The 72,089-nt window shown below is 47.2% G+C and overlaps 1 protein-coding gene and 1 pseudogene across 5 annotated transcripts; both read right to left on the bottom strand.

Annotated features, from left to right (window-relative positions):
- Window positions 1–2,315: 2,315 nt before the first annotated feature.
- Window positions 2,316–28,904, bottom strand: LOC119401919 (zinc finger protein 133). 5 transcript variants are annotated; one of them, XM_049418426.1, is made up of 4 exons: window positions 28,463–28,904; window positions 22,350–22,582; window positions 5,601–5,686; window positions 2,316–4,430 (listed from the first exon to the last, which is right to left on the bottom strand). In XM_049418426.1, the coding sequence occupies exons 2-4, from the start codon at window positions 22,573–22,575 to the stop codon at window positions 3,843–3,845; spliced, it is 900 nt and encodes a 299-aa protein (XP_049274383.1). In that variant the 5' UTR covers window positions 22,576–22,582; window positions 28,463–28,904; the 3' UTR covers window positions 2,316–3,842. The 5 variants fall into 5 exon arrangements, with proteins under 5 accessions (XP_049274383.1, XP_037524869.1, XP_037524868.1 ...); XM_037668941.2 differs by lacking the exons at window positions 22,350–22,582; window positions 28,463–28,904 and adding exons at window positions 11,382–11,616; window positions 21,364–22,335; XM_037668940.2 differs by lacking the exons at window positions 22,350–22,582; window positions 28,463–28,904 and adding exons at window positions 11,382–11,616; window positions 12,796–13,234 and having other exon boundaries at window positions 5,601–5,662.
- LOC119401924 (uncharacterized) lies at window positions 13,717–18,085 on the bottom strand (annotated as a pseudogene).
- Window positions 28,905–72,089: the final 43,185 nt, after the last annotated feature.

Here is a 72,089-nt window from a genome sequence, read left to right on the forward strand (position 1 = left end):
CCCCGTAGCAGTTCTGTTACAGCACACCACGTCAGAATGAAGCCATATGTCATTTTGTGCAACACCAAGGTGCCAAAATACAGTTAACCTACACAGTTATATTTGTAAATCAGTTCTGCAGAATCCTGTTAGGTGGTGGAAAGGCTATAAAAGGGTAAGTTGACCACCAACCAGGGGCGGATTATCCAGGGTTCAAAGGGTTCAAATGAACCGGGCCCTCCGGTTTTAGGGGGCCCCCCGAGGGCCAGAAAAAATGGCCGACTTCGTTGTTTTGTTCTAAAAAGTTTAACTCTCCTGCTAGATTCCCCTTATAGAAACAGATTATCTATTTCAATAATCAATATACATGCTTCTAAGAGGTTGTTCGTTGCATAACGTGCATCATCTTGAAGTCAGCTCACAGTTCTGCAGTCTGTGGTAAAACACCTTTTACTCGCCCAAGACCACGCATCGTGTAGAGGAAAGGAGCTGATCCAGTGGATGGACACATAAAGCAGCCGGACGAGGATTTTAGCAGCTACGGTCCAACATGCAATGCGAAGGCGCATAGAGAGCAGTTCCTGTTTGAAATATCGTTTAATGCGCTCAATGAAAATAACCGGTATGAAGCTGACGCATATAGGTATGTTATAGTATGCCTTCATTATAGTGTAAACAACGGCCATGAAATATTTGTATGGTACGGAACTCCATGATTATGCAAGGACTCCGAAGGAGTAACTGTTTGATTCTTCGCTTCTGTCATTGCCCTTCTGTCTTAATTCCTGCTCAGTGGTTATATAGGGAAACTTAAGAGACCATCACTTTGGTAAAAGGTTGTGCACAGGAAATATCTACAACATATATCCACTATCTGGCCGCCAGCAGAACCTCACCGCTATTGCTTGAGCATTGTGGTGGGCAGGGGCGTAGCCAGAAATTTTTTTCGGGGGGGGGTTCAACCATACTTTGTGTATGTTTGTGCGTGCGTTTGTATGTGTGCGTGTATATATACACAAGCAAAACTGAAAAATTTCGGGGGGGTTTGAACCCCCCCTCCCCCCCTTGGCTACGCCCCTGGTGGTGGGGGTCTTCAACCGACCATCACTATTGCATAACTGACACCATTGATAAAGAAACTAATTGCATTTGTCATGCAGAGCTCCTCATTAATTTTGCTTTGTTACTCTTTCCTGTCATTTTTTTTTCAGTAGTATTACCATTATGCTGTATTTTTCTGTATCTTGTTGTAGTTTCTTGTATTTTAGGTGTATTATGCTGCATATTTTGCTGTATTTTTTGTAATTACCCTACTCATGTAGCCATAGGAGGTCGCCCTGTCAGTTTCCCTGAAACTTTGGGACCTCCTGCTGTAATATTCTAACCATATACCTCAAATGAATGATGTGATAATAAATTTGACTTTGACTTTGAACGATTTGTGCATAAATGAGAATATGTGGGATCGTTTTTCGAGTGTTATTAAAAACGCTTTTGTGAAAATTCTACACGGATCTCATTTTTTATAGGCGCCACCTTTTCTGAAAGATTTGGCCCACCCCCTTCCCATATTGAAAATATTTTAATTTTAAACCATATGTATTACTTGTTGTGATTAGTAGGCATATACAATATGCATAATATCACTATATCGAAATGCTGCCTTAGAAGAGCTTAAATGTGAGTTGTTGTATGAAATCAAAAGTAGCTAGATGATTGGTAGTGTATTTACTGTAAGTACGGGCGAACAGTTTCTGAAAAAGGCTCACCTGTCAACTTCGGCAGTGCTCGCACGCAGGCAACCAAAGCGTGCGCTACCAAATCAGTGAAGCTGAAGCAGATAGAGGAAGCTATTTTTCACAAAGGCGCTCCCTGATTTTCGAAGGAAGATGTCCTCTCTTGAAATAAGGGTAAACAACGCTATAGGTTAAGACGAATGGAACAAAAACACACGGCGCTTGGACTGCACTTCTAAGTGTCGCATGCATTCCTTCTTTTCGTCTTAACTTCTCGCACAGTTTAGTCTTCTTTCAGTATGATCCAACGAACCAGACAAATCATAATGCTGTCCATGTGTCTTCGTCTTCTGATATAGTTAATTATTACGATGACAATCTCTCCACGTGCTCCGCAAGAAAAAAAACGCCCAGATGATATTAAACACTCCGGAGAGTCTTAGAATAAATATGGCTTGTGTTCTTTGCAGCTAAATCTAAAAAGCATCAAGTCTCAAGAATGACCAAATGATAAAGCGAGAAAGAAAGGGGGCGGGGTGAGGGGCCCCCCTTATATTTTTGAACCGGGCCCTCCGCACTGTTAATCCGGCCCTGCCACCAACCGTTTGTAGCACAAAGGTATGAGAAGATTTTGAGAACAAACCTAGACACTTAAACACGACTAGCAGAAAGAAGAGGCACAAGAAAAGAGCGTCAATCGCATATTTTTTTTCAAAAAAAAAAAGAAACATTAAAAAAAAATCAGTTGCGAGTGATGCCCTTTTCTTGCACCTCTTATTTCTGCTGGTGGTGTTTAGGCGTCTAGGTTTTTTTTCTTGAAGTTATGCACCAACTAGCCCAGCAGCAAGTTCTAAGCTCATGGAGATCCATACGGATTTCTCGGAGAGAAAGATTCTTAGTTGCCAAAAAATTTGCTCTGGTCCGGGGATGGAACCTCGCACCGCCTTTCCGGAGCGGTCGCACTACCAATTTGTCTGGTCCCTGGTCTGGGTTCAATCCCTAGATCATAACTTCTAAATCACTTGGCTTACCCTTACTGCTATAAGCCCCCCCCCACAGCCCTTGATTCTGTCTGCATGTCATCCCGTGTTGCACAGCCTGCACAACTGGCCTACCTTTTCGTACTGTACGTATTCATGCTGCCAGATGGAGTTTTCTTCACTTGCAACTCGCATAAGTTTTTCGCCTTAGTAACTGACTCCGATGGAAACTACATGCACTGGGAGAAAAACAAAGAATAAAATATCATTTTCTGACAAAGCCAAGGGCTTCATCTGCACACTATAATGATGATCAATTTTCTTTAATAAGCTTCATTGCAACACAGCCACAAATGACCATGAAGAATACAAACTAAGCAAAAGGAACCAAATACCACAATGTAAAGCATTAATACCTGCGGTCATTCGAAATAAAAGAGATGGCCACCTCACTGTTTCGACAACGTGAGAGGTGACCTGGCCTGGTTCAAGTGTTCCACGAGGCGTTCGTGGGAAATAAATAGGTGAACTCTCATGCCTTTGACACGGTGGATTCAAAGTTCGTACTCCTGCTTTTCACAATCTCAAAAAACTGTCAAGTGATGTGAAGATGCCAGATCGGCATCGGATAAGCATTTGATACAACTGTGTTTGTATCCTACGTTACTGCTGTCAAAATATTTTCCAAGCTCCTGTCAAGTTGGCCTCCTTTCCTTCCTCTGTCAGTGTTCTTTGTGCTATGATGACTTCTGTACAAGTTAAATATATTCATGAGCGAATGTAATTACAAGTTATGATCAAATGAAGACGATACCAAATAACACAAGCATCACAGGCAGTACCTATTTTAAGAGAACTGGAGTGAATGGTCCGGTTCCTCCGTGCCCTCAACGTACGCAAGATGAATGACTGAAGACGAACTGACATGCGTCCAAATGCGCACTTTTAACGGCCCCTCCTTGTAGCCATTGGGTACAGTTTAGTCCAGCTCGATCCCAGCACTGCCAGTCTTTTATCCTCGCGATAGGCCGAGCGGTGCTGAAGCGATGGCCCACTGTTGAACGCAGCTGAGCGAATGTTGCACCTGAACGGATATCACACATGATCGGATGTTGCACAAGTACATATGTTGCACCTGAACAAACGCTCATCGATGAGTCGACACAGTGGGCCGTGGACAACTTGCATTGCCCTTACGTGGCCGGCGCTTGGTGTGCCTGCACGACAGCCCCTTTGAGCGCGACATGGAATGATGAGATCGAAGGCCTTCTTTGCTTGGGAACGCCGATCGGCACAGGCTACACATGAACTGGCGGACGGTGACGTGGAGCATGATGTGACGATGCACCAGGTCGTACTTGAGCTTGTAAATCTTGCGCTGGCAAAACGGACATGCCAACCTCTTGCCGACGTGCGCGCTCATGTGGGCCCTCGTCGTCTTCCAGTCCTTGCACGGCTCGGAACACAGGCCGCACAGATACGGCTCAGGCCACGGACACGCCTCTACGTGGCCGGCAAGGTCACGTAAGTGACCGAACGCGGTCAAACAAAACGCGCACGTGTAGAGGGGATTCGCTGAGACCTCGATGGTGACAGGTTTGGACACGTTCCTTGGAAGTATTGTCCGATCGACAGCAACCTCGGCTCTTCGCCCTGAGTCACCCTCTGGTCCTGTGGACACGAAGTATGCAGAGTCCAGTGACAAGTCGCTGCTGCCCGATGCAGGACCCTCCTGCTGGGGAGAGTAAGGACAAGCATTTGGCATTGACTTCTACCTCTTACAATTTCAGTTTTCTTGCCTGAACAGCACTTGAATCACCAGGAGAATTGCTTGTATGTAAAATAAGATTACCCAGAATCACTCTCGCACCATTTCACTATCCCAGGTGAGATTTATAGATGAAGTTGGACATGAGCTTGTAAAAAGCCTGCTGTAGGCTTCCTCTGAATGCAAGGACACTCCACATGAAGTGTTGGACAAAGCAAATGTTTAAAATATATCTTAACTTGTTTCAAAGTGTACCTAGATGCACGTTCTTGTAATCGAGACCCATCGCTACGTGACTTACACCAACATCGCTACGTAGGAAGTGTACCGAAAGTTTTAGTGATGTCACACCACACTACAATGACGTGCAATGAACGGTGACCCGCCGCACCAGGCAACCCTAGAGAGCATCGGCTGCGAACGTGAGCCTGCACTAATGGGCGCTCACTCCAGACTGACATTAAGACCAGGGGGGCCCGTGACTGAGCCATCCAGCTCGCGAGCGGGACCATTTTGTCAGTTGCAGCGCCAATCAGTGGTCATGTTCACATCATCTAAGTCTTCTCCTGTTCTTAAGTTGTATCTTAAGTTGTAGCTCCAAAGGCCTGCCAGTACATGTACGAAGAGTCTCATTTCTTGTCATTCGACAGGAGATAGCAGGCGAGAGTTTATGTGAGAAACACATATTTTAATGGATGCTTTCCTTTCTTTTGTAATGCCTACCAGAATACACTGAGCATTTTTGACTGCATCACAACTCTGAATTGCGGCAAAGCTGACTTTGCAGAACTACTCCAGCTGCAAAAGAACATTGCGACAACGGCAACTTTGATTCAGATGCTATAATCATGGCAGAAAGTCTACAACAAAAGAAAATGAAGGGATTCAGCCTCTCGTATTGCTGACGTCCTTACATTTTGGCTCTACAGCGCAAGTGATGGTGTTGCGAAGACACCTGAATTATTGGGCGTGTCCAAAATGTCGGCCGTCTACAGCACATCTCGTGGTGGGTACTGTGTAACTTCTTAATGCGTAGGCGACAACTAACTTTCCAGAAATAAGCTCCACATACATACATACATACATACATACATACATACATTTATTGTGACCACTTAAGTGTCAGCCAGTACTTACCCCATCTAGTTGACTATCATGCACCGCGGAAACTCCAGGGCTCTGTTTTCTCTCGTGAAGACCTGATGATCCGTGCACAAATGGTACTGAGCCAGAAAAAGAAAAAAGATGCACAGTTTTTCAGGTCTATCACCAACATTGTCTAGGAAAGCTACAAAGGCGACAAAAGGCACTGGTGAATATCTTCAACAACAGCTGAAACCTAGACCTGTCTATGTAACAGCACCAAAAAAGCAGTCAAATTGAATGAAAAAATTACTGATGATTACGATACTGCCTAATGCGATATTTTGAGTGCAGTTACACACATCTTTTCCGGACTGCCAGACAACATAAATCCCAATGGCATGAAGGAATAAGAATGACTGTCATGTTGCCCTATCCATTTTTAAAGTGGTCATGAACCACTTTTCCAAGTAATCATCAAATGACCTCAGTACCAGAGTTTACTGCCTCACGAATCAATTGCCACAAAAATGTCTTGAATCCGTCATAAACAAGCAGAGCTATAAGGGTCTGTTGCGCGCTTTAAGCAATTCCTCTCTTCTCTCGTCATGTAGAGCACACTGGAAGCTAAGCAGGCAGGGATGGCACGGGGAAAAGAAGTTATGTCAGCATGCGTCATGACCTTGAGTGTGCCCGATGAAACGCGATCGCTCTCTCCCGTTGTGAATTCTGCACGCAAGTGTAACTCGCTATGTAATGTTAGCGAGCTATGGATTGCAGCGCCGACACGTGGCCACACCCCGTGGCAAGAAGTGCATCTTGTCCAAACGCCGCTCTTAATTTATGCCAGCTATTGGCCAATGGCTTGCTACCAGCTGTCCGGCATTTAGCAGGAGGTGCTGGTAGCTCTGACGCAAGTGAGGACGGGCCTCCGTATGAAAAGAGGACACTTGAGAAAATGGAAACGTCACACTCCGCTTGTAAGCTCTCTGTGCCGCGCATGACTGCAAGATTTGGCTGAGATGTTCATAGCAGTGTCTGCTATCTGCAGAATGTGTTACCTCAACAAGCCTGAGATGTGGTTTATGACCCTTTTAACATACACACCCACACACCCTTAGCGTGGGTGTGTGAAAAGAAACAAACCGTGTAGTGATAATGAGAAGCGAAAAATGGACACAATGTGCGAATGTGCATTAGCACAAGTAGAATGTCTTTTCATCGAGAGGTTTCAACGCGCACGCCGGCTCTGCCGAGAAGTTCCGCCGAGATGTGCAGAAGGCAGGGCTGTCTGGTGGCATCAGGAGAAACTAAAATGCCATGTTATGTGACTGCATTGTGACCTCTGGTTGGCAGACGCACATGCAATAAGGCACACAAGGAGTTCCTCCTCACCCTTTCATCTTTTGATGCACTCGTTCTCTTAGATATGCCAGGGAATGGCCACCTAAGAGCTGCTCTCTGAAATGCGGCTCATGTCTAAAATCAACACTTTTTCAACAGAGTGCAGGAGCGGACAATGGACAAAGGATTGAACAAAGACAAGTGCTGCTTTTTTTTTAAGTTCCAACTAGGCATTTATTGAAAACGCACATATTATATATATTAGCATACTCCATCACTTGCGCACGCACATGGACCATCGCCTAACAAGCATAAACAAGCTAAGCAGAAAAACCTTCTTGGTCCATTGTCCGCTCCTGCACTGTTTGTTAAAGGAACCGACAACTGATTTTCCTCGACCCATCTTTTTACGGCGCGACAGAAAGCTCACCCTTCACAGCGTTTGTAGCTGCAATAGTTAATCCTAAAAGCACGTAGTTATTTTACAAGCAGTATTTTTCGATCTGAAAGGCTCTAAACAAGGACGTCTCTTTCCTCCAGCAACGCTGAGAATTGATAGCGATGCCGCCAGCCTTTTTCGCGATTTGTGAAAGCTATCATTGCTTTCGCAGGTGTTCCTGTAACTATGCTTAACCACCTTTATTTATAGCATTTCAACTATTTTTGAAAATGACAAGCAGTTAAAATGAGATGATGTGGCATTATACACCTTTCCTGAATCTGTACCGTGTTGTTTGCGCATGCGTCCAAGGTTGCCTGCGCCTGTGTCATGGGTGGCTTGTCCCAGCGTCGTTACTTTCTCGATGCACGAGCCAAGCGAAGTCATCGAAAACGTCACTACGTATATGCGCGGCCGCACCAAGTAGCAGCGCGCGTCATTAGGTAGCAAAACTATGTTGCTCCAAAAATCTTAGCGACCTGGAAACTGCGTGCACGGTTGCATGAGCACGCTGAAAAGTTGCTCAAGATGCACTGACGAGCATGGGATCATTACGTCATGCAAAGGCAGCGCCACTTTAATGCATACTACTAACGCAGGCCTATATGTACATTTTTATGGAGTAATACTTTTTAATATAAAGAAACGAACACTATTTCAATACCAACCAACAAATCGTCGACCGCGTACAGCAATCAACGGTCATATGGCCGGGTTCATCGGATCGTTCATGTTTTTGCCGCCAGAGACGGCAGAACATGATCGATCTGATGGTCATTTTTTGTGACTTTCAATAAAGAAATAAAAATATAAATCCATCTCTCACGAAAAAAACTGGGTTGGTTTGAGTCAGTGCGATGGACAACTTTCCATGAGTGGAGTCATCTCATTTCATGTTCTGGGCAGTTGTCGGTTCCTTTAAGGATGAATTACCAACCCAATCTCAATCGTTGCTTAAAATCACAAGGCTTAGTACCAAGAAGAGGCAATTGTATTTTGCCGCAGCACAGATGAAAAGAATAAAGTTACAAGATCTGTGGCTACTGGGTAAGAAATTCTAAATGCGAAACTTGGGAGGTGGCATTTGGCTGGGGCTACACATAATTGTTGGGATAACGAATCGCATCCTGATCACAAAATGAAAGCAAACTGCAAGTGCTTCTACAAGCTGTCTCTATACATGGAAAAAAAGTGGGGGAGTTCACTAACGCTCCTGTTACACGAGAAACTTTGTCACTTCTACCTAATGACATTCACATTTAAAGGGGTACTGACACGAATATTTTCAGTTGTCGTTTTTTTGCGTCAAATGAAAGGTCAAGCCCTCAAGAGCCTAGAAAAGGTAGTGCTAAGCGCGAGTGCGCCCTGAAAAAGAAATTACGGTATGTTTTTAAAAGCTAGTTTCAGTTCCTACTGTACTCTGACGTCACAACACGGTATGAGCTTCTGGTCACGTGCTCGCACAATATATACTGACGTTTCCACGCACAAGCGGCCATTTTGGAAGTTTTGATGACGTACAAGCGGCCATCTTGGAAGTTTCGGTACCTAACGTCATCACAACAAGCCAGACTGCTGCGTGAAGTCACCAGAATTTGTACTGTAGCCTGACGTCAAGCTAGTGTCGATGTCAGTAGGTGCGCCATGGAAAAATTGACTTTAATATCAAATTAAAATATCTTATCAGCATTTGCTGAGCTTCATACTTGCTCAGAGCCGTCTCTGCATACAGGAGATATGTATGGCAGAGTAAACTCGCCTTCGAAAAAGGTGTCAGTACCCCTTTAATGTTGTTCCTTGGCTGCCACACAACGACATCTAATGTCATTAAATGAAAATTACTTGTGCAAACAAATGAGTCCGCTTAACTCATTCGAATGTTTGTCGCGAATGAGTACTCTCGCCAAAGAGGGGGCCATGTATAAATCTGTAATGACGGGGATTGTGATGAGTTGGCGGGGCTGGTCAGGCTGCAGATATTGTAGCTTTTACCCCGCTATCGTCACCATAAATGGAAAATTTTTTGCTTCTTCTTGTTCTTCATCTTTGATACAAATGTATCGATTGTGGTGAAATAAACCAAAACTTCAAACTCGTTATAACAATTATTATGTTTTTATTTTCAAGTGTAGTTTTATTTTTGCCAAACAATTCAACTAATTCGTTCTCAAAAGTTTGAGTATCCTTGTTCCTAAAGACATTGTCAAAAGCGGTGCTGCCAAGTCAGGTCATGTGACATGACATGATATCCTGCCATGTAGCAGCGCAAGGTACCGAATGTCATTCGGTGCGTCGAATGCCATTAAAGGGGTATGGACATGAGATGATGATGATGAAAACATTCCTTTATTAAAATTCAAAGAAAACGGGGAGGGTCCCTATTCCGGGACTCCTATGGCAACCTCTGCGATAGCCCGGGCCCGCTGGACGAGCGCCCGACAGACCTCGGGGGCGCCTTCGCGAAGGATGCCTTCCCACTGCTCTGGGGTACGGGTGGACCGAAGGATTTGTGGGAGGGGAGGGAAGTAGGCAGCGGTGCACTCTACGGTGACGTGAAATGTTGTGGGGATGACGCCACATCCTGGATAGGCATTGGTATAGTGAGTCGGATATAATTTGTGCAGGAAGTGCAGATTTGGAAACGTTCGGGTCTGCAGTCGGCGAAGTGCGACAGCCTCCTCTCGTGTGAAGGGCGCTGGTGGTGGTTGGTATCGCTGTCGTTGGCGTATGTAATGCTGTGTGACCTCGTGATAAGTGAGAAGTGGGGAACCTAGCTCTGTGTTGGCCGCCTCACTGCGCGGGGCTGCTCGGAGGGTAAGTTCTCGAGCGGCCGCATGAGCGCGTTCATTACCCGACAGTGAGGCATGACCAGGAGTCCAGAGCAGGTGTATTGTGTGGCTGATGTCTGATGCAACTTTGGATGTACGTAAAAGAATAGAATATGAGGTTTCGGGGATGCCGCGACCTGTTAGGAAAGCCCGACATGCCGCTTGCGAATCGGTGATTATGTAGTACGTTTCCGCGGGGAGGCTCAAGGTGTGTTGGATGGCCAGGGTAACCGCCAGAATCTCGCCCAAGTCGGTGGCTGAACATGGTGAGGAGATCGAGGCAGCACTTACAATCTCATGAGTGCCACTAACCACCACTGCCGTGTGTGCGTTTACCGTGCAAGCCGCATCCGTGTAATAGACCCTATCCTTCTCAACCTCGCTGAGAGTGCGGTTTAGGTATCTCACTCGTGCCCGCCGACGACCGGTGTTGCGCTCAGGGTGCATGTTGCGTGGTAGGGGATGCACGCGAAGTACTCGAGCTATTTGGAGTGGCACGGAAGTCCCCTGTGTTTCCAGAGGTGCAGGGGGCACTGGGTGACCCAGGCGGGTTAGTAGCTGTCTACACGTTGGAAATTTCACTTGTCATTTTTTGCATCAAATGAAAGGCAAGGCCCTCAAGAGCCTAGAAAATGTACTGCTAAGTGTGAGTGCACCCTGAAAAAGTAATCGCAGTATGTTTTTTTTTTTAAAGCTCGTGTTTGTTCCTACTGTATGTACACTGATGTCACAACACAGTATGAGTTTCTCGTCACAAGCTCGCGCAAGATATCGTGACATTTCCATGGCCGCTCCATTTCGTGGCTCGGTTGGTGATGCACACACAGCCATTTTGAAAGTTTTGGTCCCTGATGTCATCACAACTAGCTATAGTGGCACGTAAAGTCACCTGAATTGACACTATAGCCTGACATCAAAATAGTGTCGATGTCAGAAGGTGCACCATGCCAAAATAGACTTTAATGCCAAAATAAAATATCAGCACTTACTGAGCTTCATAATCGATCAGAGCCATTACTGTATACAGGAGATTCGTATGGCAGAGTAAACTTGCCTTTGAAAAATAATGTCGGTACCCCTTTAATACAAATGACGTTAAACCTTCTCGTGTGACAGGGATATAACACTGTTCAGTTTGGTCATTTTCACCTGTTGCCACAGGAAGTTAAGAGCAGCTCCATGGTTATACCAAGACAGTCAGCTATGACACATCTGAACATTCACCTGGCTGCTCTCTTCTATCTGCGCTGGCGTCTTGTAAATTTTCAAGATCCGCTGTGTCCGTCCACCAATCCACCATGAGAGGTCCGAACGATGCCTGCGTCGACTTGCACAACTTGCAGTCGGCGCGTCTCTTGGTCCCGACGGCAACGTCCACGCCCCCTTTTAACGGCGGTATAGTTGCCGTCTGTGCATTTCTTGTCGATTTCTTGCACGTGTTGCAGTAGGTAGGCCTTCCCTGGTCAGGTGCGAAAACAAATGAACGGAGAACAAAGCTTTCTTTCCCCAAATGTTTTTCGAAGAACCAGTTTCTGTCTACCAACCATTAAGCAAATATAAACCACCCAACAAGGTCGGGCATATTCTTGTTGGCAAATGCCCCGCTCAATGGAACCTTGTGGCGGCCCAACATTACAGGCGCCCTCTACAACACATCCAGTCAATCAAGCACATTACACTATAAAATCTCCTGGTGTGAAGTGCTCCTCAGTATGTTTTTTTTTGCTCCAATATACGGCACAGCCCTACAGTACCTGCCTTGTACGTGCGTATCGGCGAAACCTTGCTTTGCATTAACGAGCTAGTAAGCATCTATTGTAAAGTGTCTTTTATTGCATTTCAGAGAGGTGCAAAACAGGCTGCGTGGTCATGAGCTCGGGTTCCTCAGCGGCGTCACCTCGCTCGCTCATCCAAATGCTGACATACAACAAAGCCCATGTTACAAGCCAGTCCAAGACAGTCCTCGCTCAATGACTGCTCAATGCTGTTCTATTTTGCACCTAAGAAGGAAATCATACCAAATACAAGAATTTGCCCATCTGACTGCACTCCCATGCACAGCAGAAAGCTCTGCTCTCAGAAAGGCTTACTGGCAGCTACTTGCAAGGAAGGAACTGAAGAATTTGATGAATTAGTGTGTGCTTTTGACTGTCTGCCAAACCACAAGTGAAGCAATACACAGCCTCGGCGTAGGAACGAAACGAGTGGCAGTAGCTTGTCACGGCATACAAAGAATGCAGCTATATTTCGTGCCACGATACTTTTCATACAGAAGTGTGATACCAGTGGTTTTAAACAGCCATGAACAATGGATAACAAGACTGGCACACACACTAAAAAAAATCGTCGCCATATCCACAAAGTGGACGATGTTAGGGGAGCTTGCTCGGCGATGATCGGGTAACCCACGAATCCTCCGTACACATTCCTATTACCATGACAGGAAGATATACAAGACAAAAAATTCACCGCCATATCCACGAAGTGAATGATGTTAGAGGAGCTTGCTCGGAGGTGATCGGGTAACCCGCGAATGCTCATACACATTCCTCTGCCATCACATATAGACGTGACAACGTTGTTATATATGCATTACATACACAATGTTTATTAATGTACGGTTGGATGCAGTATATACATTTTGAGGTAGCAACCGCTTTCGACGCTTAGCCGCGGCATCCCGCGCCCGCACTTCGGGGTTCTCTTGCCGCCGCTTCCGATCTGCTTCTGCTTTGCGACCTTTCACCGCGGGGTCCGCTCGACGGCGCGCGTCGCTGGCCTGCAGCTCCGGGTTTGCTTGACGGCGAGTCCTGTTCGCTTCGGCCTCCCGGGCTCTCACCGCAGGGTCTTGGCGCCGAGCCCGAGCTGCTTCTGCTCTGCGACGTCTCACCGCAGGGTCCGCTTGACGGCGCGCTTCCCTGGCCCGCACCTCCGGGTCCGCTTGACGGCGCGCCCTCTTCGCTTCGGCCTCCCGGGCTCTCACCGCAGGGTCTCGACGTCGAGCCCGTCGCGCTGCTGCCTTGGTTGGGGTGTTCATGCTGCAGATATGTATCCTAGAGCAGTCACCCAACTAGCGCTTGCGCCATTTGCGCCGGATGGATGGATGTATACGGCTGTGCCCTTTAGATCGGGCGGCGGCTCACGCCACCTAGCCATAAAGTTAAGTACTATCATGATGTATTGAGATTGCATTTCACTCGTGCCTTGATTGTATCCACCAATCGGTTAGCCTCCTCCTGGTTATTTCTACTCGTTTAAAGTCTATTTTGCCTTCACTGTCCCTAAACCCCAATGCTTTGAAAAATTCCGCGCCATTATCTTGGACTGTAGGGTGAAGCCCTTTACAGAACATTATCAAATGTTCAGCCGTTTCCTCCTCCACTCCACATGCACTACATAACGTGTCTGTGCCTTCGTATTTGGCTCGGTACGTCTTGGTCCGCAATATTCCCGTCCTGGCCTCAAACAGCGGAGAACTACCCCGAGAATTATCGTAGATCTTTTCTTTTGCAATTTCCTGCTTGAAAGTTCGGTAGGTCTCCAGTGATGATTTCGTAAGCATCCCCATTTTCCACATGTCCCTCTCTGTTTCCTTCACCTTCTTCTTAACCGATGTTTCCTTTTGGCTTGGTATTCTGCTGTTGTCTAAATACTTGCTTGACAATTTTCGAGTTTGCTTCCTGCATTTAGTATCAACATTCTTCATGTACAAGTAGCTGAAAACTTTCCTAGCCCAACGCTCCTCTCCCATTTTTCTCAATCGCTCCTCAAATTCTATCTTGCTGCTAGCTTCCCTGCCCTCGAACGATGTCCATCCCATGTCACCCTGTACCCCCCGATTTGGGGTATTCCCGTGTGCTCCCAAAGCAAGCCTACCTATGCCACGTTGTTTAATTTCCAATCTTGCTTGAACCATCTGATCTCATGCACAAGACCGCAGTGCTGAACGTCAAACCTGGCACCATTACCCCTTTCCAAATCCCTCTCACAACGTCATACCTATTGTACTTCCACAGTGCCCTATTTTTCATTACAGCCGCATTCCTGTTGCCCTTAGTCATTACGTATCTTTCGTGCTCCCTTAGGTACTCAGCCCCGTTGTTTATCCATACGCCCAGATATTTGTATTTATCCACTATCTCCAGCATGACTTCCTGTATCTTATGCTCACTGCCTTCATTATCATTAAGAATGATGATTGCCGATTTTTCCCTACTGAACTTCAAATTTAACCTATCTCCTTCATTACCGCAGATGTCTATCAATCCCTGCAGATCTTCCTTGTTGTCGGCCATTAATACTATATCATCTGCATACATCAATGCCGGTAATGACTGTTCAACATGTTTTCCTTGCTTGGCAAAAGAGAGGCTGAAGCAGAGTCTACTCCCCTCTAATTTAGCTTCTAATCCTTGTAGATACAGCATAAATAACAGAGGTGACAAGGGACACCCCTGTCGAAGCCCGCGTTGTATCTCTATAGGTTCGGATACCTGTTTTTCCCGTTTTATAACTACCCTGTTACTTTTATAGATGTCCTTTAAAAGATTAGTTATTCCATCTTCCACATCTAGTGTGTCCAGTATTCCCCACAAGTCTTCTTGAATCACACTATCGTAAGCTCCCTTGATATCTAGAAATGCCAGCCACAGGGGCCTGTGTTCTTTTTCCGCTATTTCAATACACTGCGTAAATGAGAACAGATTATCCTCCAACCTCCTTCGCTTACAGAACCCATTTTGTAGTTCCCCCGGCACCCCCTCATTCTCCACTCATGTCTGTAGTCTTTCCTTTACGATCTGCATCACCAGCCTGTAAACTACTGATGTCACTGTTATAGGGTGGTAGTTGTTTATATCAGCTTTGTCCCCCTTTCCTTTATAGAACATGCTCATCCAGCTTAGTTTCCACCCATGGGGGGCTTCACCATCCATTAATGCTTTGCTCGCTGCTTCTCTTAATGTATGTTAAGAGTTTGGACCTAATTTCTTTATTAGCATAATTGGGATGCCGTCAGGGCCTGTTGATGTGCTATTAGGAACCCTCTTCTTTTTCTGTCATCATTGTTTTCCTTGTTTTTTTTTTAATTTTTCTGTCATCATTGTCCTTATATATTCCATTGCCTCATCCCCTTTTAGCCTGACATCTGCAGCTGTAGTTATAAACCTCTGCTCTAGGCTTGTCTTAATTGTTACTCAGGGAGTCGAGGGTTCCAGAACTTTGCAGCTGCCTTTCTATCCTTCTTGTTTAATTCTGCCAACCACTGGGCCTCCTTTCTTCTAATCTTTTCATTGATAAAATGGGATGCTTTCCTTCTACTGCTTAAGAAGTTATCCCATTTTCTTTCGACATCATCTCCCGGTTCACCCCTCTGCTTAGCGTATCTGTGTTCCTTGGAGTCTTCCTGACGTTTTACTATGGCCCTCTTAACTTCCTCATCCCACCAGCTCTTGGGTTTGTGTCTCCTTTTCCCGGTTGATTTGACTCGTACCTTAGCAAGCTCCAACTCAAACAGTCGTTAGATTTGTGTACGTCCGCACTGTTTTAGTATCCTCGGTGATTACTTTTTCAATCTCTTTAGTTGCTATTTCTATTTGCCTTTCTGAATAAATATCACCCTGTGGTTGCTCATATTGCCTCCTTCCTATTTTCATTTCTCTTCCAAAACTCAGCTTGATACGTTTGTGATCACTACCCAAGCTTCAGGAAACATATTCATCTATGTTCATCACCCTTAGCCTATCATACATCCTATGTGACATCAGTGCGTAATCTCTCGTCGACTGCAGCCTTCCCACCTGCTATGTTATCTGCCCTTCACACTTCTCGGTACTGTTGCAAATGATTAAATCATGCCTTTCACACATATCCATCAGCATTCTGCCTGTTGGGTCAGTATATCCATCCATATCTTCTATGTGCGCATTCATATCTCCTAATATAATTATCTCGCACTCTTCTCCTAGTTCATCAATGTCCTTTTCTATGCACTGCACCATTTCTTGGTTTTCCTCTCTGGCATTTGTTCCTGTCCACAAGTATACAAAACCCAGGAGTGTCATCTGCCCCGCCACTTTCCCTTTTAGCCATAAATGTTCCCTGCACTCCTGCTCCCTTTGCCAGTCTGTACTTTTATGAATAAATGCCCCGATACCAACCCCCTTTCTGCTGCCTTCTGTTCTATTGCAATATTCCCATGCGTAGTCCGGATTGCTAGGTGGTTGTTCCATGTCCCTAAGATGTGTTTCTACAAACCCATATACCATCAGCTTCTCCTCCCTTAGCTGCTCTTCTATCTCTCCCCACTTCAACCTATTCCTGCCACCCTGCATGTTAATATACCCTACGTCTGAATTTGCTCGGCCCTCGTGCCTACGTCGATTTCTTCTCCCCCGGACTCTACGTGTCTTGGATATTGGTGTCACTTTGAAATCGTATCTGTCTACACTGGTGGCCTCAGGGCACTGGGTCCCCCTAAAAAAGCTGTGGCTTGGCGACCCATCCTATTACCTACCCTCCTGCCCGTGGCACCACTGTAATGAATGCCATCTTGTGCAAAAGGGCGGAAGCCGGGCTTGTACACATCTTTGTTTACCTCCATTACGCTGTAGCCGAGCTGCCGGCTCATACCTCTGATGACACAGTTAGCCTCTATCACCCTCCTTTCCATACCGCCAGATTGCCCCCAGACTTCTGGGATGGTGCATATGGTCACATGCACATCCTCAGAAGCTTCTCGAAGCTTACACACCCCATCCTCTGTCTTTGAAGGTTCTGGCTCTTTCCCTTCAGGACATCGTTGAGACCAGCATGAATGATGACGAGGTTTTCACCCTCCATACTGTCCCCTACCAATTCCTGTGCTTTGGCCAGTGCATCCGTCATGCACTTTCCTGACTGGGCCTCCGCTTTTACCCTCCTGTCTGCCTTCACTGTCATAAGGACGCCCTGCTCGACTCTGGCTACATTGGAGTCCCCCACCACTAGGACCCTTCTACGGTCCAGTCGTTCGCTTGCGGCTTGCGATTGCTGTGATGCTGTTCGCGCCCGCTGATCTCCCGTTCGCTGAGTGTCGCCAACTCGCGATAACGAGCCTGCTGCCAGTGCTCCTTGCTTTGTCCCGCCGGAAGACTGCCGCGCTACATTGCTGTAGCTTTTTCTCCTGCTGTCGCCTGTTCCTACATGTGCCACTGCAGCCCCTAGGTCCCCTTTCTTGCCTGTTTCTGCCTGGGATTCCGTGTTGTCCTTGCCTTTCGCCTCACACTGCTCGGGACCAGAGTCAAGCGCCATAAGCGCCTTTACTCGCTCTTCGAGCTCGGCCCGCCTTTCCCGTTCCTTCCTTAGATCGGCCTCCATTTGTTCTACTAGGCTGGCGGTAGCCTCCCCACGCTAACATGCCTCTCCGAGCTGCGCTTGAAGCTCAATTCTCTGTTCTCGCTCCACCTTCAGCTCCCCCTTTAGCTCCTCAATGCAAGCTTCCATGCGCTGCACGGCTGCCTTCACTTTCTCGCACAGCTTGCACTTGAAGCTCGCCTCCTCAGCGTCGGCTAGACTTGTGAAGGCCGTCTCATCTAGGTAGCACCAGCGCGTGCATTCCCCGCACTGCACGAGGTCACTGGCGCCCGTGGTTTTTCCAGTCCGCTTAACCATCGCCCGCCCAACCATCGAACAGAACACACGAAGTTCAGTCTAAAACCGTTAATATAACTAAACAGGCGCACCCAAACACCCTACTACGGGTTAAAACTGCCGCCTACCCCATTCACCACGTGGTCAACGTTACTGCAACGTTGCCCGTGGCGCACGGTACTCGACCAAGGATGCACTAAACCGCAAAATAATAGTTCTTACATCGTTTATCCCTACACCCCAACAACACAACAAGCAATATAGAAAACAAATGAAAGGAAAAAAGGAAGAGAAAAAAAAGAAATCTTATCGCTTTGTACGCTGCTCCTGCACCGTCCAACCTCCGCCTGCCCGTACGCATCCAACCGACCGAGCGTGGCGGTGGCGCGCAATCTAGTGAGCATTCTTGAAATCACCGGAAAGAGTGCAGCAAGCGCAGCTGTGCCGCTGCGCTCCTGGCGGGACCAATGAGAAGTAGTGAGCCGACGGTCACGCCGGTGTGGACAAGGCGCGAGCATAAGAAGCTTGGCGAGCAAGCTCCTAAAATTATCTATGATTACGGTAATCCCTAATGTAAAATTTGAGCGCAGCTTGGTAGCACTCACTCCTGGGCCCTCTTGGCTTTCGTCACGAGCTTCCGTTTTGGCGACACAAACTGCAGGGCCCTCTTAGCGGTGATTAGCTTTGGCAGCACGTTGTTGCCGGCGTTGGCGCTTGCCCTCTCACTCGGCGGCGCGAATTGGAGGGTCCTCTCGACAGCACCTGCGATAAGCTCTGGCCTCGGCAGTGTGCACTGCGGGGTCCTGTCGGCGCCTGCGCTTGCCTTTTGTCTCAGCGGCACTAACGGCAGGATCCTCTCAGTGACGGCACCTAGCCTGTGCTTCGGCGGCGCGCAACTCTGAATTCTGGTGTCGGCGCCACTGAGACGCCACTCAGGCAGCTCGTTGCGCGACTGTGGCGGGCAAAGCGCCTCCGCCGGTTACATCGCTCATTGCTCGGAAAGAACTGGAGAAAAGCTGGCCTGCAGGTCAAGAGCGTCGGCTTTCATACGTGACTTTTCGAAGGTTCCAGAGTAACCGTGTGGCTTCTGGAAAGTACTCCACAATTTGTGTAGCGCATAAAATCGGATTAGAGTTTCTATGGCACCGTCTCATAACCTAGTGCACCCCTCAGTTTTCCTCCTCATCCTCTCAGGGCGCTGTTGGCTCGGTCAAGGTGAGAAACGAGTCACGCCAACGCTAAATGCAGGAATGGGCATTTGAGTTCCTCAAAAGTGCAGCACAAACAAAAGAGGAAAAGAAGAAACACACAGCCGCATTCTGCTTAAGCAGTTCCTTGTTTTGATGGAAATGTGCCCTACATTCACATCCCCAATCTGCACTTGGCTGTCTTCTCTGCTTGTCACTGACAGGTGCTTTCGCAGGGCACTCCTCTATTCTTTGTTCACGTTTCTTCTCTGCCAGGTGTACCCTGTATTTACATTGCCTCTGCATTCCACTGTCACCTCTCATCAGTGACAGGTGCGTTCTTGGGGCGCAGCATATTCAGATTTTCTTTTATTTCCATTCAGTTTGCAAGTGTTCCCTGATACACCTGGTTTCCCTATCCCTATACCTGCGCCCTTCTACTGTGGTCTAGTGGTTATAGCGCTCGACTGCTGACGCGAAGGTTACGGGATCAAATCCCGGCCATGGCGGCTGCATTTTTGATGGAGGCGAAAATGTTTGAGGCCCGTGTACTTAGGTTTAGGTGCACATTAAAGAACCCCAGGTGGATGAAATTTCCGGAGCCCTCCACCACGGCGCCCCTCAATAATCATACCGTGGTTTCGAGACGTTAAACCCCAGATATTATTATTATTTACTCCCTACATGTGCCTTTTATTGAACACGTTGTTTTCTTTGCGACATCTGGTGTTCGCATAAATAACTATGCGCGTAACAAAACACTAATGGCACTTGGCGGTTTCGTTCAGTAACAAAAAAAAAAAAAACGAGTGAAGTTTGCTACTATTAATTCCTCGACGTTGCCGGAAATAGATGGCACTACGAGATTTTTCTTTGTCACGAAAAACACGCCGAAAACTTTTATAATGCAGACCAAATTAATATCACGCATCCATGATACCACACACACAATGCGCCGACGTGTGCAAGTTTTACCGAGGAGAATTTAAAGGGGTACTGAACAAAACTTGGAAACAGTGACAAAAACATCTAAATTCTATTCGGAAGATGCAACTGTTCCAACAGAGTTTATTTCACATATTTTTATACAGTTGGCTGTATTTTTGGAGGATTGTCAGCGCAAGCTGCGAAGTCAGACACTGTGGCGTATGCAGGGTGCAAGTTTTGCTGTCCTGCTACTAGCTTTTCTCCACCTCTCCTTAACATTTCACTTTCCCCCTTCCACAAAGGCGCTGAGATGTGCCCCACCATTTAGGGGCTTTACCCTACCCGGGAGTATTGTTCGCTGCCACTGCCATTCATAGTGGTTCCAGGAACCGTAGTGGGAGCAGAACGGGTTGAGACGCAAGCGACGGCTGGCATTGTTGGCATGCCCACTTCCGGTGCACTAAACGTCACCTCCCCTAGTTCGTGATGCAGCCGCTAGATGTGACAGTTTGTGAAAAACGCATTAAATTCATTATTTTCCTCTAGTTTCTGTCTGAAATGAAGTTTGTGTCTATCAATTTCAGCCCCCAACCTTTCAATTTGCTGATAATCTTGGCAGCAAAAGGTTTGTTCAGTATCCCTTTAAAAAAAATGCTGGAGTGGAAGTTATGCCTCAAAAGTTATGTCAGGAATCTACCATCCTACTAGTGGCAACATAAAACGTTAGCGTGTAGCGAAGAAAAACCAGCGCTTTCCTCAGTCACCCTACCAATGCATAATATTTTGGGACAGATAATGCTCGACGTGTGCCTTTGTGTTATAAGTTTCCTAAAGAAGCCCCATAGTCTGGGCAAATTCTATGGGATATTAAAGGCCAACTCCGGCGATTTTTTGACCAAGGCAGGGTAATGGCGCTTTTATGTTCCTGAGATACTCGTCACGTGCCCTATAGCAGAAATGCTCAGCACATTTGAAAATAATTTTAATAAGCAAAAAGGTGCAATACTGCCTATGCATGACGTAAAAGCTGGCAAGAACCGCAAGTTGTGCAAGGCATGCTGGTCCCGCCAACGCGGAGTATGACTGCCACAACGAGCAGACGCTCAGCAAAAAGATGACCACTGCGCACCAGCTGTACCGTGCCTGTGACTGGCTGTGCCACATGCACAAACTCCTCGGAGCTGTTGGACAATGACAGCTGTGATTTGGATGCATTTGGAGGCCAGCCAGAATCTCCATTCCTCTTTGATGAAGTAATGAAGTAGAACACACTTGTTTACGTTGTGCACTTGTCTGGTTGTGCATTTCACCACCTGTCTAGGCCGCTCAAGTTTGCAGCTGCCGTGATCGGGTAAAATACTAACTCTAAGAAGTTTGCAAAGACCCTTTAGCATCATTTGTGTACGATACAGTTTTCTAAGACTTGGTATGTACAGAGACATTCAAAATATTCTTTCACGTACCTCCGCTTTCCTTTTGATGGTTTTTCCTCGTGCTTGTGGCAGCCGGCTCAACTCTTTGAACACCGTCGGCACGGCATCTGCCTTCAAGCGCCTATAAAAGTGCGGCTTCGACAACCCAAAAGCTTCCATCAAGTGAACGCTATCCTCGTAGGACTCTGGCGAGAAATGATCGGAACAAACGCATGCCCACTTGCTCGGTAACCAGCCGTCGCGCCCTATAGCACTGATCCACTTCTCGCGGAGAGCACTGTCACTTGGAAAGTTGTGATAGCAAACTCCGTGCGTCTTACGTGTGTAGTTTGTGCAACCCACAACACAACAGCACCTACCGCCCATCGTACGCCTGTCTACAGGGAACTGAAATTCATACGCCAAACCAGTGAAGCACTGGTCAAACACCGTCGCCTTGGGGACAGCACAGCAGACGCTGTAGTGGCACTCTCAGCTGCATCACTTCCGTCCCCTTGCCCTAAATGACGTCACACTCACAATGTTGCCAATAATTGTGGAAGCCAGGTGGGTGTTTGGAGACTATAAAATTCATTCGTAAACAATCTCCATATCTCTCAAGCCTGTACTTTGGCACAAAGGACAGAGACGTGCAAAGGAACGTAGCCAGCGAATTTTATCGAATTCTATTGACCTCGAAAAATCGCCAGAATTGGCCTTTCGATACTCATCTTGATGGGTTACCTTCGTCGGGAACAACAATCTCTTATTTTATAATTCGCCTAGCATTTAGATTAACAGGGCAAAACTACTTTACCTCTAAGCCGGCACGACCCGAAAAAGAGCACGATTCCGAGACAAACCAGGGGCAAACAGTGGCTTCACCTTTGCCGGTAATGCGTTGCGACAGCTTGCAGCTCCAGAATTTTCGTTTAATCCTCCGCGAGTTTTACCCGCATTCGCGCACCTCCACCAAGTTCATTTGGTTCTCGGATTACGTGCGTGTGCTCGGGCTTGCTGCCACGCGCTCATCTTACCAGTGCCCTTCGCACGAGCTCCGCGGCTTCCTCTTCGGCTTCTCGCAGTCGCTGCAGCCGGCGCTCTCTCGCAACCTGCGCCTGTGTCGCGTGCCTTACGCTCTCGCGCTAGCTCTTTCCTGCGCTTTAGCTCCTCCTCCGTAAAGCTGGCGTATAACTCGAGCCTCCTCTCCCGCTGGTGACGTCTCCTGTCCTCCTCCGTGAGGTATATTTTACGGCGTCCCATAAGTAACCTAACCCCCGCAGGGGCGTCTGCGCAAGCAGGCGTTTGGTGTGTAGCGACACCACGGACCCGAGCTAACGGGGGGGTCTCGACCCCCTCCCACGCCTAGCCGTGCGTGGCTGTGCCGTGTCCGGGGAAAAGGGGATCCTGGGGGTTGAGCCGACGCCGGGTGTTTGGACCTTTAAGGCCCCCCGGCAGAGGCAACACACCCCTTTGGCCCCGGCTTCACGCAGACGGCACCCCTGGGCTGACCCACCCAGGGGAAATCGGCAGTCGCCTTTTCCTGTCTCTATCTCCTCACATCTTCGTCTTTTCACCTACTTTTCATCTGTCCTGTCTTCTCCTCTCTTCTATTTTACTTCGAATTTTCCTGGCGGCAAGGGTTAACCTCGTGTGCTCCACCCCACCTTGGGATGCGTCACATCTGGTTATAGCGGCGGTGCACAGCTGGCGTGTGCAAGTGCTTTCTTTATGTCTTGCAGCGTCCCCTTGTTGGGCTCGGTGGTGGGTGGCTGCCACCGCTGCCGAACACAATCCATTTTTTATGGCTAAACACTTCCCCCCATTACCCACTGATCGCTCCTTGAAAAGGGTGCGCACCGAAGCAAATACCGAACTTTTTCAACCAAACAAAGAGAACTATCCACGCTACAATGTTATCCACAGTGACAAACCTGAAAAGACAGTTAGAAAACTGTCCCCATTCCTAGTCTCAAAATGCTTAGTAGATGCACTTGGACCAGGCTACAAAGCCACAAAAATGGCAAGTGGAGACCTGCTCATTGAAGTGCGAGACAAAGAACAATATGCAAAACTGTCCAGTCTGAAGAATTTTGGTGATGTCCCCATAACTGTGTCTGCACATCGTTCAATGAACACTGTCCGAGGTGTTGTGTCAGAGGATGATTTGGTTGACCTGACCGATGCTGAACTTCTTGAGGGTTGGGAACATGAGAATGTAGTCAACGTCCAAAGAATTAAGATCAAGCGAGATGGCAAGGATATTCCAACAAAGCACATAATCATTACTTTTGGCTCCAGCGTTCTCCCAGACACACTTGTAACAGGTTACACAAAGCTCCGTGTCCGCCCATACATTCCGAATCCCCGACGATGCTTCCAGTGCCAAAGGTATGGTCACGGTTCTCAGACGTGTCGAGGCCAGCCCACATGTCCCAAATGTGGATCCACTGAGCACAACTCAGAAACATGTGAAAATGCACTTCACTGCGTGAACTGTGATGGCGAGCACGCCGCGTACTCGCGCTCGTGCCCATCTTGGAAAAAGGAGAAGGACGTAATCGCACTAAAAACCAAAGAAAACATTTCGTTCGGGGAAGCGCGGAAACGCCTCTCGTTCCTTCAAGGAACAAAGTATGCTGATGCGGTGCGTAAAGGGGCAGCACCGCAGCAGCCCCAGGCAACCTCCTCTCGGCTGGCGCGTAGCGAGCCAGTGGCGGTGCCACCTGCCCCTTTGGCGGTAGCAGGTAAGACTACTCCGCCTACATCGAAGCAGAGCCCCTCAACCTCTGGGCTGTTGGGGCAACGGGCCTCTCCGCATGCGGCGAGGTCTCTAGTAAGGTCGACGAGCCTGCAAAGGCGGGCGTTCACTGCCTCACTCGAGGCGATGGACACCAGCAAATCTCCTTCGGCGTCGACGATGTCGAAGGACCGAAGCGGTTCGCTTGAGCGCTTGAAAAAAGAAAAAGCGGCTCGAGTGATTGCGCCTGATAAAGGTACATAGACCTGGAAAGTACTTGTACGCAGAGAACCTACACTACACTACTCTACAAATCAAAATGGATACACAAATAATCCAATGGAATGCGAGAGGTCTAATTCGCAATCTGGATGATATCCAAGAGCTACTATCTGAATTCCAACCAAGGTTATTCTGCGTACAAGAAACACATTTAAAGTCAAGCCACAAAAACTTTCTCCGACAGTATGTCGTCTTTCGTAAAGACCGCGAGGACGCTCTTGCGTCATCTGGTGGCGTTGCGATTATAGTTGACAAAACTATACCGTGTCAAGGACTACAGCTGCGAACGCCCCTGGAAGCGGTGGCCGTTCGAGCTGTGCTTCTAAATAAACTCATCACCATTTGTTCGCTTTACATACCCCCGCATTACCAATTACACAAGCAGGAATTTCAGTCCCTAATCAATGAATTACCAGAACCCTACCTTGTTCTAGGTGATTTCAATGCCCACAGCAGCTTGTGGGGCGACTCTCGCAATGACGGTCGAGGTCGTCTGATTGAAAATTTCCTCCTTTCCACTGGTACATGCCTACTAAATAAAAAAGAGCCCACGTTTTTTAGCCTCGCGAACAAAACATACTCATCCATTGACCTTAGCATGATCTCCCCCACCCTCCTACTTGATTTTAACTGGGAAGTGGTCAAAAACCCTTACGGGAGCGACCACTTCCCAATACTACTGAAAACGCCGAAAGGAAACAGCCCTCCTCCACTACAGGCCCCACGGTGGAAGCTCGATTCAGCCGACTGGAGCAAGTTCCAGTCTCTTGCTAGCATCTCGTGGGCAGACATTTCTTCCCTAGAAATCGATGCAGCTGTACAGTATTTTACTGCTTTCATAATCGACGCCGCCACACAAAGCATATCTGAAGTAAAAAATCTGACAGGCAAACGCCAAGTCCCTTGGTGGGATGACGAGTGCCGTAAGGCTCGTAAGAGACAAAACAAAGCCTGGGGGCTGCTGCGCGATTCGCCGACTGCAGAAAATCTAATGAATTTTAAACAGGTGAAATCCCAAGGCCGGAGAACCCGGCGGCAGTCTAGAAGAGAGAGTTGGCAGAGATTTCTCTCAAGCATCAACTCCTACACGGATGAGGCAAAGGTATGGAACAGAATTGGTAGGATCGAGGGCCGACAAACATCTGTTCTTCCTTTGGTGAACACACACGGTGACTCCTTGGAAGACCAGGCTAATTTCCTGGGTGCACACTTCGAACATGTATCTAGTTCGTCACACTATTCTGAAACCTTTAAAACGTACAAAACACAAATAGAACGGCAGAAATTAGAACGTAAAAGTGCGAACACTGAAGGCTACAACCAACCTTTCTGCCTAGCAGAGCTGCAGGCGGCAGTGAGTTGCTGCAACAAATCTGCTCCAGGTCCCGACCGTGTAATATATGAAATGATAAAAAATTTACCCCAGGAAACACAAAAAACTCTGCTTCGCCTCTACAACGCCGTGTGGTTTTCCGGTGAAATCCCCTCTGCATGGAAAGAAGCCATTGTGATCCCGATTCTGAAACAGGGGAAGGATCCATCTTCTGTTCTGAGCTACCGGCCAATAGCACTTACGAGCTGTATTTGCAAAGTACTTGAAAAAATGATAAACCGGCGCCTGTTACATTTCCTAGAATCGAATAAACTGCTTGACCCATATCAGTGCGGGTTTAGAGAGGGTCGATCCACGACTGACCATCTCATACGTATTGAGGCACAAATTCGCGAAGCTTTCGTCCACAAGCAATTCTTTCTATCTGTATTCCTAGATATGGAGAAGGCATACGATACTACGTGGCGCTTTGGAATTTTAAGAGACCTCTCACATCTAGGCATACGCGGCAGAATGCTAAGTGTAATAGAAAGCTATTTGTCGAACCGTACATTCCGTGTTCGAGTGGGAAATGTTTTATCACGATCATTCGTGCAGGAAACTGGAGTGCCTCAGGGAGGGGTGCTCAGCTGCACGCTTTTTATTGTTAAAATGAACTCCCTACGTCTGTGCATCCCATACAGTATGTTTTATTGTACGTACGTCGATGATGTACAAATAGGATTTAAATCGTGTAATCTCGCTATCTGTGAGCGGCAGGTTCAGCTTGGTCTGAACAAGGTGGCCAAGTGGGCAGGCGAGAACGGCTTTAGTTTAAATGCGCAAAAGAGCACTTGCGTCGTATTTTCGAAAAAAAGAGGTATGCATCCTGATCCCGACATTAACCTGCAAGGCCAACGCCTACCTGTAAAAATGGAACAAAATTCTTGGGAGTAATCCTGGACGCGAAGCTAACCTTTGTGCCACATATAAAGTACCTAAAAATAAGTGTATGAAAACAATGAACGTTTTGAAAGTGTTGTCACACACTGCATGGGGTAGTGACAAAAAATGCTTATTGAACGTCTACAAAAGCCTCATCCGCTCACGTCTAGACTATGGAGCCGCAATCTACCAGTCTGCCTCATCAAGCGCCTTGAAAATGCTGGACCCCATCCATCACCTAGGTATTCGGCTATCTACTGGTGCTTTCAGGACAAGCCCTGTAGAAAGCCTCTATGTGGAATCGAACGAGTGGCCACTCCATTTGCAGAGAACATATTCATCTTTTGTGTATTTTCTCAAGGTTAACGCAAACAACGAACACCCCTTACACTCTACTATCAATGATTGGCCAGTGCTGCGCTGTTTGACAAGCGTCCCTCGATGAGACAGCCCTACTCACTTCGTGTGAGGGGCCTAGCTGAGGAAACTGGTGTGCCCCTTCTTGAACACCGTTTGGTGGCTCCCCCTGTACATCTCCCGCCATGGCAGTGGCAGCTTATAGACTGCGACGTATCTTTCGTGGAAGTTACGAAGCACGCACCTACTGCACACATCCGCATACACTTCCTCGAATTACAGCACAAATACTCTTACCCTGAATTCTTCACAGATGCATCAAAGTCTCACACTAGTGTGTCTTACGCAGCGGTCGGACCATCGTTTTCGGATGCCGGCGTTCTGCATCCCAATACAAGCATTTTTACTGCAGAAGCTTATGCGATACTTGCGGCCGTTAAACATATTAAGGAATCAAAATTACAAAAGGCAGTTATATATACGGATTCCCTGAGTGTGGTAAAAGCCTTGAAAACTTTAAAAAAACATAGAAACCCTATCCTTACTTCACTGTACTCATTGTTATGCAGGATATACACACTCAAACAGTATGTTGTTGTATGCTGGGTGCCAGGGCACCGCGAGATCGAAGGGAACGTGTTGGCGGACCAGCTAGCTGCATCCGCCCGCGAAAACGCCGCCGAGACACCCATCGCTGTCCCTGCGCTAGATCTGAAGCCTTTCCTTAAACGGATGCTCAGAGCCCATTGGCAGCGCTTATGGGATAGGGAAAAACAAAATAAACTACACCTTATAAAACCGCATCTTGGTAATTGGCCGCCGACATCTAAAACACGTCGTACAGAAATAACACTCTGCAGACTTAGAATAGGACACACACACAGTACACACTCATACCTTCTGTCCGGTGGCGATCCACCTTTGTGTGATAGATGTGGGGAGCCTCTCACCGTCCTTCACATACTAGTGCAATGCACGGAACTGCACGCTCAAAGAAACAAGCACTTTCCGTTAATATACCGGCAACAGTTGCCACTTCATCCCGCTATGTTTTTAGGCAGGGAACCACTTTTTAAATACCAGGCGGTTCTTCAATTCATCAAAGATATCAATAATTTCAACGTTATTTTCCCGGGTAACCCGTAGCGCGGTCTCATACCTGAGGTTGCGGCTGCGGTAGTACTACCAACAAAAAGCACCTACCTCCCGGCCTTTGGGCGCAAAGGTCCTAAGGAGGCATTCGTGTTAGTGAAAATATCTCCCTTGTGGAAATCATACTCACTGGCCATTTATTGCACACGCATAGATCACATCACTGATCAGTGTCATAATTTTATGCTATATACACATTTTTTACGCTGCCATACAGCACGTGATTTTAGGCCTCTATACAGCCATATTACACTTACCATCGAAACTCACTAGTCAACGCAAACACCACATCATCAGACATGGCGCTCTTTGGCCACCCTTGGCCCTTGCGCCACAAAAACCCACTAATCATCATAAGTAACCTACCACGCGACGCGACAGCTGCAACTATGCTGTGCTTAGCATATTACGTTTAGAATACTTACAATCCTGCAATGCCTACAACAAGCACTCTTGCTCTTACCACCCTTGCTACGCTTACTACGTACTTACTACAAAGCGCTCGCTCTCTGCGCAAACCGCCATTTTCTTCGATGGCGATGATCATCTGTAAACGCAGGGTCGCCTGCGCGAGAAGGCGCAGCGTTGAATGAATAAAACATAATGATTGCAGGAGATACGCAGGCACGGTCGCCGTATACCGTCAACAAGAAGTAATATCAAATAGTCTAAAAAAATTACCCCAGTTCCACCCAGGGTGAAATCTGTGAAAAGAGGGGAGCTGCGGTGGTTTAGCTGGTTTAGCTCCTGTGTTTTCAGTCTCCGGCGCTCGCGATTTCGCTCCACTTCTCGCCGGTACAAGTCCGGGTTGCGCATTTGTAATATGCAGAGCGCTCAACGCATGGCAACGGCCGCGGCGCGCTATTGGCTGCGCGCACACAGGGACGCCGCTCCGGACTTCCGCCTAGCAACGGCTGCCACGACGAGACGACGCCGCTCTCCTTCTCGAGGTGCCTTTCGCGGGAATTTTAAACGGTGAACGCGGCCGCCGGGCCCCGTGGAATTTTCGTCGCCGCTTGTGAACTGCTAACTACTGCTCTCGCGTTGACCGAAGACGCCGTCGTCGCCGTAGGGTTCGACTGTGCTTTGTGCATTTTGTTTTGTTATAACGGTCAACACGTTCGCCCATGAACATTTGTGTTGTCGCCACTGTCTTGGCGCTGCAGCAAGACGCGATCGGCCGTTGTGTTCTACTGTGCGTTTCTTTTTTTCTTTTTTTAACAGTGAACACGCTCGCCCTTGAATATCTGTGCTGTCTGCTGTGTCTTTTGAGCCCTCGCGTTGTCGCAAGACATAATCGTTGTTGTGTTGGACTGATTGCGTTTGTTTATTTTTTTAACGCTGAACACGCTTTCACGTGAATATATGTGTTGTCGCCAGTGTTTTTTTGTGATCTCGCGTTGTCGCAAGACGTGATCGCCGTGGGTTTGAGTGTGCCTTGTGTTTTTTTAATTATTATTTTTTTTCGCGGCTGTTCTTGCCAACGCATTTCGCAGAGCCCTGCAACGCCGGTGTTGTACGGCTATGACCACGGAAAACAGCGCATGTGAGACGTCGGCGCGCCGCGCGATCGAATGCGTTGAAGACAATGACAGTTCATCGCCTGACGTTGACGTGGTTCGGGCGAACGTCACTGATGAACAAGACGCCTGCAGCTGTGTAGAAGGTTACGGCTTGAAGACAAACAGATCGTGGGTTGTAGATTTCGTGAAGTCAACAGCAAGGTGTGAAAGGTAATACAAAAATGGTGTTTCATAACTACAAAAATAACTTGCAGCATCTTCTGTGGTGATTTAATTGGCGATAATGTCCAATGATGAGCTGTCTCAATTAGGTCGTAGTATGTGCACTTGAGCAGTCTCAATTAGGTCGTATTAGCTGTGCTCGTTCTACTGCCTTAATTGAATTTTGTGTGTATTTCTTTTTTAGTAAATTGGCAATGTCAATCTGGCTCCCAATCTCTGGCCGATGCAACCTTGGGTCCTTGCTGGTTGTTGTTTGTAATTTATCTATATTCTGTCAGTCGCGGTGCTGTCAATTCTTTCCAACTGAGCTTCAGTCAATCCTTCTAAGGTGTTATGTATGCCCAGATGCGTTAATCTCTCTATCCTGGTGCTTTCGGGCAAGCCTAGGGCCTGCTTAAAAGCTTTCCTTACGAACATATTGATTTTGTCCTTTTCTGTCTTGTTCCATTTAAGCCTAAGAATGCTATCCTCCTTCATTCCGCGATACTTGTATGTGATTTTCCTGATCAGCCAGTTGCCTTAGTGACCTTAGTCACTATTTTTATAAGAGTATTGATGTTATTTCCCTTCGACTCAATTTTGAGTACAAGGACCCTATATTTTGTTCAATGATGGGGATTCCCCCCACGTTTTTCGTGCAAGTCTGTATCTCCGGGCCACCTGCTGGTTAAGTATGGGTCTGTAAAGGAGTTCTGATTTCTCTGGTGAAAATTCAAGCCTAGTGCCTGTGAGGTAGACTTCCACTTCATCTACCACTTCCTGTAATTTCTGTTCTATTTACCCATCACTGCCTTTCGAGATCCATATGGCAACATCATCCGTGTATACGGAGCAATTGATTCCTTCGATGTCTTCACGTTTTTCTGACAATCCTGTCATAATGAGATTAAGAGCATGAGCGATATCATGGAGCCCTGAGGTGTAACTAAACTGTCCATGCTCCTCCCCTCAGACTCGAGTTCCCCCATGTTGAAGGTAACATTCCTATTCGTTAGGATGTATCGGTTGTAATTGTATGATCTTTCTCCCAGGTTTAAGTTGGTGACCTAAGTGAGTATGGCCAAATGTGCAGGTTTGTGGAATACTTTCGTGAGATCCAGCCATAATGTAGCTCTGGTTCACATTGCGTTCTGATTGCTCTGATTATTTTCCCATCCTATGGTACCTGCGCCATAAGATAGGAAAATAACTAGAACACAATTACTTATGTGGCTGCGGCAATTTTCGATTTTGTTTTGCCAACCGCTTACGCCACGTATAAAGGGGGCCAAGTGCACACATAATACAACTTAATTGAGACGGCTCATCATTGGACATTATCCCCAAAACAAGAAGTTAAATCATCACAGAAGATGTTGCAAGTTATTTTTGAAGTTATGAAACATAATTTTTGTATTACCTTTCACACCTTGCTGTTGACTTGACGAAGTCCACAACCCACGATGTGCTCGTTTTCAAGCCGTAATCTTGTACCCAGCTGCAGGCGTCTTCTGCATCACTGATGTTCGCCCGAAGCACGTCAACGTCCGGCGACGAACTCTCATTGTCTTTAACGCATTCGATCGCGCGGCGCGCCGACGTCTCACATGCGCTGTTTTCCGTGGTCATAGCCGTACAACACCGGCGTTGCAGGGCTGTGATATGCGTTGGAAAGAACAGCCGCGAAAAAAAATAATAAAAGAAAACAAACGCACACTCTAACAAAGCAAAACGCACAAAGCACAGTCGAATCCTACGGCGACGGCGGCGTCTTCGGTCAGCGCGAGAGCAGGCAAAAACTTTCTTTAGGTTGGACGACACAAAATCAAGACGTCCGCTCTGTTTGAACGCTTCACGAAGACTGCTTTATTTGTTCACTATTTACAGTGCTCTCGTAGAGAGGGAAAATGAAAAGGAGAATAGAAATACAGAAACAACAAGCACAGTCCAAAAGAGTTTTCTCTGCACCCCGCACGTGCAACAGACTTGAAGAAGAGAGGGAGAAAAGGCCTTCCCTGTGTTTTGGGTTACGGTCCCTGTGGCTTTCACTGTTCTTTCACGGGGTGGGGGTGTAGGTCGTAAAACGACGATGTCAAGGACGTTCTCCGCTCTTGCCGTACGCGTCGTCGCCTCCAAACTGCGGGCCGCTGCGGTTGCAACCCCGAAAACGCGTCCCCCTCGAGTTGCCCTTCTTCCTTCTTCCTCCTTTTGGCCGCGGGGTCTCCCAATTAAAGCTGCCCCGAAGTGGGGGGCTGCTTCCCAACATTGCGAAAATACAACAAGGCGAAAGCACAGGCGGCGACGAAAATTCCACGGGCCCCGGAGGCGCACGTTCACCGTTTAAAATTCCCGCGAAAGGCACCCCAAGAACGAGAGTGCATCGTCGCGTCGGCGAGGGCGAGGCGGCCGTTGCTAGGCGGAAGTCCGCGACGGCGTCCCTGTGTGCACGCAGCCAATAGCGCGCCGCGGCCGTTACCATGCGTTGAGCGCTCTGCATATTACAAATGCGCGTCCGGGTTCGCAGCTCTCCACGCGCGCTTAGCCTCCGCCAATTTCCTTCGAAGTTCGGGGTTCTCTTTCCGACGATTCCGTAGAGCCTCGGCTTCTCTCTTTCGAACGTCGGGGTTTGCTTGCCTTCGCCGTCGGTTTGCTTCGCTTTCCCTGCGTCTCAGCTCGGGATCGGCTCGCCGGCGTTGACGCTTGGCTTCCGTTGCTTTCTTCCGTAGCTCGGGATTCGCTTGCATTCGCTGTCGCTGAGCCTCCGCTGCTCTCTTCCGTAGCTCGGCATTTGCTTGTCTTCGCTCTCGCTTAGCCTCCGCTGCTTCCTTCCGTAGCTCCGGGTGAGCCTCACGTCGACGACGCTGCCGTTCCCGTGCGAGCGCACGTTTGCGCTCTAGTCGAGCGGCATCCATATGGCGTGCGAAAGTATGCAGTACGTGTGGCAGCGCCTGCCGCACCGCCCCTGCTACGGTAGGGACATTTCGAATAGGGGTCCCAAAGCGCTAGCTCAGCGTGTGTGCTGGCTTTGGGTAAAGTGTAAAGCTTACCAGTTTACCGGTTTTACGCTGTGTTTGCGGATGGATAGATGACAAAGCCATATAGTGTGTATATACCCTTCGGCTGATGGATGAATGCTCTGAGCACCCGCTCTGTTGACCCGCAGGTCGCGGGATCGAATGCCGGCCGCCGCTGTCGCGTTCTCCATGTCTGTGGGGGCACGTTAAAAACTCCGCGGGTGGTCGAAATTTCCGGAGCCCTCTGCTACGGCGCCTCTCATAATCGTATCGTGGTTATATCTGTGCGCCACCAAGATCGAATAAAAAAAACTTCTGTGTGAAGTCGACCTGCCTTGTGTTTTACGGCAGAAAGGCGCAGAGAGAGAGTTTGCCTCACCGTTTATTTTCGCATCGATTCGCCTGTGTTTCTCTTGTGTTTATCTGCTCTGTTTTGCGATTATCTATTTTCTGTTTATGGTCTCCTTTCCAGTGTTTGCTGCTCCGAGCGCGGTGCGCGTTTAACTGGTTTAACTGGTTTAGCGTTTCGCCACCGCTCTCCCACAGGTCTACGACGCTGGCTCAGATTACCGACGAATTAGCCATTCGAACGGCGACTTTGGCGTTACAGGCGTGCAGCCTGATCGGCTTATGTGTGTCAAACTAAGGTCAAACGATGCGTGACAGAGAGAGATAGATGGATAAGGCTCCCTTTAGATCGGGCGGCGGCTCACGCAACCCGATCTCCCTTAGGCTCCCGTAGGCTCCCTTGATATCCAGAAATGCCAGCCACAGGGGTCTGTGTTCTTTTTCTGCAATTTCAATGCACTGCGTCAATATATGAGAACAGATTGTCCTCCAACCTAGCTCCTTTGTTTCCGGAACCCGTTTTGCAGTTCCTCCAGCACCCCCTCATCCTCTCTGCAGTCGATCTTTCCTTTATAATTTGCATCACCAGCCTGTAAACCACTGATGTCACTGTTATAGGGCGGTAGTTGTTTGTCTGCTTTGTCCCCCTTTCCTTTATCGATCATGCTCATCCTGCTTAGTTTCCACCCATCGGGGACTTCACCATCCATTATTGTTTTGCCGCTGCCGCTTAATGTTTGCTTAGACTTTGGACCCAATTTCTTTATGAGCATAATTGGGATGCTGTCAGAGCCTGTTGATGGTGCTACTAGGAGCTCTCTCCTCTGCCCTTTCCCACTCTCGTTGTCCAAGTGGAGCCACTGCGCTACTTGCATGCTCTATCCTTGTCTGTTAGGGTGCATGTGGCGCTTCCTTGTTTTTTTTAATTTTTCTGTCATCATTGTTTTCCTTGTTTTTTTTTTAATTTTTCTGTCATCATTGTCCTTATATATTCCATTGCCTCATCCCCTTTTAGCCTGACATCTGCAGCTGTAGTTATAAACCTCTGCTCTAGGCTTGTCTTAATTGTTACTCAGGGAGTCGAGGGTTCCAGAACTTTGCAGCTGCCTTTCTATCCTTCTTGTTTAATTCTGCCAACCACTGGGCCTCCTTTCTTCTAATCTTTTCATTGATAAAATGGGATGCTTTCCTTCTACTGCTTAAGAAGTTATCCCATTTTCTTTCGACATCATCTCCCGGTTCACCCCTCTGCTTAGCGTATCTGTGTTCCTTGGAGTCTTCCTGACGTTTTACTATGGCCCTCTTAACTTCCTCGTCCCACCAGCTCTTGGGTTTGTGTCTCTTTTTTCCCGGTCGACTTGGCTCGTACTTTAGCAAGCTCTAGCTCAAGCAGTCTAGTTATTTTTGTGTACGCGTCCACGCTGTTTTAGTATCCTCGGTGATTACTTTTCAATTTGTTTAGTTGCTATTTCTATTTGCCTTTCTGAATAAAAGTGCCCCTGTGCATGTTGCTCATCTTGCCTCCTTCCTATTTTCATTTCTCTTCCAAAACTCAGCTTGATACGTTTACCTAGGCTTCTGGAGCCATATTCATCTATGTTCATTACCCTTAGCCTATCATACATCCTGTGTGACATCAGTGCGTAATCTATCGTTGGCTGTAGCCATCCTACCTCCCAGGTTAATTATCTGCCCTTCACACTTCTCAGTACTGTTGCAAATGATTAAATCATGCCTTTCACACATATATCCATCAGCATTTTGCCTGTTGAGTCAGTATACCCATCCATATCCTTTATGTGCGCGTTCATATCTCCCAGTATAATTATCTCGCGCTCTTTTCCTAGTTCGTCAATATCATTTGCTATGCACTGCACCATTTATTGGTTTTCCTCTGTGGCTTTTGCTCCTGTCCACAAGTATACAAAACCAAGGAGCGTCATCCGCCCTGCCACTTTTCCCTTTAGCCACAAATGTTCCCTGCACTCCTGCTTGACCCTTTGCCAACCTGCATCCTTATAAATGCCCCGATTCCACCCTCCTTTCTGCTGCCTTCTGTGGCAATATTCCCATGCGTAGTCCGGATTGCAAGGTGGTTGCTCCATGTCCCTGAGATGCGTCTCTACTAGAGTTACTGTATATGCTACCTTTAGGTAGCAGAGTTGCGCATCTGTCTTCCAAACGCCGCTAGCAACCATGCATTGCGGAGAAGCTGACGCTCGGGCCAATTTTTGTATTTTTGGACGCCGCCGCTGCAGCGAACTGAATTAACACTAGTCATCGATAATCAATGTTTATCGCCGGTCTTCGACCCGCCGGACATGTTAATTGCCGACACGGTAGGCATGTCGCCTGCACAAACGGAGTGCTACTTCACCGCATAGCTGTGGTTGCTAGCCAGACCTATGCGCAACTCTGCTACCTAAAGGTAGCATATACAGTGACTCTAGTCTCTACAAACCCATATACCATCAGTTCCTCCTGCCTCAGCTGATCTTCTATCTCTCCCCATTTCAACCTATTCCTGCCACCCTGCATGTTTATATACCCTATGCCTGAATTTGTTTGGCCCTCGTGCTTACGTCGATTTCTTCTTCCACGGACTCTACGCGTCTTGAATATTTGTGCCCCTTGGAAATCGTCCTTGTCTATACACTGTTGGACTCGGGGCTCTGGGTCCCCCTAAAAAAGCTGTGGCTTGGCGACCCATTCTATTACCTACCCTCCTACCCGTAGCGCCACTGTAATGAATGCCATATTGTGCAAAGGAGCGAGAGCCGGGCACGCGTACACGTCCTGGTACGTGTACGGTACCATTACGCTGTACCCAAGCTAGTTAGCCTCCACCACTCTTCTTTCCATCCCGCTATAGACTGCCCCCGGACCTCTGGGATTGTGCATATGGTCACATGCACACTCTCAGAGGCTTCTCTAAGTTTACGCACCCCACCCTCTAACTGTCTATAAAGGTTGGCTTTTCCACTTCAGCACATATCGTTGAGACCAGGATGAATAATGACGAGGTCTTCGCCCTCTATGCTGTCCCCTACCACTTCCTGAGCTTTGGCCAGTGCATCCATCATGCACTTCCCTGACTGGGCCTCCACTCTCACCTTCCTGTCTGCCTTCACTGTCGTGAAGACGCCCTCCTCAACCCTGGCCACGTTGGAGTCCCCCACCACTAGGACCCTTCTACGCTCCAATCGTTCGCTTCCGGCTTGCGATTGTTGCGCTCCTGTTCGCGCCCGCTGATTCCCCGTCCGCTGTGCGCCCCCGACTCGCGGCCCCGAGACCGCTGCCGGTGCTCCCTGCCCCGCCCCGCCGGAAGACTGCCGCGCCACATCGCTGTAGCTTCTCGTAGCCTCCATGCTGTCGCCACCTCCCACCTGTGTCACTGCGGCCCCTAGATCTCCTTTGCTGCCCTCGCCTTTCGCCTCACCCCGCTCGGAACCGCCGCTCCTGAGCTCGGCCCGCCTCTCCCGTTCCTCCCTGAAATCGCCCTCCATTCGCTCTACTAGGCGGGCGGTAGCCTCCTCCCGCTCACGCGACGCTTCGAGCTGTTTGGAGCTCAATCCTCCGCTCCCGTTCCACCTTCAGCTCCCCCTTCAGTTCCTCGATACTAGCCTCCATGCGTTGCACGGCCGCCTTCACTCCCTCGCACAGCCTGCACGCGAAGCTCGCTTTCTCAGCGTCGGCTAAGCTCGCGAAGGCCGTCTCGTCTAAATAGCACCAGCGATTCCCCGCACTGTACTAGCTCACTCTCTTCCGTGGTTTTTCTAGCCTGCTTAGCCATCACCCGTCATCAGTAACCAAACGCGCGTACCGAACTCACTACCAGTTTAAAAACTGCCGCCTACCCCGTTCACCACGTGGTTAACGTCCCTGTAACGTTGCACGTGGCCCACGGTACTCGCGAGTTACCAAAATTGGACTAGGAAACCGAAAAATAATATTATTTATATCGGTTATTCGAACACCCCTAATAAGAAATCGAGCGAGAATTAAAACAAAACCGAAATAAAAGGGAACTTATCGCTGTGCTTTGCTCGCTGCTCCATGCTGCTCCTGCCTAAGTGTCACCCCACCCCCGGCTACGCCACTGCCCCCACTGATACGTCTGCGTATGTGCGCAAAATGAGAAGCGCTATCAAGCGGCTGCGGTGCAGCGTCAGACGGCCACTGCGCAACAGAGGCCCCCCAGCTACGCCACTGCCCCCACTGATACGTCTGCGTATGTGCGCAAAATGAGAAGCGCTATCAAGCGCGCGCTGCGGTGCAGCGTCAGACGGCCACTGCGCAACAGAGGCCCCCCAGTTACGCCACTGCCCCCACTGATACGTCTGCGTATGTGCGCAAAATGAGAGGCGCTATTATGCTAGCGCTATCAAGCGGCTCCGGCGCAGCGTCAGACGGCCACTGCGCAACAAATGCGCGGCGCAGTGCACCCTGGCCGAGCTTGGGAGGCCTATTCCAGAGGAGCGACACGCCTCCGTTGCGCAGTGACCGTCTGACGCTGCGCCGGAGCCGCTTGATAGCGCCTCTCATTTTGCGCACATACGCAGACGTATCAGTGGGGGCAGTGGCGTAGCCGGGGGGGGGGTCACATCGGGCCCGTGCCCCCCTCCCCGAATTTTTTTTTTGTCACGGGCACGCAGAGCACAAAATGACACTCAACCACATCTGCCTGCCCGGCCCCCGCTTCAGATAAAGGTGGTGCCCCCCTCGAAAAAATTTCTGCCTACGGCCTTGAGTGGGGGTATCCATATAGCGGGGAGGAGGAAAAGGAAAACGGAAGGACAAGGAGGTTACCATTTGTCAGACCTGCTGGCTAGTGTTTGCCAGTGTGGTATAGCCATGGAGAAGGACAGCGCAAATTTTGCTAAGCGGCGCAGAAAAGCGGAGAAGCTTGACAACCAAGAAAGCTAAGAATAATCAGCTGAACCTTAGCTAATGCTACGTATATCTTGGCATAGCTTAGCTAAGCCACTGCAAATTTTTTTCTTTTCATCCTTCCCGCTATATATGTATAGTACCCCCACTGATACGTCTGCGCATGCGCGCTAAATGAGAGGTGTTATCAAGCTGCTCCGGCGTCATCAGACAGCCGCTGCGCAACGGAGGTGCTCCAGACGAAACTACTCCAGCTCGGCCAGTGTAGCTAACGCTACAATAAAATTGGTTTTCAGTCAGGAGATCGGCCAGTGGGATCTTTAGCCCGGGATCCTATTGGCGCATGCCACTGTCCTTGAACATTTCATAAAGGCCTCTTGAGTCTTCAGATCCGAGCTGGACAGAGCTGCCTCCCACCCTTTCGTTTGGTTACGCCGACACTAGAGTTACTGTATATGCTACCTTTAAGTAGCATATACAGTAACTCTAGCCGACACGAGTCAGTAACGCCATCTATGCGTGTATCTGTGAACCGGAGCGTGACGACATGGGCGCTCATCTGTCGTCAGCATAGAGGAAGAAAAAGAGAGAGCATTGCGTGAGGAGGTTGAAGCCCACTGTGTCGGCCCAACACGTGGTCAAAACGTCAGGAGTGCGGTAGGTTTTAACCGGATAGCTATAGGTGGGCTAGTTGGTATCGCATTATGATGTGAAACTTTGAGCGCCAATAAACAACGCAGGACGAAGAAGGGAACACACACCACAAGGGCGCTTGTGGTGTGTGTTCCCTTCTTCGTCCTGCGTCGTTTATTTGTGCTCAAAGTTTCATATCATAATGATAGGTTTTAGTACTCTCGGTTACATTCTGTTTTTGAGCCACCTCCATGAGACATGCATTTCGCAGCAAACAACAGAGGTGGCGGTGACGTCACTCTGACGTAGATGTTGTAGGGATTTTTTTTCACCATTGGTAGTTCCCCAAAATTTGCGTTTTTCTCCTTCGCGTTCCCTATGACGCTGCGTAGTAGCTGACGCGCCACGTGCCAGATTTGTTGCAAGCATGGCCGCCATGGTGCAATGTGAGATGTTGAGTGAGTGGTTGTGTCAGCAGTAGACCAGTGTACATGATGTGAGTTTTAGAGGAAACACTGCACATCCATGTGCATGTGAAAGTTCCCTCCAGTAATACCAGTCGAGTTGCTCTGAAAGTTTCAAGAAGTTAGTGTTGCAAGTGTCAGCACGTATACATCGGTGCTGGTGTGATCCTGTATAAATCGCGAAGTTTTACGGTTTGTACAATTGTAAACTCTGAAATGGAAGTGTGTATCCATCACGTCTTTCTCATGCGGCAAAAATTGTCGTCTATTTCTCTTGCCTTTTCTCGCGCCGTCTCCGTGGGCGTGCTCACTATGAGTGTGACATGGCATTCTAGTGGCGAGCATACAGTTTTCGAGAAAGGAAACGCAAGCAAGCCAGATGGCGATTATTGTTGAGCGATAGGAAAATGCCTCAAGTAGACCCCTTGTTTAGAGTGTGCTGTTTGTACAGTGCCCTAAACATTCTGTAGAAAACTTGTATTCAGAACATGCAAATATTTTCTCATTCATTCCCCCTTCTCGTCGTTTATTGCCTTTGGAATTTATATTCCTGCAGAGTTGACGTAGTCACAGAACACCTACACGACATGATTATGCCCCAACTTTAGGTAAACAAACATAAACCCACATGAGTTGTCAGTTTCAGCTGCTGCTTTCAAAGATGTTTCATAGTAGCAGACATAGAAAACACCATGGCTGAAAGCTCTGCTTGCAATTGCCAGATTATCTCCAACATTTTGTTCTACATAGCAGTTATTTCATAGAAAAACAGAGAGCTGAGCTAGTTGGTAAGTATTCATTCTAAAAAGACAGGGCGTGCAAACACGGACACAAGAAAGAAGTCAGGACACCATAAACGCCGACTAACAACTGACGGTGACCGTCAGTTGTTGTAACTGCGGAATAGTGGTAGCGCATGCATGAGCCAACCGTCGATTAAGTTGCATAAAGATGAAATCAAATGCCTTAAAGGGGTACTGACACGAATATTTTCCGTTGTCGTTTTCTTGCGTCAAATGAAAGGTCAAGCCCTCAAGAGCACAGAAAAGGCAGAGCTAAGCGCGAGTGCGCCCTGTAAAAGTAATTAGAGTATATTTTTAAAAGCTGGTTTCGGTTCCTACTGTACCCTGACGTCACAACACGGTATGAGCTTCTCGTCACGTGCTCGCCCAATATATAGTGACGTTTCCACGGCCGCTCCGTACCGTGGCTCCGTTGGTGACGCACGAGTGGCCATTTTGAAAGTTTTGATGACGCACAAGCGGCCATCTTGGAAGTTTTGGTACCTAACGTCATCACGACTAGCCAGACTGCTGCGTGAAGTCACCAGAATTTGTACTGTAGCCTGACGTCAAACTAGTGTCGATGTCAGTAGGTGCGCCATGGAAAAATTGACTCAAATTAATATATCTTATCAGCATTTGCTGAGCTTCACACTTGCTCAGAGCCGTCTCTGCACACAGGAGATCTGTATGGCAGAGTAAACTCCCCTTCGAAAAAAGGTGTCAGTACCCCTTTGACAGTTATCTTCCACGTAGACCGCCACGCGTGCCGGATTGATAGGTTCGCCTGTTGCATGGGCATGCGCAGATAAGTTTTCGTGCCTTCTTTCTTTTCAGCCGTTGTGCGTCTCATCAGTTGTTAGTCGGCGTTTGTGGTGTCCCGACTTCTTTCTTGTGTCCGTGTTTGCACGCCCTGTCTTTTTAGAATGAAGTTATTTCATGTTACCTGGACAAGGACTTGAGACCATCATCTTTAGTTTTATTAACCAGGAACTTGTATATTTATTCACTTCAGTACAGAAGTTTGATAGGAGGAATCGTAAAGCTTACTCGTAGGATATCGTGAAGTGGTTTGCATATTTTGTCCCAATGTTGCTGTTGGGCTCACGTGTATTTGAGACTTCTTTGTTTTTTCAATCTGTGATGAAAGTACAGAATTTAAAAACCTAACACCACTGCTCTTTGCTTGCAAGTCTGGTTTGCAACACCTGTAAATGTGCTTTCAGAGGATGAGCCTGCATGCCAATAGGAAACACCATTGATGAACCATGCATGGTGGCACTTACATCTGTACATTAACCCTTTCAGTCCTGATTTATTTTTTTTTTTTGTGTAAGCAACTGGTTTTTACAATTTGAGATGCGCATGATCATGGTAGTTCAAAAATATGAAAAAAAAGCTGTGCTTGCACTTTTCAATAAAGAGTAATTAGCGACCCAATTAATTTGTGAATTAATTATTATTTCATAATATGTCGATCATTTGTTTCTTAATTTCTTACTTAAAAATTATTTCGATGGGACAGCAAAATACCCAACGGCGAAAATTCGATTTTTCGACACAGAACTCAGATAAATGGCCAACTTCTGCACGGTGAAAGAAGAAGCTGCCTCAGCGAAATGCGTGAGCAGCGCGACCACTTCTGTAATTTCTTCGTTCACACGTGACCTCGCTTTGTTGAGTGTACCAGGTTGGCACCATATGTAGAGCAAATGCTAAATATGAACTCTTGAAGAAGAACAATGCGTTATCTTTACCAGGTGCTTGCTGACTTACTTACAAAATTTATGATTCCAATTGGAATCACTGGGCCTGAAAGGGTTAATGGTGCTGATGTGGCTGCATGGACTGAAGGGCAGATTGCATGCTTTCCTTTCTGCACAGGTGCGAGCTTATCTCTTTCGAAGCATTGCTGAAAGCCTTTTGTATTGCCAGTTTTCTTCAAAGCTTCGTGAAACGAATGATAACAGCATAAAATCAGCTTTTCAACAATGAGCACATGCATATGCTTGTTATCTGGCTTAGAAAGCACAATCTTTCTTGCAACAGACTCACTTGCAAGTACAGCAGTGTACACGTCTTCTCTTTCTGGGTCCCATCTTTAGCACTGTTGTTCAAGCACCATGCATCACAACGAAGTCATGCAGAACTAGACGGGAACTCGACAGGTGCGCTGGAAATGCGATGATGAATATCTCGAACTACACGCAACTTTCGCGATTTCTAACAAATATGTATGCCATATAATGGCACGCACTACAACTTCGTAATATAAACACCTGCCCTCAAGTCAATAATCAAAAATTCCATTAACGAGTTTTTGTTAATTAGTCTCAACAGTGTCATTTTACCTGCGGCAAAGTATTTCTGCCTCGACGTGGAGTTCGTGTGCGAAAATTACAGGAGCCTAACTGTCATAGGATTTTTCTAAAAAATCTGTATTGTCTAAAAAAAACATCCTGTATATGTGTATGTGTGTGTGCGCATGCTTGTGTATGTATGTGTACATTGTAACTGCGGATGCCTGGTGCTGCATTCAGGCCCACATGTGCTCACCATCCTCCCTGCATTGATTGAGCCACATCTTGTACGTTTTCTGAGATTCTTCTTCTTTTCTGCAATTCAGTAATTGTGTGCACATTGTCCCGATTTGCGAGCTCATGCTTGAGCATGTGGATGAAGCAAAAACACGTACCTTTGCAGTTATCTGGAGACCCAGAGCCTTGCAAAGGAGTACCAGACACTCATCACATTCTTCGATGGCAACGTCAGTGGGAAATACGAAGTAGTACTTGTTTCTCATGTGGAGATATTACACAGATGAGGAAGTTGACAGGAAACACAAGCATGTTCTGGTCATTTGCAGACTATGCCACGATGTTAGTTACACTGCGACAGTTTCAACTGCACAGACAAGGATACTGAAAATTATTAATGAGGTGGAAAGAGCGCTTCCTCACTCCCGAACACACAATCAAAGACACCAACGAAGCATTCTCTGTGTGTGTGCCACCTCCGATACCCCGATGCATTTTTGGGTATCCTGGGGTGCCTGCACGGAGTCATGAACACCAACAAAAGCATCCTCTGTGGGTGCGCAACCTCGATACCCCGACGCACTGTTGGGTGTCCTGGGGTGCGTGGGAGAGGCAGTGTAGGAACAGCCAACGGAAGGACACCGAGAAATAGAGGAGACGAACAGAGCACATGTGTGGCACATCCTGGGGTAGCCCTAGCTGAACTTTGCAGGCTGTGGTCGGTGTGGCTGCCCTGGACCTATCGCACGCCAAGACTGCTAAACACAGCAGTCTCCCACAAACTGGGCCAAAACCATTAGTACTTCAACTAAAAAAAATTGGCCGCGTATCTGCGTGCTTCACTGCAAATGTCGTCGAAAGACGATAGTCTTCCGCCAGCCGTACTGCATGAGTCCTGGTCTCATCCGCGGCCACCCGTGATGCTGTTTGAAAGGCCACTGCCAAGTGGCAGCACCATATCATCGGCAGAGGGCTTTTTCGTGCATAGCGTTGCATTTTCAGCGCAGCCTAAGAAACACTAGGGTCGTTAGAATTACGTATCTATGTCTTTTCTAGTAAAGAAACACACCACCTAATACTTATGTATTGATGTTGTACCTCAGATATGCGTAAAATATTTGCTTTTTGATTGACAATGTTCGCAAGTATGAACGCAACTACCAGTTCAACATGGCTGGATGGCTGAATCATGTGACAGACAGACCAAAATTTCTGCGTTCAGGTATCCCAAGAAAGACTATCGTCTTTAAAAGTCACTCTTTGTAGTAACGCAGTTGAGCCCACTATGTTATGTACTGCTTCATACAAAAGCTTAGCCATCCTAACTTGCTCAACGATAGATTGCAAAAGATGTGAAGATGTACCATTTTGTGGCATTGGTCTGCGTGCAACACCACAGAGTTACTTTGCCCGCAAGGTAACTGTCAAATTCAATGGCTATCACTGGCCCAAATGATTGCTTGCCCAGTGGCAGTCCAGAAATTGTTCCATCAGTTAAGTTAGCCACATGCTTTCGTGTTACTATAGCATACGTGGGCTCCTCTCCCGTTTACTACAGCACATCTAAATTGTGCAATGAAATCATCTCTGCATTTCAATCTATTTTAACTGAGTGAATAAACTTTCTCATGTGAAACCCTTTCACGCATTTCACTCCTAGTTGAATGTTCAAATATGTTGTAGTCTTGTGACACTGCAAGAGTGCATGTTTTTTTCAGCAATACATATGACACCCAAGATCACAAGTGTTGCAAGAATGCAGAAATATACTTGTTGGTTTCTGATGCACTATTGCTTCTTTTCTTCATACCTTCTTTACTCTGATGTCCCCTGAGAGGTGCCCAGACTTCGGGCCTGCAGTACTCTACAAATGAAATGGATATGCATTGTGCCCCTTTCAGGAAATAACTCCACAGCTATATTACTCTTGTTGTCTGACAGGTCGTCCTCATGTTATCTGTGCTTCTGCACAGAGTGGTATTCCTCGTTTAATTCTTTCCTCACAATCAATACGCCAATCTGCTTGAAAGCCCTATTGACGTGCTCTCAAACGCTGCCGTATGAAGTCTTCCATGAGCACTTGCCATGCACCACATGAAGTGGAGATTGAACATTTCCTTCTTTTAGTCATCCTATGACTGACTTCGTTAATGTAATTAGCGGTCTGGCAAGTAACAGTCACTGAATACAATTTTGTCCAAAATCAACGCTGGTGATTCTGAGGTTTCTGCTGCAAAGAGGTCGTTATCAACCGCACGTAAAAAAAGACACGTTCTAGCTCGACAGTTGATAACGGCCTCTTAGATGGCACACCTTTAACTGAAGGGGAGGCTCCGTAACCAGTTTTATGGGTAGTTGTGATTGATTTCCTATTAGTACCAAGCTGCAGCTGTATTATCTTGTGTTGGGTGACCATGCACACCTTTGTGTGCCATGAAGAAAGCTTTACTAATTGTAGCCTTCCAACTACACTCAGTTTTGTTTAACTGCTGATGTAGGATTGGGGTTTGCTATATTCAAATGAGATATAGCATGACATGGCTTCCTCTTCATGTATAAAACTTCTGTCTTCCATTCTCAGCTAGAAGAATGTGCACTGTCACTCATACCAGTAAACTGTTCACTTGGACGTAATTAGGGTGCAAGAATAAATAGACGTGTTCACGCTAATGACTGGCAAAAGCAGTGAATAGGAAAATTATGACACTAGGAGCAGATGCATCACAACAAAAATGAGACCAGCAATTGTACATACATATCAAGGAACACCTTCTCTCTTCTGGACAGACCGATAGAAGGGTTACTAACAAGATCAATTAATTGTTTTTCTTGATATGGCAAAAGCTTCAAGTACCAAACGTGCAGACAACATTTAGTGTTTGAGGTACACATCAAAGGCGTGACTTTCTCACGCTTGCAGAAATGCGAAATGACAGCGTATACAAATAAATATATATATATATATATATTTCACTGGCATGTGCTGCACTGCTTCTACTGATAACTTTGATACGCATGTATAGCGACCCATTATTCTCGTTCTCGTGCACGCTCTTTTGGAACCATACTTTTCCAATTATTTCAGTGGTTTTGCCAATGAATAAGCATTGAGAGTTTGAGCATGTCCCCATACCCTCTCTTGTGAATGTGTCTAACTGTTCGCGCACCCGGATACTTCCAAGTATGCACAACACGCTAGACTATCAATGAGTTTTATACTTGCGGACCTTTTTTTGGCAAAGAAGCGAAGGGTACAGAGCCAAATTCTGTGAATGCTAGCGCTAATGAATGCAGACCCACAATTGTGTCCGTTTTCTCTACATGAGAATTTTTAAAAATCCTGCATTTTTGAACAGGAAGCCCTTTGAGACAGGATGCAGCACACACCAGTGAAATATATATATATATTTATTTGTATATGTTGTAATTTCATGTTTCTGCAAGCGTGAGAAATTCACGCCTTTGACGTGTACCTCAAACACTAAATGTTGTCTGCATGTTCGGGTGAGCGTCCGTCTCAGTGCGACTCTTTCATCTACACGCCTCAGGAACTTGTGAAGAACCTTACCCACAAATGGCCGTGTAAGCAAAACAAAGCAAATGTTTTGCAATGATTATGCCGTGCAGTCATCACCTTTCACATTGATACGAAATGTGTCCCACACTGGATTGCTTCACATAGTCAGTGATGCTACCGAGTACTTCTGATTTGGAGCAATTTTTGGAGCAGCAAAATTTCCGTTTTGGAGCACTTTGGAGCAGCAAAACTTTTCATCTTGGAGCACTTTGGAGCAGATAATTTTGCATCTGGGAGCACTCTGGAGCAGCAAGTTTGACATCCTGGAGTGCACTTAATTGCTTAACATTTGCATTAACATATTGCATTAACATTCAAGCACCTGAATATTATTATGGGGCTCTTATGAAGGCTAGAAATATTTCGATTCATTGCAAATCTCATGGATAAAATCGTCTCAGAACTCCATACTTCACTCGCTAATGAAAAAATAAGGGCTCATGCAGTTGAGTGTTCTGCATTAACCTCTTTGGCGATTATTTTCGAAACTAGCAAATAAACAGAATAACAGATCAATAATTGCAATTTATGAAATAACACTCTAAATACATATATGGGGTTATCAGCAGACGTGGTAGACAAACACCGTGATGTACAGCAGTGCCTCAATGCTAAAGAGCCACACTGTCCCTAATGCATTCCCCTAACTGTCCCTATAATGCATTCCCCTAAGAAAACTCCAAAGCGAAATCCAGGTCATTTTTCTTCTCGATCGACGGGTAGATCGTCCCCCCTCCCTCTCTGCAAGCTTTCTGCACCTCACCTGGTTTGGCGCTACCTCCATGATCGGCGCACCGATCACGGAAGCAGTGTGAAGCGACGATGTCATGTGATGACGTCATCACGCGACATCACGATATATGACGCCATGATGACGTGTCAAGTTTCGACCATCTATGACGTGATGATGACGACATCACATGATGACTATTTTGTGGATAATTCGAACGCCGCCGACGGTCAGTTTTCGTGTCTGATAAAGCATCTAAGGCTTTCGCATTAATATTGCGTATTGAACGTTAACAGTCTGGACGTTAACAACCTGGCCTTACATACCAAACTGTCCTCCACCATGTCACCTCTGTGCCATGCGCGAAACAGCTTCGCTTATCCTCCACTTCACAGCTCCTCAATTAAAAAAAAAAAATATTGTGATAGCAATTATATGGACACTCTCGGCAGAGTTTTGCCGTCGCCGTTGCCGTAATTTTCCGTATAAAGGCCAAATTAATAACATCACCACGCGCATTCTAGCCGCGGGTAAAAACTCGCGAGCGGTGGCGACGAACGCGGCTGAAGCGGAGATTAAGCTAGTCGGCCGTCTCTCTCCGTCGCACGGAGAGCGCATGAGATAACATCTTCCCGCGTGCGGGCCTGCCGTCGATTGCTCATCAAACAGAGAGGAAACGCCCAGCCCGTCTTTCGTAAGGAGCATGAAGGGACGCCAGGGAAGCGGAGGGGGGGGGGGGAGGAGGGGAACCGCATCGTTCGAAAGGCGCAGTCGCTTGCGCGCGCGCTATCTCGAGGCATCAGGAGACTGCTCGCAAACTTGCTGTGCTCTCAACGCTTACTTCGCGTTTAGAGAACTCAGAGCACGAAAACGCTTCGGTTCCAGGAGCGGCCATATTCCCTTAAACCAGCGTTTTGTTGAGTTACGCGAGATCGGATCCAAAAGAGTTAACTGCTAGCCTTACTTCGTTTAACAATACAATTTGTTGGTATCGCATTCATTGTTTCGCCCTTAAGCGAAACTAAGTTTTTTTAACCGTCAGCTATTGACCCTCGAAAGCGAGGGGCGGACCTGTAACATGGTGCGGCCACTTCACTGTGGGCCGTGAGCGACGGGCCCGCTACTGACAGCTGCGCATTTGCGGCTGTTCCGACTAGGAGATATGCTTTTATTAATGAGATGACATTTTTAAAAAAGCAAACAAAAATTCGAATTGGAACCCTAGCTCGTGAGCTCGAAAGGGCAGGGCCTTTTAGGGGGTATTGACCGCAGAGTGATTACAAACTCGGACGTGCCGGTGGAAGGAATTACGGAAAAGCTCTTCTGGATGAAGATCCATGGATAAGTTATATATCTGAGGAAAAGTGTCAACGCGTTCCCACCGTTCGCGTGCTCTTCCATAAACGCGAAGCAAGGAAAATTCCATATTGTTCCATTTCTACTGCTAGCAATCCCAGATTTCATTCCGCGATGTCCAGAAACAGAAGTGACCGACATTTTAGCGGCACGCATGTAGTTATTACTGAACACTGCTTTCCTTACGTGCCGTGCGACGCTTGAAACGAGCTATCAGCAGCGTTTCTGGAACAGACGACGTCCGCCGATGAATCGCCGTCGCACTTTCTCGCTACCGATAGGCTTAGACGTGACGAGCCTCTGCGGAGAGCGCGTTTTGCTGTCGAGCCGACTTGCAGAACAGAAGCTGCGTCGGCACCGTGCATGCACTCTTAGAAAAAAAGTTAGTAATTGGTTAGTAAATGCTTGCATTTACTAGTTTCGAGCGTATTGTACTACCTTCGCGAAATCTGTTTACTAGCCAGCAGTTAGTAAAGGTCGTAAAGTGCTGCCTTCACTAACCAGAAAGTTTACTTGGTGTTTTTAACTAAGCATCTACTAGCCACCCACGTTGCCAGATCTTTCGTAGATGCGTAGTATACTTTGCCGTAATCGTGACAGTCTTTAGCAAAATTTAAACAAACTTTAATTTTATTGATTACCTCGGAATAAAGTTTCGCGCTACGTGATGGCACGCATATAAGCAAATATAAGGGCACACGATAATGTGTAGAAAACATCAATTATTCTTCTAAATTCTATGGTTGCTAACCAGTACACGGTGTGCTATCCCAAAGTAGGATCATAAATAAGTCTTCAAGTCGCTGTTAGAGTAGATATCGGCTACGTAAAAGTCTTGCTATTCTGTGTGTGCGCTTGCGTGTGTGTTCTCATCAATTCATGCCTCTATGTATGTTGCTGTGATGTGTACTTACCATGGTAATTACCTGAAGTAATTAGCGGCCATTAGTTAATGTACGAGGAGAATGCCACTTAGTTTTGTTTTCAATACTTTAGGTACTTTTGTAATAGAATCATCTTGATATGGCAATGCACACGCACATATAAACAAAATAGGCGTAAACCTCTAATTGGCTAAATGTAGTAGAGTTAATACGGTTAGTAAGTTGCTAGCTCGGTTACTAACAACTTAGTAATAGACTAGCCATTCGGGCTAGTACTATTCACTCACTAACTAGGCAGCAAGTTCCACTAACCTGCATTTTACTACCTTCACTTACTAAGTGGCTGTATTCTGTGACAAGTAAACTGTTAGTATTTAGTTAGTGAATATGCCGACCTTTTTTTCTAAGAGTGTGGCATCATGGCTTACTCGGGACGCACGCGCGAACGCTATTTATTCAACGGAATAACTCTTGGTCCATGGTTGCGACTTTGGCAGCCCCAAGATCAAGCTGCACATGTTCGGACGCGCCGGCGGTGCGATTGCCGGTGATAGATGCCCCGAAATCCGAGACTTTGGCGCAGTTTGGCGCAATTTTCGTCGATATTATCAGGATGGCGCAGTAAATGCAATTTGGCGCACTTTGGCGCAGTTGGCGCAGGAGTGGAATCACTGCATAGTAGTACATGTGCGGAAGCCCCGCCCCTGTAACAATCCCTTTATTCCTAAGAAAAGTTGTCCATGACTACAATAGTAGTAAATTGTTGCCATGCGACACAAGCCAGGTGCCGAGCATCTCTAAGCACTAGCTTGCATGAATGAAGCCAATAAGTGTGGCGCGTGCTGTCAGAGTTAAGGCGCTGTCAGCATTGAGAGGCTGGTACACTATGTAAGAAAATATGAAATGTGAAAAAGCACATCAAGGCACTATGAAAGGAAAAATGAGTGAACTTTACTGCACAGCTCAAAACAGTCACTCGAATCAATGAGAGAGTGCTCAACATTTCGCACACTTTGCAAATGTAGATCTTCCTGCTGAAGATGAGCCTGTAGATGTAGGATTGTCATGAAATCTGTGACATACACTTGCCACATTACAATGCAATTGTAAAGCAGTGCGGGAAAGTCTTCAATTTGGTTCCATACTGAGCCTGGCATTACCAACGTCCAACTTGGCATTGCCCAAACTGTACAGCGCCAGCATGAAGCTGGGCTGCAGCTCTGACTTGGCTCTGAGGGCCTGGATTAAAAGGAATAACTGTGGTAGAGAAGAGTCGGACCTCAGAGTTCATTACATTGAGTCCTTGGTTCCTTCAGCATGCAATCTAGTTCCAGTAAATTCACAAAGTGTTATGGTAGCATCAGTACCTAGCAAATAATGTGGAAATTACGAGATGTAATTTTAATACCATCACTTTTTTTTTTCTACAGGGCCATGTCTCCAGTTGTGGTAAGTGTCACATTTTTAGAACAATTGAACCTCGTTAAAACGATGTAGCACGAGAAATATTAGTCGGGCTGTTATATCCAATATTCGCTGTAGCAGTAAAGATAAAAGCCATCTCTCACAAATGGCAATCTAACTCAATCCAAAATCCAAGATAAAAAAGTTACTCTATGCTTCAAACCAACTATTAACAGGCAATCCCTATCAGCGACAGCAACGACGTATGACTGCACAAAAACGCATGGGGATGCACCTACATTTCACAGCAGAAGTTCAAAAAGAGTCTTCAGAGTCTTCCAGATCATCGCACTGTGTCGAGCTGGAGACTGTGGAAGAGTGCAACTCAGCCTGTGTGGCTTTAGAGATTGTGTGGCGGTATGTGGCCTTGTGAGCAACCTCTATTTTAATGAAGCACTGCGTAGATGCCTTGACTCCATGCTTGGCCTTCGGAGGTCTTGTACCGTTTGACCTGTGATTTCCGCAATCAAAGGGATGCTTCTTCTGCCCCTAGACACAGGGAGAGATAAGTGCAATAAAAAGTCGGTAATGTATCATAGCATCATAGCTGAATTGCAAGACAAAATATCCAAGTTATCAGCAAGAACAAAATGCATCCATTTAAAGATTTTCTCACTATTCCAGCATACCATGATATACGTCTATACTGAACATTGAGTGCATCGACGTTCGACTTGTACTGTCTAAAGCCGGATTTTGGTTTTCAACCTGGAGTGGATTCTCCAAGACCAACTGATTGTAAAACGGTTTGCAATGGGCCCCCTTAGCCGATGCCACTGCAAACTTTGCTTATGCATTTGAAGTCGTAAGGTCAATGAAGTGCTTTGCAAAAAAATGTTTCACACTGCCTCATCATTTCTGGAACGTTACAAAAACAACAGGCGAAAATGTCCAGCATCACTTTGCAAACTAAACAGAGACGAATCCATCATACCGTGTTGACTTCAAGTGGGCCGATTACCTCCACAGCCAATGTTCACCCCCCACCATTGAAATGACAGCTGCGCGATGCTCTCTCAACCTTTCATTTAGTGCACATTTGGCAGACCACTGCTGCAGGTGTTCTTGCATGCCTGACGTTAAGGGCACCCATATCTTACGCAGCTTTGCTGCTCAACAAGCTCGGGAAGTCTATGAGGCATACTTCATCAGTATAGAAGCTGATGAATGTGTGAGTACACCTTCACTGGCTTTGCATGCGAAAGAAACAGCTGATCTGAAGCGACATTGCAGGTATCTGCATTAGTAGCGCAGTCTGCACCTCTTGCTGGGTGCTGCGCATCTTTGTACATTTCAATCGTTTTACATCAGTAAACTTTCTGTTGATGTCTAGTGCCTATCCTGTTTACGTGTCTCTTTCTTCTGTGTTTGTTCTGTTGCGCTTCCTAAGATACAAAAGTTCTACACCCACCAACTTACCCAAATTTCTGCATTGAACTGGCTTTTAATACTGGGTGACAAAAACTTTAAAATCGAAGTAAAATATTTTATACGTGTTGTCTGGCTCCGATGTGTGGAAAGTGTTAATAGTGTATACCGAGAAAACGAAAGTGTGCTTTTGATGGTGCCTCAAGATCGTGTCAGTACTCTAATGTGGAAGGACTCCGTCACCTCCCTAGTTGTCTGGCAACAATGCCTTGACAATATCTATGTATCGACAAAAAGAGATGAGCAGCCACACGTGCTGCAAGATGCAAAGCATTAGGATTCTTCAGCGAATGACATGCGCTCTAAAGTGCACATTAATGCACTCGCCACTTTGCCCCATGCATGACAAGTAAGTGGAATCTGATACACAATACAATGCTTGGAAAGTACAAACGAAGACACATGCTTAATCCCACAGCCAGTGTTAGGTGATACACAATATTTCTTTTCCCGACCATTCTAACCCTTCTGCGCATGTTGGCATGCTTTTTGCTCATACCTTCACGTGTTCTTCAAATGTTTTTTTTCACTAGCGAGACAGCACTCGCCCGTGTTCCTTCTGTTTTACTTTGCCGTCATCGTTTTCGCGCTGTACCTAATATGTTCCTCTTTCACATCGCAGCACATGTCAAGTGGCAGCACTGTGCATTTTGCATTAACTGATTAACGTAAGCCGTGCCATGGAAGATTCATGCTGCAAGCAATGTACATTGCCTGGGTGGCACTTAACACACAGCTCCCTAAAAATGAAGCAAGCATATGGTCTCCTCTTTAACCCTTTCGCTGTCACTGAGGTAGCGGTAAGTTTCCGCGTTTCACCACCTGTAGTGTCACTGACATACCGGTACATTCTGCTTTATGCGTTCAAAAGTTCGCGTCAAAGCAAGCGTGTTTCTATTGGTCGCGCCACCTGCTGAATCTTTCCAGAAGCTTTTATTTTCGCCCTGCACTGTGTCAGTACGTATATTGAAGAGTACGGAGCGACCGCACCCACCCTTCTTTGCTGGAGGGGCGGGATCGTTGCTCCAAACGCGCGCTACTCTGGCAGTCGCATTTCGATGGAGGCGAAATACCACCGGCCCGTGTACTGTGCGATGTCAGTGCACATTAAAGAACACCAGATGGTCAAAATTTCCGGAGCCCTCCATTAGGGCATCTCTTGTGGTTCCGGACGCCATAGTGGAATATCATGGTTTTGGGACGTAAAACCCCTGATATTATTATATCCTCGGGCTGAGCGACCATGTGGCATGCGTGCTGTTACGAATATACAGGGCTTAAAGCCTCCCTTCAGTGGAGGGGGGCTTTAAGCGGAGGAGAGCTGTGAAGCCAACTGTCTCTAGAACTGAACAAATGCGCATGAATGCTATACAAATACATATATTATTCCGAATGTATTTCGGGCATTTATTCAACGTGTCAATCCAATCAACTATTACATGAAATTATTTCGGGACTGATTTTTGAAAAATAACTGGGGATGTAAAGGCTTAAAGATATGTGAGCTCAAAGTAAGTAACATTAGTTGACTCACTAGATTCAGAACCTCAGGCACGACAACACTCTATTTTATTTTGACTACCACTTGCCTAATAAAGTAGGCAAAATACATGCGTCTTTGCAATTACAGCAGACTTGTAATGCACAACTAAATGAATGAAAATTAAGTGGTAAACTAAAGAGACCAAGGTGAATCATTACTGGTTCACGAGCAGGTAGCTTCATGCTCAGGTGCCTCGTGAAACAGTATGCTGTGCCAAGACGCTCTGTCGAACAGGGTGGTGACCCGTGGTTTCGGGAGGCACTGCCCGTGGTGTTCAGTGTCTCAGTGAATTGCATTCAGCAGTACGATACCTGTTTTCATCTGTTTTGCTGATACCCCGTAAACCAAATATAAGAGATTAAATCATTATTCTGAAAATTGCAGAGTAAAATTTCCCTGCTCAAAGACCTACTGCCGAAAAATTCACTACGTATCCACGAAGTGAATGATGACGAGTGGGCGAAGCACCGGAGGATCATTCGGGTAACCGTGAATCCCCCGTACATTGCCCGAAACTACGGTCAAGGAAATCGTGCTTGAACCTAGCATCGGCACCACCAACCTCACGTAGAGAACGCTTCCGGCATTTTGCTGCAGCTTCCCGTGCTCTCGCCGCCTCTGGGTCCTCTTGCTGGCGTTGCCGTTTTGCTGCAGCTTCCCGCGCCCTACACTCCGGGCCCGCTTGTTGTCTGCGTCACTGTGCTGCAGCAGCTCTGCGAGCCCTCCACTCCGCTTGCAGTTGAGCCGCCACTCTCGCCTTTTCATCCATAGCGGGCACGCCGTTATCAGAAATGACCGTTACCATCCATGGCTGAAGAAAGAGAGCGCACGTCGGGCACGAGCACTTATATAGCCCTTGTGCACCGCAGCACCCCTAGCTAACTCCATGCAAACCAGAGCTACGGACAACGACGGCGAGGGGGGGTACATGGCTCGGCCCTAAGGTGCTTCGCCTCTAAAAATTCAGCTCCAGCACTAGTCAAATGGTGCCTCGCAGTGCCACCGTCGGACTGCCGAGGGGGGGTGGGCGAGCCCCTCCTTTAGAAATGGAGGGGGGGGGGCACCCCCCTGACTTTAAGCCCTATGGATATAACGCTGCGACTACGAGTACAAGAGTTGTTCTGCCATCTTCCGCAGGTTTCACCTGCACTGTGTCAGCATCACATAATGCTGACACGTACGGTTGGGTGGTTATCCCGAAAGCGTGCACCGGCAAAACTGAAAATATGCAGAAGAAAAGCGATTTCGCACCCACGTTGTTTCCTTTCGACGTGTCATGTTCCGGACCGTCCACGAGCGCAGCTCTTCAACCGGATGCGCAACAAGCTGATGATTTCAAGCTTCCCTGATACTCCAAAGAGTGCTGCTGTTCGCACGACGAAGTGCACTCCTGCCGGAAGTGGCTGGGTGCACGACAATGTGGCGCCGTCTATGGAGAGAGGGTCGTAACGCTGTTGGCTTGAAGCAGTGTGCCTTATTTTGGTGGCTGTATATGTGCGCTGCATGTGTGATCAACATAAGAGATTTTATTCGAATTATGTTGTCAAGAGAAAATCATCTTTTGCTTGAGGTGAGCCCGAAAAAATTGCGTTGAAACGTTCCCACATGGTTGTTACTTTGTAATTCAATCCAAATAAAGACATGCAATTATACGGCGTTTAAATGTGCTGTATCGAATAACATTAGTAAGGGAATGCAGAATTGGGTTTATTCTCGATTTTCTGCGTGCCGATGTCGCTATGGCAAAGGCGTTAGGTCTTTTACAACAGTCGCAGTTCGCTCATGACGGCCAGCGTAAACAAGACAAGAGAGTACGCGACACAGGTTCAACTGATAGACAGCACTGGTGTTGTGTACTTTCTTGTCTTGTTTGCACTGGCCGTCATGAGCAGGTTCCAACAAGCCCAATTTGCTACGTTTCTTCAGTAGCAGTTCGGCTAGAACGAAGTGCTGAAGCTCCCGCGGCTTGTCTGCGCGAATTGGCATCGTCGCGCGGTACCTGTGCGCGTACGACATATTGCGAAACGAACGCAAAGCCACTACTCAACCTCGGGCACTGACGATTTTTGAGTTGTAACCGTTCAATTCCGCCTTCATGAACTCAACACCTGTTTTAGAGTGCAACACTTCAATTACTGTCTTAATAAACTCTACCTCTAGCACGGACGATGTTTCAGAGGGTAACAGTTCAATTGACATCTTCAAGAACTCAACCTCGGGCATGGACTAAGGAGCAAACGAAAATCGTTTTGCTCCTTAGTGTCCCTTTAAGGTAATGAAACAGAATCAACTTACTTCACCTCCTCGACTTTGGATCAAGTGAACGCGCATGTGCCTTGCTATCACCAAACGGTCCAAAAACGCACTCGAGCAAACGGAGCACTTGTACACCGTAGTGGCCAGGCGGCTGCGAGCCTGCGAGTCGCAGTTCTCACTCGAGCCCAAGTACTTCTCAAGCACTTGCGTCCTTGCACGGCACAGACGGCTGTGCTGGTGAATGTCCATCTTTTTGACGAACGCGCACCCACAGCAGTTGCACACGAACGGCCGGATGGACACGTGCTCGCGCTGAATGTGACGTCGTGTGCTGAAGTACGTGCCATACATGCGGCCGCACAGTGGGCACTTTTCCGCGCCTCTCTTGATGTGAGCAGCGAGGTGGTCCCGCGTCGCGCTCCAGCTCGCGCACGGCTCCGAACACAGGCCGCACTGGAACGGCTCCGGCCACGGGCACGCCAATGCGTGCGAGAACAGGGCGTCCACCTCCTGGAAACTGCGCGAGCAAATGCCACAGCCGTATGGACCAAGCACAAAACACACGTTCCCGAAGAAAGGGTTTCCTGTCTTTACGTTGCACGATGTGTCGGCAGCCATCTTGATTCGGAGGAGACCAACGCCGCCCCGAAAATTCCCTAGATCAGAAGAAAAATCCCTAGACTGACTTTACGTTCAAAAAAGTCTCAAGATAGTTCGCGCCGTAGCCCACTTGTTCTTAATCTTATTCAAAGTAAAAATCAACATATTAGCAACCACTGAATGTCTTCTTTCTTCATTTTCTGTGGAGCACTTGCACATAAAGGGCTTGATGGCATGCTTGAAGGCGTGGATGAGATCGTACGTCCGGGTTGACTGCAAGTTTGTGGCACCTTTCATGTGCTTGCAGCTTACAAGGTTGCGTGATTTGCAGTAGAAATACAGGGGCCCTGTTTTACTGGCTGATTAACTTTTGGTCAGCTCCCCATATTTGACTAAATATTTTTGTCACTATTGTCGCTGAAAGACTGAAAACACACGTACAGTCTTTTGGTCTCTTTCAGTCGATCGCCTCGTTTTCATAATCCGTACCAAAAACTCGCCCAACTGTCAGACCTACTTTCAACACATTTCTGTGAGCAATTTTGCAGGCCTGGTGAAGGCACGCGGCGAGCGTCACGTTTTTATGTGCACTACAATTGAGAAAATTGCAATTTTTTTTTCAGAGGGCAGCTATCAATCAGTGCGCTCATGACGATACGCGTGCCCATGCCAACACTCGATCGCGTACTGCCGCGTGTGTTTTGCACGCTCGTGAAAGTCGCTCTGACAGAAAGAGCTTTGATGGCCGTTGTTGCCCTAGCAAAAATGCCAATAGGATTTCCTATTGGTCCAATAGGAAATCACTATTGGTTCTATAGGACATCTATTGGAGCTGTATTGGTTGTATAAGACTTCTATGGGTACCAATAGACACCAACAGCCACCACCTATTGGTGTCTTATTAGACCAATAGAAGTTGTATTGGTCAAATAGGGGCTGCCTTTTGGTGTCTTATTGGACCAATAGGAGTTGTATTGGTCAAATCGGTGCTGCCTATCGGTGACTTATTGGGCCAATAGGAGTTGTATAGGTCAAATAAGTACTCCTATTGGTTTCTTAATGTACTAACAGAAGATGTATAAGGCCAACAGGAGTTTTATTGTTCAAACAGCTACCGCCTATTGGTAGCTGTTTATAACATCTTATGACTGATTGAGCGCGTCGGACCCGATCCCGATCAAATTTCTTGATCATGATTGGCTATATTATACGCAAGCTGCAGACGGGATCAATTCACTTTTGATAAGTCTGATCCCGATTGAGCTAACTGCACACCGTGAGACACCGTGTGCAGTTAGCAACTCACGCGACTAAAAGAGTTATATAAAAAGGCTGCGTGTCGACCACGGCGGTACGGTGTCTCCGTACATGCCGTGCGGTAAACGGGCACTATAGTAAAACACGCTAAAGAAGAACTTGCAAAGGAATCGACAACACAGACACCACAGAATAATAATAAAGAAACCGCCATGAGATCACAACCGGCATAGAACCAGCCAGGTGACGAACAAAAAAAAAAAGTGAGACGGTGCGCGGCGTGGCGACGCTGCATGTGTGAACATTTTTTTTTACACGTTCCTTGGTTAAGCAGGCTAAGCCATGTGCTAAGCTTTAAGATAAGCTTTGGATAATATGTAAAGTTTATAACTATTTATGCTAAGCAATATAAGTAGTGCTGTAAAGATACAGGAGAAAGAATTGTGGATCTGCAAACGCGACCGACCGTGCGTTTGGCGCGCCATCCGCGCTCGGCCGATACGAAGACAAGCCCAGCCTGCGGCCAAGCTAAGCCAAAACGTTGTGTCTGTCGCCATAGCGCGCGCTTTGTGTGATCTCGATGCTTCACGTAAGCCTGCTTACACGATGTTTGCTTTAGTGTGCTTCCGCGACGATAACGTGAAGACTGTGTTCAGCGTGCACCAGATGGAGACGTTCTGAGCCATAAATGTCTTGGATTTCGACCGATTTCGACCGATTTCGACTCTACAAAGCGGCACCAAGAATAATGGCAAGACGAGCAACAAGGCCCATGTGCTCCGATTGTTTGGTGAGTTGAGTGGGCATGGTAGTTACTCCTATTTAGTATTTATTTGATATCACCTTTTTTTTGTATTCAAACTTGGGACGAAGCTGAAAGGTCGGGAAAACAAGTCCCTCGTCCTTTGTCTCCGGTATTTGATGACAGCGAGACCAGCAACGCCTCGATTGCAAGTCCACACGCTCTCAGAAGTTGAATGATTGAGCGCATATATTATTGCAGTTTGTTTTTGTGTTTGTCAGTATGCACAAAAAAACGTAGCATAGATTAGAGGTAAAGGACAGGCGCCCTGCTCGTGAGTGTAGTTGGAGTCTCGCAAGCCCTTTGTAAGTATTTACAACGTGCGTGTTAAGCCGAAAACGCGTTTATCGCCTCATAGTAAAACGCTCTTGTTGATGCTGTTTGTGTGTTGTAGTGCGCGCCAATCGGCTTATCATACTTGTTCGACATAATGTCACAAGAACCACAGAAGGCCACATGATAATTCATTATACAAAATGTGCATAGCATATGTACTGCACTGGTGCGATTTTTTATTTCATATTTTTTTATTTTTACATACTGCAGCCCAATTAGGGCTATCGCAGGAGTGGGTTTATTAATGTTGTTGGCTTAATTGCATAAGCACGTAACATGCAGCACGTGTGTTATATCCAACTCATTGCAGCCTGACTGCTGTGTTGGACTTGCAACGATATGGAATCTAGGCTGCCTTTACTACTGTCTTACATATTACCGTTGCCTCATCGTGAATCTACCCTAGTTTAATTTATTTCATGCCATCTTTAAGTTGAGATTTAGTGGCATGCTCTAGTATGATAGTCGCACCACCACCGTGAAAAAGAGCACGTCACAGATAGTAAGTGATTATTGAGTTTGCTGTAATTTAAGGACGAGTTTGCAGTTCATTCTTGGGTACAGCTCAAAAAACACAGGACGCAAGCGTGTAAACGGGATAAGGTGCTGCTTAATTTTTAAAAAAATTTTGCCCCTTTCTTTTCCTTCCTTTTTTGCCGCAAAATTTTGCCGATATACTGTTTTCTTCCACGCAATAAGCCACAGTTGGGTGTGTAATATTTCACTCAGTTTTTTGCTATAGTTCAGCTCCTGCAACATTGTGAACATGTGCAGTGAATTAAGGTCTAGATAATTTCTCACTGTGCCGTCTACTTTCTATACATTGCTTTGAAGGTAAACTTTAATTAAACATGTGTTACTGTTTTCTGATTTCATGGCTCTGTTTATTTACAGAATCTTTCAGGCACTTCCTCGAGTGCGGATGAGGCCCGCAAGATCGCCAACATCATCAAGGGCCAGAAGAAGCACTTGTAGTTTTGATTATGAGAATATATTTGAACATATGTCTCATTCATCCACTGTGATTATCATTGCAGGGGCGCTGCCACAGTGTGGGCCTTCTGCATGACGACAAGACACCCATAAAACACTTGCGCAAGACTAATTCTAATGGGGCTGAGAAGTGGGCAAATACAAAACTAATACAATGCCAGCAGGCAAATACAGAACCAATAGGCCAATATAATTCCAATTGGCTAATAGAGAACCAATACACCAATATAGGTCCAGTAGGCTGATATAGAACCAATAGACCAATAGCCAAATACAGTTCCAATAGACCTATAGAACCAATAGACCAATAGGTGTCAATAACCCAATAGGCTATTGGTTTTTTATTGGGAATTTTTGCTAGGGGCATGCTGCTGTGGGTCCCGCTACTTTCACTCTGCTGCTACTAGTGTCGGCGGCCGCGCAGTAAAGGCGGGCAACGTTGGGCACGGCAGCAGTGACGTATGAAAGTCTGATTTCAGGAGGGTGATTTGAAGTGCACTGACGCGATGCAGACCACTAAAACGTGATTTTATTTCAAAATAAGCACTTCCTTGGCATAAAAGTAGCACTACGAGGTTTCTGGACCGCTATTTCAACAATCAACGTCGACTTAATATTTGCGTTTAGTGTCCCTTTAACACAGCTCCCTAAAAATGAAGCAAGCGCATGCTCTCCCCTTTAACCCTTTCGCTGTCACTGACGTAGCAGTAAGTTTCAGCGTTTTACTGCCCGTAGTGTCAATGACATACCGGTACATTCTGCATTGTGCGTTCAAAAATTCACGTCAAAGCTGGCGTGTTTCTGTTGGTCGCACCACCTGCTGAATCTTTCCAGAAGCTTTTATTTTCGCCCTGCGCTGTGTTGGTACGTATATTGAAGAGTACGGAGCGACCGCGCCCACCCTTCTTTGCTGGAAAGGCGGGAGCGTTGCTCCAAGCGCGCGCTACTCTGGCAGTCGCATTTCGATGAAGGCGAAATGCCAGTGGCCTGTGCATTGTGCGATGTCGGTGCACGTTAAAGAACACCAGATGGTCAAAATTTCCAGAGCCCTCCATTACGGCGTCTCTCGTGCAAGATCGCCTAGCAGCGACGACTTCTTCGCCACAAAACCGATGCTGCTGCGGCCTCAGCGGCGCACAGATCATGGGTTGTTGGAACGTGGTAAGAGCTAGCATACCGAATAATAAGCGCAGGATTTCTAGATATATCAGTGAAGATCTACTTTTGCAGTCGTATTACCCAATTCTGGGTAAAAATGTGATCGTATTAAACGCATGAACATCCATTATTTCCAAGGGATGTTGGTCAGGAATAAAAACAAAAACGTAGTAGGCTGGGAAACATATGCAGAATCGTATCAACAAGATTCTACTGTAAACGCTATAGATTAAGCGTTAAGAGAGGTGTTTGCGATGATCACAGAGCTGTGAAGCCAACTGTCTCTAGAACTGAACAAATGCGCATGAATGCTATACAAATACATATATTATTCCGAATGTATTTCGGGCATTTATTCAACATGTCAATCCAATCAAGTATTAAATGAAATTATTTTGGGACTGATTTTTGAAAAATAACTGGGGATGTAAAGGCTTAAAGATATGTGAGCTCAAAGTAAGTAACATTAGTTGACTCACCGGATTTAGAACCTCAGGCACGACAACGTTCTATTTTATTTTCACTACCACTTGCCTAATAAAGTAGGCAAAATACATGCGTCTTTGCAATTACAGCAGACTTGTAATGCACAACTAAAAGAATGAAAATTAAGTGGTAAACTACAGAGACCAAGGTGGATCATTACTGATTTACGAGCAGGTAGCTTCATGCTCAGGTGCCTCGTGAAACAGTATGCTGTGCCAAGACGCTCTGTCGAACAGGGTGGTGACCCGTGGTTTCGGGAGGCACTGCCCGTGGTGTTCAGTGTCTCAGTGAATTGCATTCAGCAGTACGATACCTGTTTTCATCTGTTTTGCTGATACCCCGTAAACCAAATATAAGTGATTAAATCATTATTCCGAAAATTGCAGAGTATAATTTCCCTGCTCAAAGACCTACTGCCAAAAAATTCACTACATATCCACGAAGTGGACGATGAGTGGGCGAAGCACTGGAAGATTATTCGGGTAACCGTGAATCTCCCGTATATTGCCCGAAACTCCAGTCAAGGAAATCGCGCTTGAACCGAGCATCGGCGCCACGTCGCGTAGAGAACGCTTCCGGCGTTTTGCCGCTGGTTCCCGTGCTCTCGCCGCCTCTGGGTCCGCTTGCCGGCGTTGCCGTTTTGCTGCAGCTTCCCGCGCCCTAGAGTCCGGGCCCGCTTGCTGTCTGCGTCACCATGCTGCAGCAGCTCTGCGAGCCCTCAACTCCGCTTGCAGTTGAGCCGCCACTCTCGCCTTTTCATTCATAGTGGGCACGCCGTTATCAGAAATGACCGTTTCCATCCATGGCTAAAGAAATGGAGCGCACGTCGGGCACGAGCACTTATATAGCGCTTGTGCACCGTAGCACCCCTGGCGGACTCCATGAAAACCAGAGCTAGGGGCAACGACGGCGAGGGGGGGTACATGGCTCGGCCCTAAGGTGCTTCGCCTCTAAAAATTCAGCTCCAGCACTTGTCAAATGGGTGCCTCGCAGCATGCCTCGAGTGCCACCGTCGGACTGCTGAGGGGGGGGGGAGGGGCGAGCCCCTCCTTAAAAAAAAAAAGGGGGGGAGCTAGGCCAGGCACCTCCCTGACTTTAAGCCCTGCTGATATAACGCTGTGACTACGGGTACAAGGGTTGTTCTGCCATCTGCCGCAGGTTTCACCTGCACCGTGTTAGCATCACCTAATGCTGACGTCAACGTACAGTTGGGCGGTTATCCCGAAAGCGTGCACCGACAAAACTGAAAATATGCAGAAGAAAGGCGATTTCGCACCCACGCTGTTTCCTTTCAACGTGTCATGTTCCGGACCGTCCGCGAGTGCAGCTCTTCAACCGGATGCGCAACAAGTTGATGATTTCAAGCTTCCCCGATATTCCGAAACCAAATGTCTTGCAGTGAGAGTGGTGCCTTCGGTATTGTGAAATTGTAATTTAGTAATACGGGAAAAAATTGGCGGACCCTTAAGCTTCGCTTTTAAGAGTTGAACGCAATAGCGAAATCCGGCCCCTAGTGCGCACTTCAACCACTAAGTGCATACTTATTAATGTGTATTGTTACACACACACGCACACAGACACACGCGCGCGCGCGAATGGTACAGGTTTTTGATCTAAAGCAAGAGTCGCATGGCCTCCAAGATACACGCCGCGCGCTCGCCATCTCGGAGGCCATGAAGAGTCGCACAATGCCTCACAGATGGCAGCACATTATCTAGCGTTTGCTGTTTGCTTGATCAACGCTAATGAACGCCTTCTCTGGAAAGCCGGCGTTGGCTTGATATGTTTTCCGCTAGATGGACATAGTTGTCCATTTTTAGAGCTGTTTGAAAGTTCGTGTGTGTTTTTAGCGGCGATGGCTGCACTGTCCTGGCCTTTTTCGACGTAGCTTGATGGCCTCCCAAATGCGCCTACAAATCGCCGAATGGGCTCGTTTTCGTCGTGACACCTGTCGAACAAAATGCGTTGATACTCCTTCCACTACACGGCATTTATGTAGTTTTTTTTCCGCAGCAGCTGCAAGTAACATCGTAGCTTTGTGGTAGGATACCTGCTTGCTACGCGAACGGCCCGGGTTCGATCCTCAATGGGACCGAAAATTTTCTTTATTTTGTTTGCTTCTTTCTCGATTTTTCGCTCACAACCAACGGTGCCGACACCGACGGCGGTATTTCTGCGACACGAGCAGGTAATGAAATGAAATAGAATGTACTTACTTCACCTCCTCGACTTTGTTGCACCAGGTTCAAGTGAACGCGCATGTGCCTCGCTATCACCAAACGGTCCAAAAACACACTCGAGCAAACGGAGCACTTGTACACCGTAGTGGCCAGGCGGCTGCGAGCCTGCGAGTCGCAATTTTCACTCGAGCCCAAGTATTTCTCGAGCACTTGCGTCCTTGCACGGCACAGACGGCTGTGCTGGTGAATTTCCGTCTTCGTGATGAATGTGCCGTCGCAGCAGTTGCACACAAACGGCCGGATGGGCACGTGCTGACGCTGTATGTGACGCCGTATGGTCCAGGGCTTGCCAAACGTGTCGCCGCACAGTGGACACTTTTCCGAGCCTCTCATGATGTGAGCAACGAGATGGTGCCGCGTCTCGCCCCAGCTCGCGCACGGCTCCGAACACAGACCGCACTGGAACGGCTCCGGCCACGGGCACGCCACTGCGTGCGAGAACAGGGCGTCCACCTCCTCGAAACTGCGCGAGCAAATGCCACAGCCGTATGGACCAAGCACAAAACACACGTTCCCGGAGAAAGGGTTTCCTCTCTTTACGTTGCACGATGTGTCGGCAGTCATCTTGATTCGGAGGACGCCGGCGTTGATGAGACATGAGCGCAATGTAACCCCAAATCGACCCCAGGAAATTCCCTAGATTAGAAGAAAAATCCCTAGACTGACTTTACCTTTAAAAAAAATTACAGCATATCCACGGGGTGAATGATGATGAGCGGGGCAAAGCTCCGGAGGGCATCATCGGTAAACCGTGAATACGAGTAATTCGCCCCACTAAAGTAAACACGTGAGAAATGTTAAACATCGAACTGTCTCACCGAGACCTGGAACACAACGAGACCATACATGAAAGGATACGTTCCCGTCGCTTGCGTCTACGATTCCGAGCGTTTTGCAGAAGCCTCTCGAACTCTCACCTCTGGGTTCGCCTGTCGATACGCGCGCTTTCTCGCCGCTTCCGGTTGTCGGACGTTTTGGAGATCCGCTTCGCGCCGCATCCGTGCCGCTTCGCGTACGGCAGGGTCCTCGCGCCGTTGCCGTGACGCTTGGGCCTCTCTTTCACGTACGGCAGGATCTTGGGGACGCTGCCGTGCAGCCTGACGACACGCTTCGGCCTCTCTTTCACGTACGGCAGGATCTTGGCGCCGCTGCCGTGCCGCCTGGGCCTCTCGTTCTCGAGCGGCAGGATATTGGCGGCGTCGCCGAGCAGCCGCCGCCTTGCGCGCTCGCCGCTCCGCAGCAGCCTTATCCATCCGACGACTCCGAGTGCACACCAAGAGCGAGTGCCTTTTGTGCTCGCAGGCGTCCAATGGCAGGTCCTCAGTTATCTTCGTCGTCCTCGGTTATCTAGCCGGCATTGAGCCGGCATTGAGCCGTGTTTTCATCATATACAAGTACCGCCATCTAGCGGACACTCCGCGAACTAAACGAGAGGTGGCTACTACATACATCGGGGACGCACGACCCACGGCTTAAAGGCCAACTCCGGCGATTTTTTGGCCATATCAAAGTAATGGTGCTTTTATGTTCCTGAGACGCTCCCGTTACGGGCCTGATTGCAGAAATACTCGGCAAATTGGAGAATAATTTTAAATAAGCAAAAAAGCGCAATACCGAAACCCAACCGAGTGTACTGTCTACGTATGACGTAGACGTTGTTACGAACGAACCGGAAGTCGTGCAAGGCATACCGGTCACGCCGGCGCGGAGTATGAAAACTGTGACAGCCGGTACGACCAGCGAAGCGCCGGCCAAACCAACGCTGTCTGTCGCCTTGTGCACAGCAGACGCTCTCTGTAGCGGCCGAAGCGCCGAAGTTAGCGGTGCCCTCGGCTACGTCACTTCCGCCGCCTTCCCAATACTGACGTCACAGACGCAATGTTGCCAATAATTGTGGGAAGCCAGGAGGGCGTTTGCAGACAATCTTTAAAATTCATTTGCAAATAATCTGCGCATGTCTCAATTCTGTAATTTGGCATAAATTACGAAAACGTGCAAAGGAACGTACCCAGCGAATTTCATTGAGATCCATCGACCTCAAAAAATCGCCGGAGTTGGCCTGTGGGGATGCGAAGGAGCGCACGGGTCGACTTAAATTGCCGTTCATCACGGGCACCTTGCCCGATGTTAACGCGTCCTTGCATGTGGAGCATACCACGAATTCACTGTAGTTGCTGTTACTCGTCCCGAACTCTTGTTGGAGCACGCCGCGCGGGTTCATGCAGAATCTCGTTCCCCGACGCCATCACGTGATTGCTGAGAGAGTGTTAGGGGGAGAGGCCACAGCGTCTTACGCAGCCCCACACAGGCCCGAACGCGCTAGCGCATGCCTGCGCGTTCTGACTAGGATACAACGCGTTGGTTCATCGCACGTCTGCAGAATCTCGTTCGCCGACGCCATCACATGATTGCTGAGAGAGTGTAAGGGGGAGAGGTCACAGCGTCTTACCCAGCCCCTTAAAGGCCCGAACATACGTACGCGTTGCAGCGCGAACACACTTGAGGCCTGAACATACGTACGCGTTGCAGCGCGTCACTTCGTGACGCGGCGCCCTCTCCAAAGGGAGAGGGCGCGCGGCTACGCGAAGCTGCGCGCCCTCCCTCTCCATAGGGAGAGGGCACGGCGCCGGGTCATAAAGTCACGCGTCGACGCGCTGCAACGCGTACGTGTGTTCGGGCCTTTACACAGACCCGAACGCGCTAGCGCGTGCCAGCACACGTGGTTTTGTCTGCGTTACGCCAAGCTAGGACAGCATACGGCAGCACGGGCCCCTAAAGTGCTCCGCACGTATCATCATCAAGGCGGTGGAAGAACAAGACTAACAATTGTTAGTCTCCTTGGCGCGAGCGCGCGCTCAATCATAGCCTCCTCTATGGCTCAATATGTTACAGATGGCTATATGGTGGGTTTTAGAAAGCGGACGGTCGCCAATGGAACTACGGACAAAGCCCAGCGCAAAAGCTGCTTCGCATCTAAAAAGTCTAAAGATAGTTCGCACTGTGGCCCATTTCTTCTCAATCTTATTCGAAGTAAAAATCAACATGTTAGCAACCACTGAACGTCTTCTTTTTTCTACATTTTCTGTGGAGTATTTGCACATAAAGGGCTTGAAGGCATGGATGAGATCGTACATCCGGGTTGATTGCAAGTTTGTGGCACCTTTCATGTGTTTGTAGCTGAGGTGGCAGTCAACTTGCAATTTTCCACATTTTAATCAGCATTGCATGATTTGCAGTAGAGATACAGGGGCCCTGTTTTACTGGCAGATTAACTTTCGGTCAGCTCCCCATTTGGCCAAATATTTTTGTCACTGTTTTCGCTGACTGAAAACACACGAACAGTCTTTTGGTCCCTTTCAGTCGATCGCGTTGTTTTCATAATTAATCCGTACCAAAAACTCGCCAAATGTCAGACCTACTTTCAATATATTTCTGTCGAAGTCTCCTAGTTCACAAATTATTTGACATAGAGCAATTTTGCAGGGCTGGTGAAGGCACGCGGCGAGCGTCACATTTTTCTGTGCACTACAATTGAAGAAATTGCAATTTTTTTCAGAGAGCAGCTATCAATCAGTGCGCTCATGACGATACGTACGCGTGCCCATGCCAAACACTCGATCACGACGACAAAGTTCCTTCCCCCCACGGAATTCACCATATATCACCGCGTTACAAAACTGCTTTCATCTTCACTTCGCCCAGCAGAATACGAAAGCTCTCTTAAATGAGAAAGAGCAATAGCAAAAATTACCTTTTTTTTACATCAAATTATGATTAGCGTTATTTCCATTATGATTATGACATCAATTATGATTAGCGTTATATTTCCAAAGAATCAAGACACCAAATCCCTAGAGAATATAGAAGACCCCTAGATCTAGGATTAAATCTTTAGGGTTAGCGTCACTAGTGTCGAAGCTACAGTAGGTCGTGGTCGAAGCATCACTGCGTGAGCACCACGGTTAGAGTGCCACGGTGGTGGTCATAGTTTCACTGACGTCACCGTGGTCGCCATCTTGGAGTACTAGCTGGTTGAGATACTGCCATGTGGATGCTCCGTGAACTCTTACTCGAACGCGCGGAGAAAGAAACGGTGACATCAGATATTAGTGCCGGTGCCCCCTCGCATTCCTTTGTGTTGCTCCTTGGCGCGGCTGGCGAACAGAAGAAAGTGGGGAGAGCACAAAAGAACACGGGGACTGAGCGACTGTGTCCTCCCCCGCACTGATACACTATGAGATAAAGTGTCATGGTGGCTGCCATGGTACTCAGTGTGAAGAAGCTGTCTGTGATGTCACATGAAAACTATGTATTACTACGGTCCCGAGAATATTCTAGGGACCGTACTATTACTATGAAGTCGGATGCAACTTTAGAAGTCAGCGGCATTTTCTCCTCAAAGGCGGATGCACATAAGCCTCCACGAATGGGCATGTACTCCAGAATGATGTCATGAGCCGGACGGCCGGAGAAACCGCCTTCAGAGAGCATTATTGCCGAGTGCATGAGCGGGACTATTTCTTTAGTCGCGGAGGTGATCGGGGGTCGCGCTTCAGTCGTCTGGGCGGGGCCACTCCGGGCTTCTTAATTTTAATTGTATCCGACTTATAGTGTACTAGACCATACTATTATGGTGGCGGACGTGAAACTGGCCTTGCAGACATAAAACAAAAACAGTAAAGCACACACGCTCAACTAATACCACTGTCTATACATCTTCGACAAGGACATTGGTTCGACGCGTCAGTGGGGCTCTTCGATTTTCCACTTTTGTGAAACTCTATGGCCATGACCCAGAAACGCGACTAAGGGTGGACCAGGGTGTGCGCTTATTCGCCATCATTAGGAGCGTCAATGGGCGAAAAGCCACGGCGCCTGCTAGAGTGACGTCGATTCGAGGTGCTCTTGCGCCTGGGGTGTCTCGATATGACCGCTCCCCTTCGCGCATCGAGTCACATGTGGGGGCCGTCGCCCCAACAGCTTCAAAACCAGTAAGGGCATGCCCCCACACTCAGTTCAATACTTCGGTTCATTGCCCATTCTAAGCTTTACAAGCCACGCGTTGTGATGTTTGTTATTCTCGAGGTTATGAATGTGAAATTACACCCTGCCTTTTTGCCTGCGTGGTGCATTAACTGTGGTACAGTGGCACCATGCCGCCAGAAACATTGGTCACGCTTTCCAAATATTTGCTGTTTCTCAAATTTAGATGTCAGTCCTCATGAAGTGGTTGTGAAATGAGGCTGACTGAAGTGGAAAATGCAATGAAAAAAAGACAACGCAGGTGCTGCGCCAGCTGTGGCCTCGCTCGTTGCTAGGCAACACGAGGTGGTTTTTGCAATGCCAAAGAGAGCTGAGCTACATTAGCTTCGCTGTTAAAAACATTGAGCACTGCTTGGGACCGCAGTGTCGGCCGTGGCGGCGTTGCCAGCGCCAGCACATGCGCATCCATAAAGTTGGTTTTCCCTCAAAAGGATGCACTAAAGCTCTTTTAAATGAGAAAGAGCAATAGCAAAAGTTATCTTTTCTTATATCAAATTGTTATTAGCGTTTGTCATCAAGACGCGTGCTATAACATTTCCAAAGAATTACAGAAATCCCTAGGTCGAATAAAGACTCTGAATGCCTAAAAGCACAGAAAATCCCTAGATCCAGGAATAAATCTTTAGGATTTGGCATCACTATGGTGTCGAAGCATCACTGCGTGAGCACCACGGTGGTGGTGAGTACTATTAATTATAGTGTACTAGATTCTACAATTATGGTGACGGACGTGAAACTCTGGAGCTGGATTGAATTGGATTTATGGCCTCGCCCTTTGTAGTGGCTGGGCATCAAATGACACCTTGAAGACATAAAACAAAAGCAGTAAAGCACACACGCTCAACTAACTATCTCTATCTATACATGTTCGACAAGGAAATTACGCGTCGGTGGGGCCCTGAATTTTCCACTTCTGTGAAACTCTATGGCGACTAAAAGAAGCGACGAGTGGACCAGGATGCGCGCTCATTCGCCACCGTTCAGAAGTTTTGTTGAACAATTGTAAACTTGGAAAAAGAAGAGCGTATTCAGTGCATCTTTCTGTCATGCAACAAAAATCGTCGTCCGCCTCGCCTGCCTTTCCTTGCGCTGTCTCCGCGGGCGTACGTGCTATCAGCACAACATGGCATTCTAGTAGCGAGCGCACAGTTTTCAAGAAAGAAATGCAAACAAACCAGATGTCGATTATTGTTGAGCGACAGGAAAATGCCTCAAGTAGACCCCTTGTTTAGAGTGTGCCGTTTGTGCAGTGCCCTAGTGATTCTGTGTAAAACTTGTGTTCAGAACATGCAAATATTTTCCCATTCATTCCCCGTCTCACCATTCGCTGCTTTTGGAATTTATATTTTTGCGGAGCTGAAGTAGGCACAGAATACCCACACGACGTACTTATGCCTAGAATTTAGGTAAACAAATATAAACCCATGAGTAGTCACTTTCAGCTGCTGCTTTCAAAGACGTTTCATTGTAGCAGACAGAGACAATACCAGGGCTGATACCTCTGCTTGAAATTTCCAGTTATCTCCAACATTTTGTTTTACATAGCAGGTATTTCATGTTACCTGGACCAGGATGTGAGACCATAAACTTTAGTTTAATTGTCCAAGATCAGTTTGTTTATTCACTTTAGTGCAGAAGTTTAATAGTACGAATTGCAAAGCATACTTATAGGCGGTAAGTGAAGCGGTTTGTGCGTTTTGCCTCAATGTTGCTGTTGGGCTCTCATGTTTTTGAGACTTTTTTTCAATCTGTAATGAAAGCACACAATTTATTTTAAATACCTAACATCACTGCTTGCTTGCGCATCTGGTTTGTGAAACTTTTAAATGTGCTTTCAGAGAACAAAGCCTGTATGCCAATAGCAAACACCATTAATGAACCATGCATGGCATTTAAAGTCGTACACCAATGGTGCTGAAGTGGCTGCATGGACTTGGGAGCTAATTGCTTTCTATTTTCTGCACGGGTGTAAGCTTATTTCTTTTGAAGCATTCCTGAAAACCTTTCGCATTGTTGGCTTTCTTCGAAGCTTTGTGGAAAGAATGATAACAGCTTGGAATCAGCCTCGCATCATTTCTGATTACACTCTATAACTTTATCAAATCCGTGTCTTAAAATGAGAAATTCTGCATAACTGAAGTTAGCTAATTAAGTACACCTTCACGACTCTATTTTTGTTAACATGCTTATACCTAAACATCACTTGTAGTTTACTTTCTGAGCTGCATAGCTGGCTCACTTGTAATTAAAATTGTATATCGTAATGGATATACTGATCCTTTTGTGTCCATGTATCGGTCACAATTTTGTGCTAATGAGGTTCTTGGTGTCCTAGTCGTGGGTGGTTGTGGACGATTTTTGCACGTCCTTATGGCTACCAAAAGCCCCCTTCTGGAAAACAAGAATTCCCTACTGCAGGCACTTTTTTCCTGCACGTTTCCAGAAATACCCCCAAAATTTCGACAAATCACACCGGCACCGCTTATACTACATTACACTTATTCACACGCACAAGCTGCCAATGCCTTCCAATTCCAGCCAGATGATTCTGGCAAGGCATACAACCATTGGATGCACACAATTTTCTTTCTCGCGCACATTTAAGTGAAGCTTTGCTTTAACAGTGAAGATGACCATGATTCGGATGCGAGCGTCTTTACTCGGCTATCCAGGCACGCTAGCAGAGCATGAGCATAGTATAGCCTTGTATAGTATAGTACAGCAAGCGGGCGATAAAGGGAAGTGAGCGCAAGGAGGAGGGGAGAACGAGTGCAGAGTGCACGGAAAAATGAGGAGAAAAATATAGAAGGTGAGAGACTACAGAACAAGAGAGACAAAGACATAAAGACAGAGGGAAAAAGATCAAGAGATGCAAAAAAAAGGATAGAAAAAAAAAAGAGCATGCATAGCCATGTATAGTGCAGAATAGCAGGGGGTGCGAAACAGGCGAGACCTCTAACCTCTGTCTCATACACAATGCGTTCACATTATGTATTATGTATGAGACCAGGCTTTTATGCTTTTTATATTCTTACCAGTGTTGTTTTCAACAACGGGTACGTGCACATGCTTGTTATCTGGCTTAAAAGCAAAATCTTTCTTCCAATATACTGAGTTGCAAGCACAGCAGTGTACAAGTCTTCTCTTTCTTTGTGCAATCTTTTGCACTGTTCAAGCGCCATGTATCATGACAAAAGTCGTGCCAAACAAGACGGATATTTGCTAATATGCAATTGCTTTTATAAGTACATTTCATTTCTAGTGAGTATATTTTTTTAAATGTCAGCTTTGCGTACAGCACACTACTCCTACTCCAACGACCCTGGACTGCCGGGTTTCATGCTTATAAAGAGTTATACGTTTGTGCGTGTGAACATTTCACTGCAGACAGCTGGTCCTGCATTAAGACCGGCATATGCTCACCATCCTCCCTGCATTGATTGA

Source organism: Rhipicephalus sanguineus, chromosome 8 (assembly GCF_013339695.2).
Source record: "Rhipicephalus sanguineus isolate Rsan-2018 chromosome 8, BIME_Rsan_1.4, whole genome shotgun sequence".
NCBI lineage: Eukaryota > Metazoa > Arthropoda > Arachnida > Ixodida > Ixodidae > Rhipicephalus > Rhipicephalus sanguineus.

Bases quoted from the DNA above. Each gene is read 5' to 3' on its own strand.
- LOC119401919 (XM_037668938.2), bottom strand. From the start codon at position 13,194: ATGAACACCCCAACCAAGGCAGCAGCGCGACGGGCTCGACGTCGAGAC. The intron at 5,687-11,381 runs GTGAATGTTCAG...TTTCTGGCTCAG, and splicing joins AGATAGAAGAGAGCAGCCAG to TACCATTTGTGCACGGATCA. The intron at 4,431-5,600 runs GTAAGTACTGGC...TACTCTCCCCAG, and splicing joins ATGATAGTCAACTAGATGGG to CAGGAGGGTCCTGCATCGGG.